This window comes from Phodopus roborovskii, unplaced genomic scaffold (genome assembly GCF_943737965.1).
Source record: "Phodopus roborovskii unplaced genomic scaffold, PHOROB, whole genome shotgun sequence".
NCBI classification, from domain to species: domain Eukaryota; kingdom Metazoa; phylum Chordata; class Mammalia; order Rodentia; family Cricetidae; genus Phodopus; species Phodopus roborovskii.
In genome coordinates, this window is record NW_026126514.1 from 8,733,571 (window position 1) to 8,794,518 (window position 60,948).

Here is a 60,948-nt window from a genome sequence, read left to right on the forward strand (position 1 = left end):
ATTCATCTGTTGATGGGTATCTAGGTTGTTTCCAATTTCTGCTTTTTATTAATAAGATAGCAATAAACATTTTTGATCAAGTGTCTCTGTAGTAGGATGGAGATTTTTAAGTATATGTCCAAGAGTAATATAGCTTGATTTTGAGGTAGATACACCCCATCTTCCTGAGGAAAGGCCATACTGGTTTCCAAAATGACTGCAAGTTTGTACTCCCACCAGCAATGGATGTGTATTCCCCTTATTTCACATCCTCACCAGCGTGAGCTGTCACTTGTGTTATTGAACTTGGCCATACTGACAGGTATAATGTTAAATCTCAAAGTAGTTTTGATTTGCATTTCCCTGATGACTAAGGATGTGGGACATTTATTTAAGTGCTTCCTTAGCCAATTGTGTTTACTCTTTTAAGAATATGCCATGTATGATCTCAACAAGGAGGAGCTAATGAGTCCCCAGACTGATAGCTGGGAATCCAGCATTGAATCAACTCAGACCCCTGAACATGGGTCTCCGTTAGAAGGCCTGGGCAGTCTGAGGGACCTCTGACAGTGGAACCAGGATGTATCCCTGTGCACAAAAGGACTTTGGAAGCACATTCCCCAGGAGGGATACTCCCTTAACCTAGAGGCAGGAGGGAGGGCCTAGTCCCTACTCCAAATGACTTGACAGATTTAGATGACCCCTCCAGGAAGGCTTAACCCTACATGTGGAGTGGGGGTATGGGATGAGAGGGTCATTGAGGGGCATGGGAGGATGGAAGAGAGGGAGGAATGGAGGGAGGGAGAGGGAACTGGGATTGATATGTAAAATAAGATAAATAAATAAATAATAAGAAAAAGAATATGCCATTTAGATCTGTACCCCATTTTTAATTTGGTTGTTTATTTTCTTGATGTCAAGGTTGGAGGATATTTTTTGTTTCCATTTTATTTTTAGTTCTTTATGTTTTAGGTATTAACCTATTATCATATGTAGTTGTGGAAATCTTTTGGCATCTGTAGCTTGCTGCTTTATCTGAATTATGGTGTCCTTTGCTTTACAGAAGTTTTTCAGTTTCATGAGGTCCCCTTTATTAATTGTTCATCTTAATGCCTGTACTATTTATGTTTTATTCAGAAATTCCTTTCATGTACCAATGCATTCAAAACTATTCCAAGTTCCTCTTCTATCACATTCAGTGTTCCAGGCTTTGTGTTGAAAGTCTTTAATCCATTTGGAGTTGTGCTTTGTGTAGGATGGCAAGTATGAATCTATTTGTTTTCTTCTATATGTACACATCCAGTTTGACCAGCACCATTTGTTGAAGATGCTAACTTTGTTCAAGTGTGTATTTCTGGCTTTTTAATCAAAAATCAGATGTCCATAAGTGTGTGGATTTTTGTCTGGATCTTCATTCAATTGCATTGATCAACTTTGTCCTTTTTTAATGCCAATACTATGTTGTTTTATTTCTAGAGCTTGGTAATATAATGTGAAGCCAGGGATGGTGACACCTTCAGTGTCCTTTTATTATTCAGGGGTTTTTACCTATCCTGGATTTTTTTGTGTGTTTCCATATGAAGCAGAAAATTGTCCTTTAGAGTTCTGCAAAGAATTGTATTGAAATTTTGTTGGGGTTAGCATTGAATCAATAGATTGCTTTTGGCCAGGTAGCCATTTTTATACTAATCCTACTGATCAATGAGCATGGGAGATCTTTCCATCTTCTGATACCTTGTTCAATTTTTCCTCACTGTCTTAAAATTCATTATACAAGTCTTTAATTTGCTTGGGTAAAGGTACTCTAAGATATTTTTGAGGCTATTGTGAATGGTATTCCTTCCCTAATTTTTTTTCTGAATCTATAACATTTGTATAGAGAAAGGCTACTGAGTTTTGTGAGCTTATTTTTTATTCTGCTATTTGATGAAATTGTTTATCAGCTGTGAGAGTTCTCTGGTGGAATTTTAGGATCACTTATATATACTATAATATCATCCTTTCCAATTTGTATCCCCTTAATTTCCTTCAGTTGTCTTATTGCTCTAGCTAAGACTTCAAGAACTGATGGGAGATGTCATTCTGTAAATATGTTTCTCTAATTTCTTAATGAATAAAACACTGTTGGCCAATAGGAACGCAAGATAGGTGGGACTAGGAGACAAGAAGGATTTGAGGAAGTAGTAGGGAGGAGTCAATATGGAGAGACTGGAGACAACAGAGGTCCAGGCCCACTCTCTGGTAAGATGAGACCACATGGAAATACTTAGATTAATAGAAATGGGTTAATAATTAAGACAGAGCTAGCTGACAAGAAACAAGTAACTGGCCAACAGCGTCATATCAAATACAGTGTCTTTGTGTATTAATTGGGGCTGGCGTGGCAGTGGGACCAGACCAGCGGGGAAAACTACTCGTAACAAAGAACTATATTGAATAGATATGAAAAAAGTGGACAGACTTGTTTGTTGGTTATTTTAGTGGAAATGCCTTGAACTTAACTTCCTTTAAATTGATTTTGGCTGTGAGCTTGCTGTAAATCACCCTCTTATTTTAAAATATATCACTCGATCACTAATTTCTCTAGCACTTTTATCATGAAGGCGTGCTGGATTTTGTCAAAGGCCTTTTCTGCATCTAATAATATGACCCTATGTTTTGTTTTTCTTTCAGCCTCCTTATATGGAGAATTGCATTTATTGATTTATGTATATTGAGCCATTCCTGCTCTCTGGGATGAAGCCTACTTAATAATGGGGGATGATCTCTTTATGTGTTCTTGGATTCAGTTTGCAAGTATTTTATTGAATATTTTGTATCTATGGTTCTTTTTCCTTTTATTTAATATTTTTTCTTATTTTACTTATTGATTATATCTATGTTTATAAGGAAATTTCTGTAATTCTCTTTCTTGAACCTTCATATGGTTTAGGTATCAGGGTAACTGTAGCCTCATAAAAAATGTTGTTCCTTCTGTTTCTATTTTGTGGAATAATCTGAGGACTAGTGATGTTAACTCTTCTTTGAATGGCTGGTAGATTCTGTGCTGAAACCATCTGGCCCCAGGCTTTCTTTGGTTGGGAGACTTTTAATGACAGCTTCTATTTCACTAGGGGGTTATAGATTTGTTTACATTGCTTATCCAATCTTGATTTAACTTTTATAAAGCATCTCATTATTACTTTTAATGTGCTCAGTGGTAAGTGTACACATATGTACTGTTCGTGTAGAGTTGGGTTCCCAACACCCATAGTATGTAACTCAGAACCACTTGTAATTCTAGCTCTGGGGCATTTGATGCCTTCTTTTGGCCTGTGAAGCACTATAGTCATTCATAGACAAAAACACACTTAACATACAAATATTTTAACAAATAATAGCTAGTGAGAATACATGTTTTCTCTCTTTGTTATTTTTGTTTTACTTTTTGAAACTAACTTTCACTGGCCTTCAACTCATTACAAAATCCAAGTGGCTTCAAGCTTATGGCCCAGGTTTGTCAATCTCCCAAGTGCTAAGATCCCAGGTAGCCAGATAGGTACACAATGCTCAGTTATTGAATTTTTCTTCTTTTTTTTTTTTTGTAATGCTGGGTTTTGAACCAAGGACTTTGTGCATGCCCAACAGATGCTCTACCACTGTGTTATGTACCCAGTCCATAGAAGCTCTTAAATGAGATCTCACCTTTGTAAAAGACTATACAATAAACTCAGAATCATCTATGAGTGCTAGCTTAGGGCTGAATTTTATTTTTACTTCCTTTTATTAATCTATATTTTTATTGTAAGTTGCTTTTATAGTTAAAATGTGCTATTTTAAATGGTCTATTTAGCTATTGCTGTAGTACCTGCACTCAGGAGGCTGAGACAAAAAAATACTGCAAGTTCATCTACATACAAAGTTCCTAATGGTTGAGGGCTCCATGGAGAAGTTAGTTGTTGATCTCACTCTCCGGGAAGGGCATTTATGATAGCCTTTCCACGGAAGCTGAGTTTGGTAGTTGGGAGCAGTCTTGTAGTTCTCTAGACCTTTCTTTGTGTTCAATTTTATCTTCAAACCAATATTGGCTTCCTCTTTTATGTTCTCTCTCTGTGTCTCTGTCTCTCTCTCTCTCTCTCTTTCCTATCTTCTATTCCTAACCAGGCTCAATCTTCCTGGTCTCACATGTTTTCTTTTCCTCCCCCTCGTTTTCTCCTACTTCTCTCTCCATTTGCTGCCCCCCCCACTTCCCCTGAGCTCTGGGGGACTTGTCCCTGCCCAGTTCTGTGAGGGACTTTATATGAGTCTCTTAGAATACACCTTGTATCCTAGTTCCTCTGGTGGTGTGAATTATAGGCTGGTGATCCTTTGCTCTATGTCTAAAATCCATATATGAGTGAGTACATACTGTGTTCCTCTTTTTGTGACTGGGTTACCTCATTCAGGATGGTTTCTTCAAGTGCCATCCACTTGCCTGCGAATTTCAAGATACCATTATTTTTTTCTGCAGAGTAGTATTCCATTGTGTAGATGTGCCACATCTTCATTAACCATTCTTCAATTGAGGGGCATCTAGGTTGCTTCCAGGTTCTTGCTATTACAAATAGTGCTGCTATGAACATAGTTGAACAGATGTCTTTTGAAAACAGGATCAAACACCCACACATAAACACTGAGTCAAACTAGAACCCAGATGCAGATGGAGAGGACAAGACTATGCGGCAGAAGCACATAGAGACAGCTTACCTGAACAAGGAGGAGCTAACGGCCACTAGACTGATAGCTGGGAAGCCAGCATGGGACTGACTCAGGCCCCCCTGAATATGGGTCTCAGCCAGAAGGACTGAGTAGTCTAAGAGACCTCAGACAGTGGAGCCAGGATGTATCCCTGGTGCACAAAAGGACTTTGCGAACAAATCCCCCTTGGAGGGATAACTGCCTTAATCTAGAGACAGGAGAGAAGCCCTAGTCCCTACTTCACAGGACCTGTCAGATCTACATGACCCCAACTGGATGGCATTCCCCTACATATGGAATTGGGGTGGGGGGGATGGGAGGGGAGGGTGTTTAGAGTGCATGTGAGAGGGCAGAGAGGATAAAAGGGAGGGAAGAAGGGAGGGCTGGGGGGAGGGAGGGAGGGAGGGAGGGAGAGGGAACTGGGATCTACATGTAAAATAATAAATTAAATTAAAAAAATTTAATTTATTTGACTCCAAAATTTAAGTTGAAGGACAAGTTACTGGGGAAAAGGATTTCTATTTTTGTTTCCACAGAAAATGAAAAGATATGGATTCCTTCCAGACTAATGTGGTTTGATCACACCAGACCGCCTGAAACAGAGTACAAGCTGATCCTACATTCAAAACAGCTAGACAAAACAGCCCTACAGACTACAGCCAGGATATCTGAATCTTCTTCAAATCCCCCAAGACAGCGCCCCTTATCAGCAGGAAGTAGTTTGGAAAGAACGATGCCCAAATTCCCAAATATTGTGTATAAATGTTTGTTTTCATTTAATTGGACTTTGTTATATAAAATTAAATAAAATAATAATAAAAAAAACAAAAAAAAAGTTCCTAATGGATAAGGCTGTTTCAAAGGAAATTAATAATAATTATTATTAATAATGATAATAAGTTAAGTTCTGTAAAATATTAATGAAATGTATGGAAAACAGTTTAATATTAGAAATTTGGTAATTTTATTCTAATAAAATGGTCAATAAATCTGCCTACCTAAAGTAAGACATAAACATCAATAAACTTCTATAAAATTAAACTTTGTATAGACTTTGGGTCTAGTTAATTTTGGTGTGTGCTACTGATTTTATTTGTAATGTTTTTATAAAAAATTATAAAATTTAAAAACTAGAAATAGCACACAATGAAAGTATGGAAAGTACAAAGAAGAGCCAATTCTAAGAGAAATGCCCGCAAAAAGTCATGTGGTCCCTCATTTTACCCTGACTAGACAGAATAATCAATTCTTTCTAACCACTTGATTAAATGATTAAAGAGCTAAAAATGTCCAGATACTGAAAGCTTCGCCTACATAAGATTAATGTGTCTCCTTACCAGAAGGAGGCCATTTCCAAAATAATAAGTGAAACTAACAGAGGCCATACAGCACAGCGTTTTTGCAACTTAAGCAAAGTAGAGAGGGACTTGAGGAAAAATCTTTGTGTTATGTGATCTGGAAACGGAAACTACAGTCTTTCTACAAAGTGGGGGAGGGGAAAGGAGTGGAGGAGAGGTGAGTAGAGGGGAGGGGGAGGGGGAAGGGAAGGGGGGAGGAGGGGGAAGGGAAGAGAAGGGAAGGGAAGAGAAGGGAAGGGGAGGGGAGGGGAGGGAAGGGAAGGGAAGGGAAGGGGAGGGGAGGGAAGGGAAGGGGAGGGAAGGGAAGGAGAGGGAAGGGAAGGGGAGGGAAGGGAAGGGAAAAGGTATGATGACACAAAGCACAGTGTGCCTCTGGAACCAAATGGTGACCTGATTGTGAGCCAGGCAAGGCAGAGCTGATGAGAACAGGGCCACTGACAAGGACAGAAACAATAGCAGAGTGGTCGTGTTCCTGTTAGTAGCTGCAAAGGGATGTGCTTTATACCCACCAGGCTAAATATCACAATAAAAGTCACTATAGGAAAAGCATGCTGTGTTCCTTTCCATATAAATGTTCACCTGGACCCCTGTCTCATTAACTGATTTCAGCTAGGAATTCCACTATATTAAGAGTTAATTGCGGAGTCAATAGTGAGAAGGTTACTTCTTCCTGTTGGCAGGTAGTCATGGGTAAAGGCTAAAGGCTACTAAGTTCCACCAGTCTCTTCTACATGTGTCTCATCAAAGTTACTTCATGGATATGCTTCTTAGGTGCTCCTAGTACATGCAAGTAGGAGAGGAGATTCATGTATACCACAGCACTCATATGGAGTCCAGAGAACAACTTTTGAGCACATGTATACACACACATGCACAAGCGCGAACACACAAAACACACACACACACACAAAGCACAGATACACATACAATAAGTAAATGTAAATTGTCCAAGTTCAAGTATGAGGCTAGAGAGATGGCTCAGTGGTCAAGAGCACTTGCTGCTTTTCCAAAGGACACCCCTTGTAGTTCACAATCAACTGTAACTCCAATCTAGGGAAATTGGTGACCTCTTCTGCCCTCCTCGGGCACCAGACACACAAATAATATATACATGCACATGCCAGCAAAATACCCATGCACATATAATAAAAGTAATATTAAAACTATTTTTACTGGGCTGTGGTGACGCTCGCCTTTAATCCCAGCACCCGGGAGGCAGAGGCAGTTGGATCTCTGTGAGTTCAAGACCATCCTGGTCTACAAGAGCTAGTTCCAAAGCAATACAAAGAAACCCTGTCTCGGAAAAGAAAAAGGAAGGAAGGAAGGAAGGAAGGAAGGAAGGAAGGAAGGAAGGAAGGAAGGAAGGAAGGGAGGAAGAAACTACTTTTATAAGAGTGAGTAGAAGAAACCCAAGTTTTTCTCAGCTGAGAGAGCATCCAGCTACAAAGGTCACATCCCTGACTCTCAGGAGAGGAAACAGGATTAGCTGAAGTCCACTGTAGAGTTGGTGTGCCACTGATAAGCAGTCCCTTCTGTACATGCGCTCTGCCTTTCTTGGTGTATGGCTTTCTCAAGGTCACAAAATGCCCAATTCAAGTTCTATCTGGTATTAACTGTAGTTATTTAACTATAGTGCTTCTAGGTTCCGAAACCTATCTTTTTTGTTTCTTTGTTTTGTTCTGTTTTCTGATTTTGTTTTATTGTTTTCTTTTTTGTTTTATTTTGTTTTGTTTTTTGAGACAGGGTTTCATGTTATAGCTTAGACTGACCCCTGACTTAGTATCCTTCTATCTCAAACTCCCCTGTTGAAGTTGCAGGTGTACATCATCATGCCTCAGTCTATCCTTTGTTTGTTTGTTGTTGTTTTGTTTTGTTTTTTGAGACAGGGTTTCTCTGTGTAGCTTTGTACACCAGGCTGACCTCAAACTCACAGAGATCCACCTGCCTCTGCCTCCCGAGTGCTGGGATTAAAGGTGTGTGTCTTATCTTTTAAAACCTCCTCTTCCATTCTTCCAAGGCAAAATTAGGCCCAAATTTAATGCCTATTTCCACAAAGAATATCCTCAAAGAATATTCTAGCCTAGCAATGACGACTTGCCCAAAACCACAGCTAGGAAGAGCAGAGCTGGATTGACACTCATATTATCTAAGGTTCAGAGTCTTATGTTCTGGGTCCCTCCCTCAGATGGACTGTGGCAACAGGCCATGATTTTAGGGAAATGTCTGTTGCTCCCCAAAACACTAAGACTATTTCCAACAGGGATGGAAGAGGAGAGGTAATAACACAGATTCAAATCATTCTCTTAGGTTACAAAACTATTCATCTGATGTATTATTCATAAAAGATGTGTTATATATTTCATAAAGAACTAGAGAAGAGGAGTTCAAAGTTTCCTACCTCAACAAAATGAAAAATAGTCAAGGAAATGGAAATATGAATGTCTCTATTTGATCATTACATATTTTATGGATGTTTGAAGTTACCACACTTGTGTCCCATATATGTGTGTGTGTGTGTGTGTGTGTGTGTGTGTGTGTGTGTAATTGTTATATGTCCATTAAAAATGGTATTTCACAAAATAAAAACATTTTGTACAGTGTTATTCTCCAGGTCTAGAAATCCTAAACCATGGAGACAGAAAAACTTTAAAGAATAATGCTAATTGCTAAATACATTTGCCTTAACTGTTAGATCTTCCCATAGGCTAAGTGTGAATGAACAAATGTTTCTCATCATCTTAGTTTAAACACAGCACTCATGTCACAATTTCAGGAAAGGCCTCTGATCACCACAGAAGAGTGTGAATTGCATGACTGCTAAACTTTTTCATCAATGAGCAGATATATTCATAACATTACAGAGGAAAGAATAACCAAAAATACAAATAGAGTCACTAGAGACTTTCAAGAGCTGATTGGATCTAAGGGTTCTAATCTCATGCCTGAATAGGCTACTAGGGCTCTACTTGGAGTGAGTGGGTCACTGCATATGAGAGTTGGAAAGACATATTTTATCCCAAGACAGACATTCTCTCCCACCCCACTCCTTCACTCCCTTTCTTCATCCTCTCTGCCTCCGTCCTTCTTTGCCACCATGAACTGGCTAGTCTCCTTTGCCATAGGTTTGTGCCCTGACACAGACCTAAGAGCAATTTGGACAACCATGAGCCTCTCTAACAAGCCAAAATGAGCCCTTCTTCCCTTCCCAAGTTGGTTATTCACTGGTATTTTGTCACTGAAACCGAAAACTGACTAACCCCATGCCACTGTAAGTAAAGTTGAAGAGAATGCAGTAGTATAGTCAAATCTATCCCTATATAGATAAAAATATCTTTTAATAAGTTCAAGCAGCCAGGGCACTATACAGATGATGTTGAGAAAGCAGGATCATTGACAGTACTGAATTAGCAAAAGCTAGCACTCCTGGGGTCTCAATGGGAGGTGAGGGTAATGAGTCAGGTGCTTGTGGAAAAGGAATAGATCTGCCAACAGTTAGAAAGCTGAAAGGGAGATGGCTCAGTGATTAAGAGTACTGGCTGCTCTTCCCAAGGACCCAGGTTCAATTCCCATCAACCATATGGCAGCTCAAAACTGTCTATGACTCCAGTTCCAGGGGATCTGATATCTCCACACCAATGCACATAAAATAAAGTAAATTATTTAAAAAAAAAAAAGAGGATAAGGTCTTTCTATCAATCTTTGAAGGATTTTTTGTCCTGTAGTTTAAAGCAAATGGACTATTGTTTTGGTTGGGCCAAACAATAGGCTTGAGATGTTTGGGACCTGGAAGTTGCATTTTTTGTTTGCTTTTTCTGACGTGATTTTCACATAAAATTAATCATTCTAAAGGAAAGGGTTTGGTGGTGTTTAGCATGTCTACAATGTGAACAACTACCATTATTAGATCCACTTGGCATTCTTTCCTCAGGGTACCTCTCCCAGGCCCTGACAATCACACATCTGCCTTCTGTTTCAATAAAGGGCTTAGAAAACATATGTTTACATGTAAAATAATAAATTAAAAAAAATGCTTTGACTCCAAAATTTAACTTGAAGAACAAGTTACTGGGGAAAAGGATTTCTATTTTTGTTTCCACAGAAAATGAAAAGATGTGGATTCCTTCCAGACTAATGTGGTTTGATCACGCCAGACCGCCTGAAACAGAGTACAAGCTGATCCTACATTCAAAACAGCTGGACAAAACAGCCCTACAGACTACAGCTAGGATATCTGAACTTCTTCAAATCCCCCAAGACAGCGCCCCTTACCAGCAGGAAGTAGTTTGGAAAGAACGATGCCCAAATTCCCAAATATTGTGTATAAATGTTTGTTTTCAATTAATTGGATTTTGTTATATAAAATTAAATAAAAAAATCAAAAAAAAAGAAAACATATGTTTACATAAGTTATACCAAGAATAGGTTAAACCTTAATTTTTCATTGCTTAATTAAGGAGAACAGCAGACTTATGAAGTTGGGGAAATAACACTAGTTTAGACTCGGCATGTCTACGGGAATGCCACTGCCTTTCTTTAATATATCTTAGTATTTTGCCCACAAAATTCACTGGGAAACACGATATGCTCTGGATGTCAGTGACTGGAGTGGAAGGAGAGAAGGCCATCTGGGTCATGAGGACACGAGTTATCTACCCTTCCTTTCCGTGCCTACTGCCTCTGTAGCAGGTTCTAATAAGAATGTTATGTGGGCTTTTAGCAATATTCCTGGAACTACTTTGCTTTATAAATGTCACTCCATCCCCCAAAATAACTGTGAGCTAAATTGTTACCCACTGTACTCTGTTGCAGAAAACTACTAAAATAAAAGTACTCAATTCACCCCAGAGTGTGTGGGAAATCGTGGACAACATGATACCATCATTTGGTGGAGTTCCCATGTACATATCATACTGCGATAGCAGACTGTGAAAATAATCAAAATGAAGATTCCTAAAAGGCAATCAGTCACTCAGCAGGGACTATGGTGTTCTAGCTAAGAGAACAAGCTGATCAGGATGCTTGGATATCAGAAAATAAACAGTGTGTGTGTGTGTGTGTGTGTGTGTGTGTGTGTGTGTGTGTGGTGTTGGGAAGACTGTCAGAGTAGCAGTCTGCCTATTGAAGAAGTTACCGATGTGTAAGGGCATTGTGATGTATTATATCACAATATGCCTCACAGAACAGGTGATGTGCTCCAACCCTGGAGTCTGCTTTGTCAACGTGGAGCACAGGCGAGAGATGCCATTTGGACTGACTTGTATCATGGACTGGGAACAACCTTCAGAATGATGGGTGGGTCTTCATTCTGTGTCTAAGACACAAGTTTGGACCTAGGTATTCTCAAAAATATAAAAAGAAAGCAATGAACATTAAAAGGCTTCAAACACTAAGAAGAAGCCTAGAGGTGGATCACTACAGCAAAACATGAATCATGTGAGTACTAAACCAAGGTTAAAAACACTTGCGGCTCTTCCTGAGGACCTAAGTTCAGTCTCCAACACCCAATTGCCTGCAAATCCAGCTCCAAGGGATTGGACACCCTATTCTTGCTTCCAAAGATACCCACACATTTATATCATACATGCACACAGACATATAAAAAAAATAGAACTTTTTTTCAAATACACTGATTAACGCAATGACAGTACCTAATATTCACAGCTTTAGGAAACTGGAAAGTGTTCAGACAAGATATCTTGAAAAATAAGAGACAAAGGTTACCTTCTAGGTGAAGGGGGGCACAGCGTTAAGCCCAGAAAATTTCTTGAACTTCTGCATCTGGTGCCCTCCTCCTAGCACACCAGCATAGATGAGAATAGGCACACTGCTGGGGAACTGAACTGCAGGGGTTCTGTGCTCCAGGGCAAGGATAAGTGTAACACTGTGGTAGATTAAAACGGGGCATACAGCCAAATCTGCACGCTGAGTGGAGGTGCCTGGCCCTTCTCTCACTCAATTCTAGGCATACAGACTTATAATTCTCAAGAAAAGATTCAGTCAATGCCTCCTCCAGGCATAAGCAGCCTCTGAATAAAGAATGATAGTACTATTTTAGACTAATTCTTTATAAAGGCTTCTGCTATTTTGCATACGTATGAAAGCTCAGCTCCTGGAAGGCTCGATTAGTGCCCATAGTTCTAGCCCATTGTAAGGAGCTTTGACTGTAACTAAGCATTCAGTAAATGCTTGTTGAATTAAATTTCAGCAAGAAGATTCCTAGGGATGTAATGTTTACTGCTATTAGCAGACATAGAGTTCTATTCCCTTTTTTTTTTTTTTTTTGCATAGGTTCTTACTCAGTAGCCCAAGACCAGCCTGGCTTCACACCCATGATGCTCCTGGCTCAGCTTCCCAAGTGTGCACAAAAGGGTATGTGTATGCACGGAAGTGTATGCGTGCATGCATGTGTGCATGCATTCCTGGGAATATGTATGTGTGTAAGTCAGAGGTTAGCCACAGATATCAACCCTCAGGACCCCTACAGCTTGTTATGGAGAACAGAATCTCTCATTGGCCAAATGCAAACAGTGGGCTAGGCAAGCTGACGGTCAACCCTCACAAGCCACCAGTCTCTACCTCCTCAGTGTTGGGATTGCAAGAATCCATTACCACACCCAGCTTTTACATGAGTGCTGGGGTCTGAACTTTAGCCCTCTTTTTTACCCACCAAGCAGTTCACAGGCCAGGCTCTCTTCCTGGGCTCTAAAATATGAATTGATTTTTGTTTTGTTTTGTTTTGTTTTTCTGGAACATCAGGCCAGAGGAGGATGCTGGGTATTCTGCTGTCATTCTCCACCTTCATCCTCTGCAACAAGGTCTGTCTCTGAATCTGGAGTTAGGCAGGCAGCCACCAAACCCCAACAATCCTCTTGTGTCTACCTTCATAGCACTGGGGACACGGCCACTTTCACAGTCACCCCCAGCTTCTTTTGTGGATGCTGGGATCTGAACTCAGTCCCTCAGACTTGCACAGCAAGCTTATTATCCATTGATCCAGGTGCCCAACTCCTAAAGTCTGAGTCTTAATGAGTAAAACTGTTTGCTTAACTTCCTGAGTCCAACCCAACCAAAACTGAGTATTTACTGTGATTGCTGGGAACATATAAGCCAATCAATCAAAACTTCTTAAGTCCAACTAAAACCCAAAACCCAACCAAAATTGAGTATTTACTGTGATTGCTGGCAACATAAAAGCTAATCCTTCCTTCTGAGCTCCCTGTCATGTGGTGTTTTGAAGCCCACTGTGTATACTGTGATGATGACAGAGTTGATATTCATATTAAAGACAATACCTTGATCATATAGCCATCTCTCCATACCAGCCCATTGTTTCCTGTGTGACCAATTTAGTACTATTATGACCACTTCCTAAAATATTACAGACATAATTTAAAATTTTTAAATTTGTTAAAAGAATTTATGTTTCTAATATATTTTCTTTTTTCAGAGTTCAACTATATATATATATATATATATATATATATATATATATATATTGCAGCTTAGCCCTTAAAATAACATAGAGGTCTTGAGATATAGCTCAGTTGGTAGAATACTTGCCTAGAATGCACAAAACCATAGGTTTGTTGTCATGAAAACTAGGGGAGGTTGTGTATACCTGTAATCCCTGCATTGGGATAGAGAAACAGGAGTGTCAGAAGTCAGGGTCATCCCAAACTATAAAGTAAGTTTTGGGCCAGCCTGACCTACATGGAGTTCTGTCTCAAAAATTCAGTAGTAATAATATAGAAAAAGTTTCTTATAAAGTAAACGTTGAAAATGTTCTGCTTTATTTCTATATTTTTTAACATTCCCTAGACAAAAAAAAAAAAAAAAAAAAAAAAAAGTAGCCGAGACCAGATTGATTTTGTGCTGTCAGTTCTGGGAAGCTATCTGTGTTTTTCATCACTACCCATTAATATTAGGGGTTGATAAGCATCGCTAAGTGATTTTAAGGGCTTACAGAGCAAGGGGTACCTTGGGCATTCTTGGCAATACTGTGCTTGCACCAAAGATTGGCAAGTTCAGGAACGGGGTGGTCAAATTGTAAGGGAAAAGAGGCCAACTAAAGAAACACACCCTGAGCAGAGCCAAAGAAACACACTCTGGCCCTGCAACCAGAGCCAAAGAAGCATGCCCTGACCCCGAAACCAGTGCCAAAGAAACACACTTTGTCCCTAGAATCAGAGCCAGTGAACGAAATACAACCTGGTCCTGAAATTAAAGCCAAAGAGCTAAAAAGGACCAATGAAAGAAACACACTTTGGCCCTGAAACCAGAACCAAATGTGTCCCTAAATCTGTGCAAAAGAACAACCAATCCCTCAGTAAGAAGTCTAGCCTCTCAGGGATTGAAATCTGACCAATCCCCACGGTGGAAATCTCCCTGGAAAACTCTGTCCCTAAGAGTTCCTATATAAACCCTGTGCCTGGAAAATGAAAAGATGTGGATTCCTTCCAGACTAATGTGGTTTGATCATGCCAGACTGCCTGAAACAGAGTACAAGCTAATCCTACATTCAAAACAGCTGGACAAAACAGCTCTACAGATTACAGCCAGGATATCTGAATCTTCTTCGAATCCCCCCAAGACAGCGCCCCTTACCAGCAGAAAGTAGCTTGGAAAGAACGATGCCCAAATTCCCAAATATTGTGTATAAATGTTTGTTTTCATTTAATTGGACTTTGTTATATAAAATTAAATAAAATAAAAAAATTAAAAAAAAATAAAAATAAACCCTGTGTCTGTTCAGATCTGGCTATTTGAGCTCCTCCTGGCTTCTTCCCTCCCAATAAATCCCTTGAATGAGGTTTGTGTGAGACTTTCTTTCCCGGAGCAGAGACTCAGAGACGACCCTGGGTGGAGTGGAGCAGGACTCCACTTTTCTCTGGGGAAGACTTCCCCTGGCAAAGCCAAGTGGTTACACTCTGGAGCCGAACTGTAACAGATTCTCTGAGGAAACCCTCTCCTGCCAGAGCAGAGCAGATACATTGGGGAAGCCTTTCCCTGAAGCAGGGCTGTAAGCTACTGTCCTTACTGTGACCTGTGGTATTCCTTGGCTCCCAATTGCCAGAATACCTTTCCATCTGAGCTTTAACACTCAGTATTCTGTTACTCCTGAGTGCCAGAATCCCTATATCCCATCTGAGCCTTCCAAATGCTTACACAAATCACCCACCTTCCCTCTGAGTAAGCAGTCCGGGTACAGAGAGAGTAGTAACAAAGAAAGGCAGAAGCCAGGAGTCCTTTAGCTTTGTTCCTCATAGATAACATCATTCTCCAAATATCTACTGGTTGAAACACAATCATCTTAAAACAAAGTATGAATAAGAGGGATAACTGCAGATGACCCTCAGAGTGGTCTTCGCCTCCTGAAGACAGGTAAAAGGACCAGAAGGCAGTGACAGCACAGACTCACAGTGTCTGTGTCCATCTCCCTCTTCCTCCACACCCAGCTCCCTATGTGCTGAGACCCTATAGAGACTTCCTCCCTCTGTGAAAATAATATGCTTCAACTCTGTCATCTTCCTCCTGCTCCCACTGAGGAGTCAGACTCTCTAGAAGCCCCTACTCCTACCCCAGGGTAAGGCTGTTCATAGCTCCACAGGTCCTCAGGCCAAAGAGACTCAATGTCATCAATCCCCCATCTTCAGATAACTAGCTGGTCCTGTGAGGCCCAGGTCACTTCTGACTCAGTCATCTACCTTCTTGCAAGACACATCATCAGAGAAGATTTTGATACAAGAATCGCTGTACTCCCCTCTGACTGCCATCAGAATGGTGCAGAAAAGAAATATGATTCTGAGACGAAATTAACTGCTAGCTTATTGCTGTGCCTGTGACTTTCAATCATCGCCTTGGATACCACTGTGAAGCACCTGTGACCCGGAGGGCTTTCAGCTTGCACAGGAACCAACAAACTAATGGCTGAGCTCCATATGGACAGAGGGAGATCTCACAGAATGAAAACAGAAGAAGTAAGGAAATCTCCGTATTACAGACAAGACAAGCAAGGTTCCTCCGTTGGGACATCAGCTTGAGCCAGCTGACTCTAGCTAAGGAGGCTAGTGATAACCAGAGGTGAACAGCATGTCCAGGTAACAAAGGAACAGGAGATGTTTCTTCCCTTCTTAGGGTGAGCTAACATTTGAGAATTGTACATTAGTCACAGCTATGGTTTCAAAAGATGTTCTTGTACATGAACTGCTGGCCTTGTGCTTGGGGGCTTCAACTTAACCCAGGGGCTGCTGAGTTATGCATCATCCTGCAGGACACTCCAGGCTCGTGACTCAGCCTGAGCCTTATAATAAGGCCAAGAGGCTACAGGTGTTTGACATGCAAAGGAAGTGAAAGAGTGCAACAGAATGCAGACTCACTGTGAATGAGTAATGGGCCAAGTTCATGCTGCATTATAATCTCAGATAAAATATTTACAGATGACAGATATGTCTCCATGGATGGTTTAACAAAGTCTTACTCAAAGGCTTAAATAGTACAAGGAACAGACACAATATGAAGACAAAATTCCAAGCCTTTTATTTCAGTTTAGTCATTCCTCAAACAGTAACTGGATCCAGCAAAGAGTCAATGGTTTTAGCAAATGCTAAATGCCTTCAAATTTAACCCACACATCAGAGGTATTATCTCCAGTAAGCTAGTGGGAAACTAATAATGCATAGCTCAGCTATATGACCTTCAGAATATGTGATTTTTAGGTCAACCAAGAGTAAATGCTGTGATTTTGCTCTGAGCTTTTATCTGGCATCTGAGCTGATTATATTTTATAGGATGGAAATTTTCCTTGGTAATAATTCCCCCTTGAATTGTTTGTCATTTGCACAGCCATCTTCACCCCAAATAGCTTTAGCTTGGCTCACTTATAAGGGCTTTTCATCTATAAACATTCTGGCCTTGTGGCCTAATATGTTGTTTTACAACAAAGCTGTTGATAGAGTATGAGGATGAGGCAGATAAAAGCACACACCCTGCTTTAACAGGTAACAAGCTAAGGGCCCAGAGCTGGTTGGCATTGCAGAATGTTCCTTTACACTGTGGAAATCATCACTATGATTGACTAACTAAAGAGCTGAATGGCTAATATCTAGGTAGGAAGAGATTAAGCAGGACTTCTGGGGACAGAAAGGTCTCAGTAAAGAAAAAAGGCAGACTTACCAGCCAGACACAGGAAGCAGACAGGACGGGCAAAGTGGAGATGAGGTAACAAGTATGTGAGAGAAGTAGATTAAGAGGTATGGGATAGTTTAAGTTATAAGAACTAGTTAAGAACAAGCCTAAGCTAAGGTCAAGCATTCATAACTAATAAGAAATCTTTGTATGGTTATTTGGGAGCTGGCAGCCAGGACAAAGAAAGACTGGTTAGAGGTTGGCCTTTTGTCTCCTTAATGTGGTTCCTGTATGACTTCAGCTGCAGAGTAGTAACATATCTGCATTTGGCTATATATCACTAATAAATGGGTTCAACTGAACCAAACAAAGTGTCATTTGAAGTACACCTATAGTCCCAGTATGGGTGTGGTGGGGTCAGAAGGATCCAGAGTTCAAACCAGCTTCAGTTACACAGTAAGCTTAAGACCAGTCTGAGCTACAGGAGATCCTGTCTCAGAAAGCCAAAACTTACAACCCAGCAACCAATATGTTATCATATCAAGACTCGGGAAAGTGACAGAGTAAGTTATGAGAGTGACAAAGGCCGGCAGACAGCAGTAAAAGGCTGGAAAGGGGTTTCAAAATCTGTAGCATCCTTCTGGTGCATTTTCTCAATTGATGTTCCCTATTCCCAGGTGAACCTAGCTTATGTCAGGGTGACAAAAACTGTTCATCCCAGTTGGCTATATAACTGTCCTGTCTTTGTTCACAAAACACATTTCTTTTTTCCCACCCAGGCCAGTATGACTTGGTGGAGACTGACCATATTCCAGCTCTAAGGGTGGCTTCTGATTGATCTCAATTGATAATGATAATCCAGCTCCTTCCTCAGGGATTGGCTAAGAACCAGATAGATCGGTGTGTGACAATGCTTTGAAGTTGCTGTTGATGTGGGTGGACACAACTTAACCCTGTCCCACCAAGTGACTCTTCCCTCCCTCGGCACTGAATGTGAACAAGGAAGCATGAGACCCACAAGCAACTGGAATACATCACTCCACCATAGGAAAACCATCGAAAGGTCAGCTAATACATGTAGGAAAACAGGGGAGGGGTAGAGGGAGGGTGGGAATAAGGCAGCTGACTCAGCTTGATCACAGTGGGGGCCGGGGGCACTCTACCTTCAGACTTCCCATTCCAAGCTAACAAATGTGCTCATGAACTAAGCTGGGCTGAATCAACGTTTCTCCCACTTATAGCTAAACACATTCTGATTGACAGTATTTTATACAGCACAGATGTTTTATGAGTAAAGACAGCTATATACTTAAAGTAAATATCTGAAGGTGACCTACCAAATTGAGTTCACATTAACCTCTAGTAAATGATGATGGGCACTGTGGGAGCCAACCCTGCCAGAACAGAGTGCCGTGTTCCACAGTATGTACTTCTGATCTTTTATTCTCACGATATGTATGTACAGGTTCTTTAAAGGTTTTTGTAAGGAATTTTTTTCAGATTTTTATATTTTATTTTAGTTTTTTTTTATTTTATCTGTGTTTATGTATGCCCATGCCTGGTGCCTACAGAGTGTAGAAGAGGGCACCTGACTCCTTGAACCTGGAGTGACAGAAGGTTTTAAGCTGCTGTGTGGGTGCTGGGAACTGAACCCCATTCTCTGCAAGAGCAGCCAGTGCTCTTAACTGCTGGACCATCTCTCCAACCCCAGTATGGGAAAGTTTTTAATAAGTATCCTCAAATAAAAGTATGGTGAGACTGACTAGTGAACCTTTCGAGAATATCTTCACATTCTATTAGGAATCATTATTATTGTTGTTGTTGTTGTTGTTGTTGTTGTTGTTATCATTATTAAAGTGTTTTGAGACACTAATTATGAGAAAAAGCCATAATTGACAAGTCACTTACAGTAGCTTCCTAATCCAAGCATATTCCACTAAGAAATATTCCCCCTTAACATCTCTTTCTCATCTATTTCCTTTTCCTCTTCACCCATACCCTACTCCAAGATTGATCCCCACCCAAGACTCCCAGAAGCCACATTTATATTGCAAACCTTGTTCTCCTGGCCACAGCTTCTGAGCCTAGTGATAAGCACTTAACCAGACATGCTTCCTGCCCCCAACTAAAAACTTACTCTCTCTACTAATAGCAAGAAAGAAAAAGAGCTTTGTGAATAGCAGCAGGAATTTGAAGTTAGATATAAGAATTCCTATCTAGTATGGAGACCTAAAGACTGTAGTGTGCTCACCCTGGGGTATAACTTCTACATCACACCCACTCCTCCCAAGGATGCTCAGTGATCATCTCAAAGAAGAAGGCAGAAAGAGCATAAGAGATAGAGGTAGTGAAGGAGTACCACAAAATAGTGTTTCCTGGACATGACAGGGTTTTGATACACATAAACTCACAGAATTAATTCACAAAGTCCTGTGCCTGACTGAAGAACTATTGGCAGCTGATAGCAACCTGGGAAGGGAAAGTTTTCTTCAGGGATGCTGCCCCTAATAGACTGTCTGTGCTACAAGGATAGCCTTGTACCCATGTACACAGAGGTAGCACTAAGTGGACTCCGTAGAACTGGGAAGGAAAAAGGTGTGGAGCTGGAGAGGATGAACTAGTGGAGCATTTGATCAGAACACAGAAGGTTCATTACTAAATTCTCAAACAATAAACTTGTTAAAAATTCAAGTCTAGTTGCTATTGAATTTTATTATTGACTAACCTTCATAAATATACATTTTACCCCCTGGTTTCTACCTATTATGTGTTTCTCCTTCTTTTCTAGCAGCATGTGACACCCTAACACTACATGACTCTTTCTATGGATTACTTACTTAGAATTAGAGGTGTGTTGCTGACTGTGGCAATCAAGAGTGTTTACTAAGATGATTGAGGAGCATAAAACTAGGTGTCTGCTCATCCTCATAAGTGGTATTTGGATTGTTAAAGGTCCAGAGAGGGGCTCAATGAAGGCTTAACCTTCTATTAACTAGGATAACAAAAGCTGACTGTAGGCTCCATATGACTCTTATGTCCCAATGACATACTGCTAGAACTAAACAGAGAAAAGACACTGATACATCTTTTTTTAAATATTAAATAACACAAAGAAAAATTAGATTTTCCTTCTCATACAATATATACCTTGCTTCAATTTCAAGAAAATCCTGAAGTGGCATTCTAGTTTGACACCTGTTGCTATGATGAAATATTCTGGCCAAAGAAACTTAGAGGAATAAATGATTTATTACCTCTTACAGGCCACAGTGCATTATCAAAGGAAATCAGGGCAGAAATTCAAGCAGGATCTTTAAACACAAACCATGGAGGAAGAATTTTTGCTGGTTCATTCTAGGTTCATACTTAGCTAACTTTCTTGTACAGCCCAGGCCTACCTGCCTAGGAATGATGGCCCCCTCAATGGGCTGTATCCTTCTCCAACAATTAACAATCAAGACTTTCCCCACAGACATGCTCACAGGCCAATTTGATCTAGTCAATTTCTTAATTAAAACTCTCAGGTGACTCTAAGCTATGCCAAGTTTACAGCTAAAGCTGTAACAGATGGATACAAAAATGCATAAGGTATTATAATGGTTAGCCTTCCATATGAGTTGGAATGAGCTATGATACCTGGTTATTTAGCCAAGCATCATCCTAGATGTTTCTGTGATGGTATTTAAGATGTGATCAATGTTTAAAATAATAATTTTTCAAGGTTGTATATGTGTGTGTTTACATGTGGCATATGTATATGGAAGGGTCCATGTGCCCGTGTACACATGCAAAAGCCAGAAAAGGACTCTAGGACTCCTCTTGTACCACTTTCAACCTTATTTCCTTGAGACAAATTATCTTGATCCTACTTAGCTCACCCTTCACAGCACTAGAATAACAAGCATATGTAGCGATGCCAAGAATTTTACATGGAATCTCAACTCAGAACCTCCTACTTATTCTTAACCACTGAGCCCTCATTCCATCCCCATAAAACAGTAGACTTTGAGCAAAGCAGAAATGTCATGAGTCTCATCCAATCAGTGCAAGGCTTTAACAGAAAATAACTAAGCTTTCCTAGAGAAGGGAAAATCCTGCTGGTAGACCTACCCCACAGCATTAGCCTCATCCTGGTCCCTAGCTAGCCAGCCTTCCCTGTACAAGCTATATGTGGAAGTTTCCATTACTGTGTGAGCCTTAATATGCATAGAGTCAGACAGACAAAAGAACATTCTATTGGTTTTATTTCTCAGAAGAATTCTGGTTATGTAAGTATCAAAAATATAATGAAATCATAAAAAGGATCCTTAGGGTTTGTACCAGTGATAGAATGATTGCCTCCATGCATTAGACCCTGATATCTCTCTCCAGCACCACCAAAAACAAGGATAAACTCAGTAAATCAGTATAGGTGAAAAGAAAAAGTCAACTATACAATTACCTTCCAAGATGAAGTACACAGATTTCTCACACTTTACTAGATATGGGCAAAAAATTTAAATGGAAACTGCTCAAAGCAATAATCCTACCAATGTACATCAACTCAGAATTCACATGAACTGTTTAAATTATTTTGTTAAACACACACATACACACGACAATAATTCTTCCCATAAATCTGAGCAATATAACAGATTGCCTTCTCAAAAATAATCTCTTTTCAAAGACCAGTTGAATTATCCATTTACATTCTTGAATGGCTGGTTTTTTATTTTCAGCCTTCATTGAAAAGGTTGATAGAATCAAGGTTCCCACTGAAACCCCAACATTAAACATCTCTCCCTACCATATTGCTCAAGCCACAGAAGCACAGTCATTACTACCGCTATGTCAGACCTTCCTCAGCAGTTTGGTAGACTTTCAGGTGTTTCTGAAATATGAAACAGCTAAATGAATAACTGACAAGGCAATCCAAAAGACCCTTAAAACAGAACCATGCGAGTCTGGATTCCACACTAAGAAGAATTTGCTAGGGCTATGTCACAAAGTCTAGATGCATGCTAATTCCAGAATCATAGATAAAATCAATTGGAGATTGGGGTTTTTCCCCTTAATTTCTGTCATTGTTTAACAAGGAATGGCCCCCATAGACTCAAGTGTTTGAGTACTTGGTCCATAAGGAATGGCACTATTAGGGGGTGTGGCCTGATTGGAGTGGATGTGGCTATGGTGGGGAAAGTGTGTCACTAGGGGGTGGACTTGGAGGTCTCAGAAGGTCAAGCCAGTTCACTTTTTGCTGCCTGTGTCTTCGGACGTAGAACTCTCAGCTCCTTCTCCAGCACCATGTCTGACTGCCTGTTGCCATGCTTCCTACCATGGTGATCATGGACTAAATCTCTGAAACTGCCCCTATTAAATGTTTTTCTGTATAAAAATTTGCATCATGATGTATCTTCATAGCAATAAAAACCCTAAAACAGTTTCCTTTTTCTTTACAATGAATATTACATCCCTTCATAATTCCTCCTACCCAGACAATAATGAAAACTGTATTGCTCGTAGAAGTTAAGCTAAGGTTACCTCAGAATTAGTTTAAGGCATGACAAGTCATATATAATCAGGAAAATAATCAAAATAGGAAATATGTCATCTAGACAGTGAAAATATTCAAAAGATCAGAAACAAACTTGTAGTATGAGTCATTATTTGGTCATGTAAAAATTTTCCTGGCTTGTGTTTTTTTTCTAGTAGTTTAACATGGTATAGAATAAAACTGCCCAGTGTACATATATGGATTTTAGACCTAGATCAAATGATCACCAACCTATAATTCACATCACCAGATGAACTAGGATACAAGGTGTATTCTAAGAGATTCATATAAAGTCCCTCACAGAACTGGGAAGGGACAAGTCCCCCAGACCTCAGGTGAAGTGGGGGAGGACAGCGAATGGAGAGAGAAGTAGGAGAAAATGAGGGGGAGGAAAGGAAAACATGTGCGACCAGGAATATTGAACCTGGTTAGGAATAGAAGATAGGAAAGAGAGAGAGAGAGACAGAGAGAGAGAGAACATAAAAGAGGGAGCCAATATTGGTTTGAAGATAAAATTGAACACAAAGAAAGGTCGAGAGAACTATAAGACTGCTCCCAACTAACAAGTTGAGCTTCCGTGGAAAGGCTATCATAAATGCCCTTCCCGGAGAGTGAGATCAACAACTAACTTCTCCATGGAGCCCTCAACTAATGCCTGTTGAAAACAGGAGCAAACACCCATACATAAACACTGAGTCGAACTAGAACCCAGATGCAGATGGAGAGGACAAGACCATGCGGCAGAAACACATAGAGACAGCTTACCTGAACAAGGATGAGCTAAGGGCCACTAGACTGATAGCTGGGAAGCCAGCATGGGACTGACTCAGGCCCCCCTGATTATGGGTCTCAGCCAGAAGGACTGAGCAGTCAAAGAGACCTCAGACAGTGGAGCCAGGATGTATCCCTGGTTCACAAAAGAACTTTGTGAACATATCCCCCATGGAGGGATAACTGCCTTAATCTAGAGACAGGAGAGAAGCCCTAGCCCCTACTTCACATGACCTGTCAGATCTACATGACCCCAACTGGATGGCACTCCCCTACATATGGAATTGGGGTGGGGGGATGGGAGGGGAGGGTGTTTAGAGTGCATGTGAGGCAGAGAGGGTAAAAAGGGAGGGAAGGAGGGAGGGAGGGCTGGGGGGTGGAGGGAGCGAGGGAGGGAGGGAGAGGGAACTGGGATCTACATGTAAAATAATATATTAAACTAAAAAAAAAAAGAATGCTTTGACTCCAAAATTTAAGTTGAAGGACAAGTTACTGGGGAAAAGGATTTCTATTTTTGTTTCCACAGAAAATGAAAAGATGTGGATTCCTTCCAGACTAATGTGGTTTGATCACACCAGACCGCCTGAAACAGAGTACAAGCTGATCCTACATTCAAAACAGCTGGACAAAACAGCCCTATAGACTACAGCCAGGATATCTGAATCTTCTTCGAATCCCCCAAGACAGCGCCCCTTACCAGCAGGAAGTAGCTTGGAAAGAACGACGCCCAAATTCCCAAATATTGTGTATAAATGTTTGTTTTCATTTAATTGGACTGTTATATAAAATTAAATAAAATTTAAAAAAACAAATCAAACAGAATTCAATGAAATATAAAAAATTACAAAATAAAAAAAGAAAGTTCAAGTAAAAAAAAAAAAAAACTGCCCAGTGTAAACACTCTAGATATGTCCACTGAGCAAGGACAGTCTTTTGTAGTAACAGTAAACATGGCACTATACAGACATAATTTTTAAAATTTATTACATTTATTTATTAGGGAGAAAGCATGTGAATACAGTTAGAGGAAATCAGTTCTCTCCTTACCATACTGTCCCAAAGATCCAGCTTAGGTAATCAGGCTTGTCACCAAGCACCTTTACCCACTGAGCAATCTTACTAACCCATAATATTTAATTTTGTTGTATCTGTATCACCGAAGAATTCTATGCAATCATTGAGAACTTTTTTTTCTTATTTTACATATCAATCCCAGTTCTAAAAAGACTTCTTTATAGTATTCCGAAATCATTGTTAATTCCAGCATATACATTTATATCCCAACAAACTATCTGTCTTATCAACTCTAAATGATGTGAGTAAAAATGCTTTGTAGAACAAGCCTGATGACTTGAATTTGATCTCCAAAGCTCACAAGAAGTTGGAAGGGCAGAACTAACTCTACAAAAGGTGTTCTCTAACATCCATATGCGTGCACCATGGCACAATTCCCAAATGCACTCAATAATAATAAATATGTAAAGATATATATATATATATATATAAGAATTTCCCCCACTCAACTCCATCCCCATCATTTCTTATTAATTGCATTTGTGTATTTGAATTACTTATTCAAAACGGCATTTGATTATTCAAAATAGTGTTGCTCTGTGTTAATTGAATCCTGCAGCAAGCCAGCATGCAGCTTCTCAGCTTGCATAGTAATTTATCAATATATTCATTATGCATTTGTTATTGGAAGGACAGATTTTGTTAAAACTATGTCTGTTTTTCTTTAATCAGAACAAAGGAGAAGAAACAATTAGATGTATAAAGGGACTTTTTCTCCTAAGAACTTTAAGTACTTTGTCATATCATGTCAACTATGTTTATCATTATGAGGCATCTTTATTCTAGGGAAGCAAAAATGCACCTCCAATAACCTCAGTAGTGAATATATATATATATATATATATATATATATATATATATTCTTATTTAGATATCGATCCCAGTTCCCTCTCCCTCCCTCCCCTCCCTCCCACCCTCCCATATCTCCCACCAACTACCCTGTCCTCCCATTCCCCCACACACACTCCACATGTCAGGCAATGCCTTCCACTCGTACAGCCATTTTGGTTATCAGTATGGCAGTTTCTCGGGAAAATGGGAATCAGTCTACCGCAGAACCCAGCAATCCCACTCTTAGGGATATACCCAAATGGTCCACATCCATGCAACAAAGACATGTGTTCAATTATGTTTGTGGCAACATTATTTGTAATAGCAAGAACCTGGAAGCATCCTAGATGCCCCTCAACTGAAGAATAGATAAAAAAGTAGTGACGTTTTTATATTCAACCAAGACCAAACGAACTGAAGACTTCAACAACTAATTATTGATTGAGTCACAGATGGATCAATGGAAGGAGATCTTTCAGAACCTCACCAACCAAACTCCTATCTCATCTAGAAAATTTCTGTGTTAAACTAAACATGTTTAATATTTTAACAAATAATTAGAAAAGGCACACTGTATCTTCATAGAATCGGTATGCTCTCAGCAGTTGGAAACTATTACCAGGCAGAATTAGGCTCTGGATATAGAAATGGTTTGTCTGTGACTTTTGTAGTGGTGATTGTTAATGAACTTAAGTATCAGGTCCAGAATACAGAACTCAATCTTCCCAAGAATTTACCTCTTCCTATCAGACTGTTGCCCTCACTTTTTCAAAAGTCCTACTCTTGCTGAAGGCCTTTGAGTTTATGGCCTGAACCATGTAGACTAAGTATTCTACTTCCAATTTAAAACATCTCTGCCTATCAGCTTTAATATCATTTCCTACTTTTTGTTTTATTTTTCCTTCTCATCCTTTCAATTTTTCCATCCAATGTCATTAAGTGAGATTGCAAATGTTCATCGTCAATGATACTCATTCAACAAATTCTACTGCATCCTTGCAGGGTTGATCTTGGTGCAACTGAGAGCAACAAAATGGCAACCAGAATGTCCTGACTTCCAAAGATTAACTTTCCAGAAGAGGAATACATAAATAAGTGTTAGATGACCTATGAGACAGGATGGTTTTTGGAAGGTCTCTGATGGGAGAGAAGTATTGTTCAGCATGTGAATGAGAAGGCATGAGTCACAGGCACTAGTAGGAGAAGAACCACAATGGAGACTGGCCTGATATGCCTGGAGAAAAGCAGATGTAACAAACTAGGTTGAAAGGAGTGAGCAAACACCACTTCATACCTGGTCTTCCATGACATATTGGAGATGCTGAACTTTTTCCAAGTGTGATAAAAACTACTAGAGATTTTGTGCTAGGGAATAACACAATATCAATCTATACTTTTAAAAACTGAATCATGGTACCATATTTATAATAGAAAGTAAAAGGGCCAAAATAGATGAAGACAATACAGATGATAAGGTTGGTGTTATAAAGTCCTTAGTACTAACAGTTCAGGCATAAACCACACTTTGTAGCAGGAGCTAAGAAGTGATCATTTGGGAGGCATTTGCTGAAGTTAGGCTTTATAGAATTTGTTGATATGCAGTTAGAAAGTATATTAGTGGATTCTCAAGAGAAACCAGTAGGAGCTGTGGATAATAATGAGTTGCTAAATTATTGTCCTATATACACTCTGTGGTCCACAAGCTGGGGATCCAGTGCATTAGTCAGGGTTTTCTAGAAGAACAGAATAAATAAATTATTGTAAGAGAGGACTTATTAGATCAGATGACATGTCAAGGGCTAGATAGCCCCACCATGATCATCATCTTCAAACTGGAGGGGCAGAAAAACCAGTAGTTGCCCAGTCTTAGAGACTCAAGCAACAGGACCTAACAATACAACCCCAGTGTGAGGCAGGAAGCCTGGCAACACTCTAGTCATCCATGAAAGACCATGTCTTGTTCAAAGGCTGAAGAAGCTATAGTCTAATGTTCACAGGTAGTGGCAGCAGACAAAATGCACCACTAGAGAAAATAAGGCTTGCACAGGTTCCCACTTGTCTTTTTTATTCAACCAGGCTTTCATTCTTTCCATTCAAGATAATTCTTCCTGACTCCATTCACTATCCAACATGCCAATAATCTGTAGAAACATCTTAACAGGGGCTAGAGAGATGGTTCAGTGGTTAAGAGCTGCTATTCCAAATTATCTGAGTTCAATTTCCAGAAATGACTTGGTGGCTCACAACCATCTGTAATGAGATCTGGTGCCCTCTTCTGACCTGCAGGCATACATGCAGATAGGACACTATACACAATAAATAAATAATAATTTTAAATCTTCCTGACAGATACACCCAGAAGTGTGCTTTACTAATTTTCTAAGTCTCTCCAACCCAGTAAAATTGACAACCAAGTTTAACAATCATGCCCAGGAGAGCTGTGGTGTAGTGCCAGTCTTGACTCTAAAGACCTAAGAACTACAAGAGCTAATGCTATAAATCCCAGAATGAGGAAAGGGCAGAAGAAATCTAATGCTCCAGCACAAACAAAGATACATAAAGAGGAAGAAGAGATGGAGAAAGAGAGGAAAAGAGATGAGAGAAGAGATAGAGAGATCATTCTCCTTCTCGGGATGCTGCAGTGTGCCCACCCATATTGGAAAGTACAATCTGCTTATCTTTGTCTACAAAGCTGAATGCACTGAATGCAATCACATCTGGAAATATCCCAGATGCATAAAACTGAACATCACAAAGATTAAAAGATGAGTAAGGGTGAATTCAGGGTATTCTGGTTGAGCAACTATGCAATTGTGTGAATTCCTAAAGTAAAGAATGCTAAGAGAAGATTGTAGAATAAAATCAAGAGATAAGAGATAAGTTTTTATCAAGCAGATAATTAAATGCTTATTTTACACTTACATGGAAATAGCTTATAGGAAACTATGTATATAGTTCCAAAATTTAAGGGAGGAGAGTTATTTATATCTATTTGAAAATATAAGTAAATACATGCATATAATGTCATGAGAGGGGAAAGAAACATCAAGGAACCGAGTGCAGATAGAAAAGAGATCTAGGAAGTAAGAAATGGGGACAAATGACACCAGCTAACATTAAGAGTGGCACTGGAGTAAAATAAAGCTTTCAAGAACATGATTTTTGTTGCTGTTGCTGGTGTTGTTACTATTGATGTCGTTGTCGTTGTTGTTGTTGTTGTCGTCATCATTATCATTGTTGTCATTGTTGTCATTGTTGCTGCTATTGTTGTCATTGTTGTTGTTCCATCAGGTCCCCAGACTGTTGAACAATGTGACCCACATTCACAGTAGGTCTTCAGACTGACAATGTCATACCCTGGAAGACTAAAGCACAGTTGAGAGAAGTGAAGACCAACCTCAATTGGGAACTTCTCTGTCCACCTCAGAAAACATAGTAAAGCAGACTACAGCCAGGATTTCTGAATCTTCTTCGAATCCCCCATGACAGCACCCCTTACCAGCAGGAAGTAGTTTGGAAAGAACAACGCCCAAATTCCCAAATATTGTCTATAAATGTTTGTTTTCATTTAAATGGACTTTGTTATATAAATAAATTTTAAAAAATAAAAAAAACAAAAAAGAAAAGAAAACATAGTAAGGAACAGTATATAGGTTAGATTTGTAGGGCCTTTACAGTTAGTTTGAATAAGTAATAATGCAAGCTAAAAGCTGACGGACATGTCTCAAAACATGAGGAAAAAAGTCAGGATCTTCCCTGATTTTTTTAGCCCATTCTGAACTAACCAATTAAAGTCTTTTAGACAGGGGTTCTGAACAGATCCTGCAGTAAATGACATTTTATTGAGGAAAATGAAAGCAGAACTAAATGGCAAATGAGATTCTTTTTTGTAGATCTAACCTTTATGATTCTATTTATGAGTTCCTCTTCTTTATCATTTCCAATGAGTTTCTTTAAGTATTTTTTGCCGCTTTTTACTTCTGCTTCTCTCCATTATGGAAGAATAATTGTCAAGTGAGGTGGGTAATAGCTGGTGGTGTTTCCATTAATCTCAGAATGGCCAATCCTGTGTCCACATTCCTACAGCTATCAACCTGGAACAACACTCATCTTTTCTCTGGATACTTTGTGAATGAGTACAATTTTTTTAATGAACATAATACCTTAAACACACACACACTCAAAAATAATAGATAGAAAAGTAGATAAGCCGATGATGGATGTATAGATTGACAGATATATAGATGATAGATACAAATAATATATAATAGCTATGCTAGAAGATAGATAGATAGATAGATAGATAGATGATAGATAGATAGATAGATTCATATACTACGTTGACCCAGAAAAATAAAAACTGCAGTAAACACCACATAAGCTAAATCTGATGAGACAAGCATTTCTGTAGCAATGGTCATTTTCCTCAAGGGGTTTAATGATATATGAAGATTAATAAACCCATGGGATGAAAACTGCACCTTCTATTTCCAAGTTCACTTGACACAATCCAAAATCAATTTTCTCCTCTTTCTAAAGTTAGTTCCAATCTGTCAAGACCCATCCCATCTTTGGCCTCATCTCCAACTACATCCATTTTTCCATCATGTTACTTAATGACTACATTGCAGATTACAGAGATGAAGATTCAATGAAAGATAAAATGTTGTTGAAAAAGTCCAGTATTATCCATATTGACACTGCCTTGCTGAAAGCTCATAAACTTGTTTCAGAAATAACTCTTTAGTTATCTACCCCTAAGTCATATCCAAAGGAAATTTCAAGAATCACAGAGATCTAAAATGAAGCAAAACAGCAAAGTTGAGTTATAAAAACCTTTCCGCTTAAACTTGCTTAGAGCTGTGTCTTTAGACTGTGTTAGGAATCCCTTGTGGCTTATTCCACTTGCTGATAAAGACTTGAAAGATGAACATAGTTGAACAGATGTCTTTGTTGCATGGATGTGGATCATTTGGGTATATACCTAAGAGAGGGATTGCCAGGTCCTGTGGTAAACTAATTCCCACTTTCCTGAGAAACTGCCATACTGATCTCCAAAATAGCTGTACGAGTTTGCACTCGTGGAGTTGCAGTGGAGGAGTGTTCCCATTTCTCCACATCCTCTCCAACATGAGTCATCATTGGTTTTTCTAATTTTAGCCAATCAGGCAGGAGTAAGATGGTATATCAAAGTTGTTTTGATTTGCATTTCCCTGATAGCTAAGGATGTTGAGCACTTTAAGTGTCTTTCAGCCTTTTTGATTTCCTCTATTGAGAGTTCTCCATTCAGTTCTGTACCCCATTTTTAATAGGGTTATTTGGTGTTTTGTTGTCTAATTTCTTGAGTTCTTTGTATATTTTGGAGATTAGCCCTTTGTCAGATATAGGATTGCTGAAAATATTTTCCCAGTCTGTGGGCTGCCATTTGGTCTTGTCAACTGTGTCCTTTGCCTTAAAGAAGCTTCTAAGTTTGAAGAGGTCCCATTTGTTGATTGTTTCTCTCAGTGTCTGTACCCCTGGAGTTATGTTCAGGAAGTGGTCTCCTATACCAATTTGTGCAAGGGTACCTCCTATTTTCTCTTCTAAGAGGTTCAATGTGGCTGGATTGATGTTGAGGTCTTTGATCCATTTGGACTTGACTTTTGTGCATGGTGACAGACATGGGTCTATCTGCAGTCTTCTACACACCCTCATCCAATTGTGCCAGCACCATTTGTTGAAGACGCCCTCCTCGTCCCATTGTATAATTTTAGCTGTTTTGTCAAAAATCAGGTGTTCATAGGTGTGTGGGTTAATATCAGGATTTTCAATTCAATTCCATTGGTCTACCAGTACCAGGCTGTTTTCAGAATTATAGCTCTGTAGTAGAGCTTAAAGTCAGGAATGCTGATGCCTCCTGACGTTCTTTTATTGTACAGGGTTGTGTAATAGCAAGAACCTGGAAGCAACCTAGATGCCCCTCAATTGAAGAATGGTTAATGAAGATGTGGCACATCTACACAATGGAATACTACTCTGCAGAAAAAAATAATGGTATCTTGAAATTCGCAGGCAAGTGCATGACACTTGAAGAAACCATCCTGAATGAGGTAACCCAGTCACAAAAAGAGGAACATAGTATGTACTCACTCATATATGGATTTTAGACATAGAGCAAAGGATCACCAGCCTATAATTCACACCACCAGAGGAACTAGGATACAAGGTGTATTCTAAGAGATTCATATAAAGTCCCTCACAGAACCGGGAAGGGACAAGTCCCCCAGAGCACAGGGGAAGTGGGGGAGGGGGGCAGCGAATGGAGAGAGAAGTAGGAGAAAATGACGGGGAGGAAAGGAAAACTTGTGACCAGGAAGATTGAGCCTGGTTAGAAATAGAAGACAGGAGAGAGAGAGAAGACAGACAGACAGACAGACAGACAGACAGACAGACAGAGACAGAGAGAGAGAACATAAAAGAGGGAGCCAATATTGGTTTGAAGATAAAATTGAACACAAAGAACGGTCTAGAGAACTACAAGACTGCTGCCAAATAACAATTTGAGCTTCCATGGAAAGGCTACCATAAATGCCCTTCCCGGAGAGTGAGATCAACAACTAACTTCTCCATGGAGCCCTCAACTAATGCCTGTTGGAAACAGGAGCAAACACCCACATAAACACTGAGTCAAAGTAGAACCCAGATGCAGATGGAGAGGACAAGACTAGGCGGCAGAAACACATAGAGACAGCTTATCTGAACAAGGAGGAGCTAACGGGCCCCCAGACTGATAGCTGGGAAGCCAGCATGGGACTGACTCAGGCCCCCCTGAATATGGGTCTCAGCCAGAAGGACTGAGCAGTCTAAGGGACCTCAGACAGTGGAGCCAGGATGTATCCCTGGTGCACAAAAGGACCTTGTGAACACATCCCCCATGGAGGGATAACTGCCTTAGTCTAGAGACAGGAGAGAAGCCCTAGCCCCTACTTCACATGACCTGTCAGATCTACATGACCCCAACTGGATGGCATTCCCCCACATATGGAATTGGGGTGGGGGGATGGGAGGGGAGGGTGGTTAGAGTGCATGTGAGAGGGCAGAGAGGGTAAAAGGGAGGGAAGGAGGGAAAAAGGGAGGGAGGGAGGGGGAAGGAGGGAGAGGGAACTGGGATCGACATGTAAAATAATAAATTAAATAAAAAATACTTTGACTCCAAAATTTAAGTTCAAGGACAAGTTACTGGGGAAAAGGATTTCTATTTTTGTTTCCACAGAAAATGAAAAGCTGTGGATTCCTTCCAGACTAATGTGGTGCCCTGGCAAATGATCTCTTTAAAGGCAGTGCCAGAATGTAGTAGATCTAACTTCCTTGGTTATTTTTTTAATCCTCCCAGAAGGAGCTATCAAAGTACACTGTGTGAAATTCTAAAAGAATTAATGAAGAAACTGTAACAATTTATTTTTTTTAATTTCCAGGTTAAAACCTGGAATTCACCAAACCCATGAATTCTTTCTTGGATCTGTGCTTACTAGCTTTAGGGGTGGGAGAGGAGAACATATAGCATAGATTTGAAAGTTAGCAAGTTGGTTGATAAGGACAATGTCAAAACACACATCACATACTATAAAATCCAGCACTGTGTTTCTGCTACAATGGCCATAAAGCTCAGAGTGTATGTGGTGAGTAACCAAGATGGGGTCTTTTCTTAGCTTACTATATCCTTAGAATAGGATAGGTGCTTGAGGGGGAGGTCAGATTTGTAACTAGAATGTCAGTAATGTTAAAAATGTTAATATTCTGCAGGTACCCTCTGTGTCCTGTCACTTCTGACACCTAAGTGGATTTAACATCTCCTCTCTCTCTGACATCTGCCACAGACTCATTTCTGCTTTCACCTCTGTCCCCAAGTCCACCAATTGGGCTGTCTTACTTTTACTTCCTGGAACATGCCAAGAACCTTCCACTGCATCACCATTGTCTGTTGCTCTTATGGATTTAGAATGTCACATAATAGCTGACCAATAAACATGTGTTCATTCAGTTCATTGTTTTTCCTCTCCTGATTCTTGTAGCTATTGAGGGAGACAGGAGAGAAAGGGAGGAAGAAGATGGACAAGAGGGAGAGAGGAAGAAAGGAGTGGAGGGGAGGTGGGGAAACAAGCCATAGCCACTGATTAAATCATAATAATATATGTCAGATGCACCAAAGCATTCTCACTAGTATCTAATGTGTTTCTGAGTGCTACCTAATAATTAAATACATATTTCCTTAACAAGTCTTTTACATGGATAGTTTAAAGACTACTTAAACAATATAAGTTCTTATTGACATCCACATAAAGCAATTTAATTCCTGTAGAATAAGCACACATGCTCAAGAAAATACAATGTTTACACATACTCGGGGAAATACAATGTTTACACATGCTCAGGGAAATACAATTTTTTGATGCTGAGGGTAATATTACTTCAGTTAAGCTAGCAACATGAATTGACCTTTTTAAAGATTTATTTCTATTTTATGTATCTGTTTATTTTTTCTGTATATACATACATGCACCACATAGGTAACTGGTATCCATAAAGGCCAGAGGAGGGTACAAAATACCCTGGAACTGGAGATACAGAAGGCTATAAACCAATATGTGGGTGCTGGGAATTGAACCTAAGTCCTCTAAAAAAGCAGCAAGTACTCTTACCACTGAGCCATCTTCCCAGCCCCTGAATTGTACTTTTTCTGTTGTACCAAAGCATTATCTGTTGGGTTTAACAAACACGTGCACCGAGCACAGTGTCATATTTAGTACACTGTGTGATGATAAAGTATTCTAAACCGAACATTATTTTTCACCCTTTCCTATAAATTCTTCTTTCCTCTCCTTTCTTTCATTTTAAGAGCTTTTTTAGAAGCACTTTCCAAGCACAGAAAGGTACATATAACCTGAAGAAAATCAGGACTGAAATTGTACTTTGCCAGTCTATCAGGAACTGCAACAGTGTAAAACATAAACACAGACAATGGAGGGGGGAGGAGGTTTTTACTCAAGGAAGATGCAAAGACCTGCCTTGGATAAGGGATTTAAATGCGTACCATACACCCTATGAGCTGGACATAAGGTCTGCAATGTAAAAATTTGGCTTCATTCAGCACAATGACACTTTTGATCCCATATAAAACTCCATCAACAATCTTTCTCCAATCATGGAAAATAATTATCTTAAGTAGAAAAAGAAATGCAATTTTAAAAACTTATTTATATTTATAGTTGTGTAAGTTGTGGGGCACAAGCACTCATGTGGAGGTCAGAAGACAACTTGTGAGAAGTGGTTCTCTCCGTCCTGGGGAATCAAACTCAGGTCCACTGGGCTTGGTGGTAAGCACCTTTACCCAGTAAATGCAATTTTAATAAATAAAAGTGAAGTTAAGCTGCCTACAATTAAATTTACAATTTTTTTTCTCAGTTTTTAAGAGACAAGATTTCTGCAAGCACAGCACATTGACGCCACAGGAGCTATTTCTCTAGGACTACAGCTAACCTTGACAATTCTCCCAACAGCCTTGGTGCCACACACCTGTAATCCCAGCACTTGGAAAGCTGAGGCAAGAGTAAAATGAGTTCATGGCCAGCCAGACTACATTGCAAGACTTTGTCTTTAAAACAAAATTCTTTTTCCTGTCAATTTTTATCATGAATTCTTCTCTTTGGCATGTGTTAGTAACAATCCACTTCTACAGCAAACTAACCAACTTCGTTCTTTCCTCTTCTTACTGAGCACTATAGATAACACGGTGCAGGAGGGAGGGCCTAGTCCCTACTCCAAATGACTTAACAGATTTTGATAATCTCTCCTGGACGGCATCACCCTCCCTGTGGAGTGGTGGAGGGTTGGGATTAGAAGGGGTCAGGGGACATGGGAGGAAGGGAGGGAGAGGGAACTGGGATCCATATGTAAAATAAGAAAAAATAAAAATATATTTTTTAAAAGATACCACTATGCACCCAACTTTTTAAAATTCAATGAGTTTACAAATTAATCTTCTATACTATTTTAATCAGTGCCTTCTACATAGGGAGAACGTTAAAAAAACTTTTTTTGAAAGCTTCAGAATGGCACCATAATTCTGCCTTCAGAAGTTAATTACTGATAGTATTTCTGCATGTTCTTTTCTAGTTAAGATATTTCAAGAGATCATTCATGCAGTTAATCAACAATTATTTGTAATTTATCTCACAAGTATTATTCATTCCTCTAGGTATTAGCAACACCATGATGAACACAACAAAGATGACTGCCAGTAGCTATAAGTAATAAGCAAATGTATAATATAGGAGTACAAGAACTGTGAGGTAAAGGTATTTAAGCTAACTAGTGTCATTTGTAGCAATGGGGAAACAATAGAAAAAGAGAATGTTAATGAAAATCAAGAGTCTGGTTGAGACATGTTCAGTTTACACAGTACATTAGTTGTTTGATGGTATGTAATGTTCCTAATGATTCATGTTCTGTTTCTCCATTCAGAAATATGCAGGGGGCTGGAGAGATGGCTCATCCATAAAGAACACTTATTGTTCTTGTAGAAGACCCAGGTTGGATTCCCAGCACACACATGGTGACTCATAACCATTTACAACTCCAGTTCCAGGGGACCCAATGCCCTCTTCTGACCTCTGTAGGTAACACATATACATGGTGCACAGACATATATGCAGGAAAACCACTCACACACATAAAAAATAAAAAGATGTATTTTGGGCCTACCCTTGTGGGACCACCCTGAATCCCCTCCTGCCTGATCTCTGACCACCACTGCAGGTCCTCTGCTGGAGTTCTATTCCTTCTGGACCATCCTGAGTCCCTGCCTGCAGGATCTTTGACCCCAATTGCCTGACCTCTACTAGAGGTGAGTCTGGGACCAGTTTGGGTTCAATCCCCTCCATACTCTTCCCTGGGAACTCCCTGGATTGGCCCCAAATCTTGCTCCCCCCTGTGTCTTGTCCCCAGCAAGAGTGCTCCTGGTGCTCTGATACACAACCACCCACCCCCCCACGAAGAGCCTGCCCTCCTTCCACCCTGAGCCACACCCTGCCCACTGTCTCACCTCTCTGGTTGAGCACTGGAACAGAGGGCTTATCCAACAATCCCACCACCTTAGGGAAACTTCCTGGAGCAGCTCTGAGCACACTAGACCCACCTAGCCAGGCAGGACCACCCTGTCAGATCTCTGACCCCCACCACTGGCCCTCTGCCAGAGTTCCTGAGCCCTGGCCAGAGATCCTCCTAACCCCTTGGGACCATCCTGAGTCCCTGCCTGCTGGATCTTTGACCCTCCCCCCATCGCCAGCCCTCTGCTGGAGCCTGATATTTGACCCCCATCACCAGGCCCCTGCCTGAGGAAAGACCTCCTAGAGAGCTTGGACCACCCAAAGCTACAGATATCAAACTTCTGACCCACCTAAGCCTACCAAGGGAGTACCAGAGAGAGAGAGAGGCCCCACCTGCACCCACTGGAAGAAGCGATGGGAAGACGGCAATACAAGAAAACACCTAACGATAGAAAGACAAGCATGACACCACTAGAATCTAGGGACTCTACACCAAACTCACCTGAACACACCCCAAAGCAGATGAAGGAAAAGAGAATGACATAAAAAAAAAAATCTTCATAAAAATGATAGAGGCTCTCAAAGATGATGTGAGAAAATCCCTTAAAGAAATGGAAGGAAAAAAATTGGAAGACATGAGCAATCCAAAAAAAAAAAAAAAAAAAAAAAAAATCAATGCAGCAAGAGTTGGATTTTCGGGAAAATCAACAAGATAGACAAACCTTTATCCAAACTAACCAAAAACCAGAGAGAGATCATGCAAATTAACAAAATCAGAAATGAAAAGGGGCCATAATAATGGACACAGAGGAAATCCAGACAAATTTCAGGTCATACTTTGAAAACCTGTACTCCACAAAATTTAAAAATTCAAAGGAAATGGACAATTTTCTGGATAACTATTACTCACCAAAATTAAATCAAGAACAGATAAACAACTTAAATAGACCTATAACCCCTAATGAAATAGAAGCAGTCCTCAAAAGCCTTCCAACCAAAAAAAGCCCAGAGCCAGATGGCTTCAGTGCAGAATTCTACCAGGAATTCAAGGAAGAACTAATACCAATACTCCTCAAATTGTTCCACACAACAGAAACAGAAGGTTCATTACCAAACTCTTTCTATGAGGCCATAATCACCTTGGTACCCAAGCCACACAAAGATAGAACTAAGAAAGAAAACTACAGACCAATATCCCCCATGAACATTGATGAAAAAATACTCAATAAAATACTGGCAAACCAAATACAAGAATACATCAGAGAAATCATCCACCATGACCAAGCAGGCTTCATCCCTGGGTTGCAGGGATGGTTTAACATACAAAACTCTATCAAAGTGATCCACCATATAAACAAATTAAAAAAGAAAAACCACATGATCATCTCCCTAGATGCTGAAAAGGCCTTCAACAAACTTCAACACCCTTTTATGATAAAGGTCTTGGATAGATCAGGAATAATAGGAACATGCCTAAACATAATAAAAGCAATATACAGTAAACCAACAGCCAACATCAAACTAAATGGAGAGAAGCTTAAGGTGATTCCTCTAAAATCAGGAACAAGACAAGGCAGCCCTCTCTCTCCATATCTCTTAAATATTGTACTTGAAGTTCCAGCTAAAGCAGTTAAGACAACAAAAGGAGATCAAGGGGATACAAATTGGAAAGGAAGAAGTCACCCAAAGCGACCCAAAAATCTCTACCAGGGAACTCCCACAGCTGATAAACACCTTCAGCAAATTACCAGGATACAAGATAAACTCAAAAAAAAAAAAATCAGTAGCCCTACTATATACAGATGATAAAGGGGCTGAGAAAGAAATCAGAGAAACATCACCCACAAACAACATAGAGTATCTTGGGGTGACGCTTATCAAACAAGTGAACGACCTATATAATAAGAACTTTGTGTTTTTAAAGAAAGAAGTTAAAGAAGATACCAGAAAATGGAAAGATCTCCCACACTCTTGGATAGGTAGGATAAACATAGCAAATATGGCAATCTTGCCAAAAGCAATCTACAGATTCAATGCAATCCCCATTAAAATCCCAGCACAATTCTTCACTGACCTTGAAAGGATAATAATCAACTTTATACAGAAAAACAAAAGACCCAGGGTAGCCAAAACAACCCAGTACAATAAAGGAACTTCAGGAGGCATCACCATCCCCAAATTCAAGCTCTACTATAGAGCTATCTATAGTCCTGAAAATAGCTTGGTACTGGCACAAAATAGACAGGTAGACCAATGGAATCGAATTGAAAATCCTGATATTAACCCACACACCTATGAACACCTGATTTTTTGACAAAACAGCTAAAAGTATACAATGGAATGAGGAAAGCATCTTCAACAAATGGTGCTGGCACAACTGGATGATAGTGGGTAGAAGACTGCAGATAGACCGAAGTCTATAACCAAGCACAAAACTCAAGTCCAAATGGATCAAAGACCTCAACATCAATCAAGCCACACTGAACCTCTTGGAAGAGAAAGTGGGAGGTACCCTTGAACAAATTGGTACAGGAGACCGCTTCCTGAACATAACTCCAGAAGCACAGACACTGAGAGCAACAATTAATAAATGGGACCTCCTCAAACTTAGAAGCTTCTGTAAGGCAAAGGACACAGTTGACAAGACCAAATGGCAGCCCACAGACTGGGAAAAGATCTTCACCAATCCTACATCTGACAGAGGGCTGATCTCCAAAATATACAAAGAACTCAAGAAACTACTCAACAAAACACCAAATAACCCTATTTAAAAATGGGGGACAGAACTGAATGGAGAACTCTCAATAGAGGAAATCAAAAAGGCTGAAAGACACTTAAGAAAATGCTCAACATCCTTAGCTATCAGAGAAATGCAAATCAAAACAGCTTTGAGATACCATCTTACTCCTGTCAGAATGGCTGAAATTAGAAACACCAATGATGACTCATGTTGGAGAGGATGTGGAGAAAGGGGAACACTCCTCCACTGCTAGTGGGAGTGCAAACTCCTACAGCCATTTTGGAGATCAGTAAGGCGGTTCCTCAGAAAAGTGGGAATTAGTTTACCACAGGACCCAGCAATCCCCCTCTTAGGCATACACCCAAATGATCCACATCCATGCAACAAAGACATCTGCTCTACTGTGTTCATAGTAGCATTATTTGTAATATCAAGAACCTGGAAGCAACCTAGATGCCCCTCAACTGAAGAATGCATAAAGAAGATGTGGCACATTTGCACAATAGAATATTACTCTGTGGGGGGAAAAATGGAATCTTGAAATTCACAGGCAAGTGGATGGAACTTGAAGAATAATATCCTGAATAAGATAACCCAGTCACAAAAAGAGGAACATGGTATGTACTCATATGAATTTTAGACATAGAGCAAATGATCAACAGCCTGTAACTTACACTGCCAGAGAAACTAGGATACAAGGAGGATTCTAAAAGATTCATATAATGTCCCTCACAGAAGGGGAAAGGGACAAGATCTCCTGAGCATATAGGGGGGGCAGTGATTGGAGAGGGAACTAGGAGAAAGAGAAGGAAGGGAGAGGAAAGCATGTGGGACTAGGAAGATTGAGGAATAGATGAGAGAAAAGAGAGAGAGAGAGAACATAAAAGAGGGAGCCATTATAGGTTTGAAGAGAAAACTGAATCTAGAGAATTGTCCAGAGACCTCCAAGTCTGACCCCAACTAACAATTTGAACAACAGTGGAAAGGCTACCATAAATGCCCTTCCCTGATAATGAAATCAATGACTAACTTATCCACCATCATAGAGCGCTTATCTAGTAGCTGATGGAAACAGAAGCAGACACCTACAACTAAACACTGAGCCAAACTGGAATCCAGATGCAGAGAGGGAGGACAAGACCAGGCCAGAGAAACACAGAGACAGCTGGCCTGAACAAGGAGGAGGTAATGGGCCACCAGACTGATAGCTGGGACTCAGACCCCCTGAACATGGGTCTCAGTTAGAAGGCCTGGGCAATCTAAGTTACCTCAGACAGTGGAAACAAGATGTATCCCTGGTGCACAAAAGGACTTTGAGAGCACATTCCACATGGAGGGATACTTCCTTACCTAGAGACCGGAGAGAAGGCCTAGGTCCTATTCCAAATGACTTGACAGATTTAGATGACCCCTCCTGAAAGGCATCACCCTACATGTTAAGTGAGGGGGAGGGGAGGGGATGAGGGGGAGGGGGGTGGGCATGAGAGCGTGGGAAAGAGGGAAAGAGGGAGGGAGGGAAGAATGGAGGGAAGGAGGGAGGGAGGGGGAACTGGGATCGATATGTAAAATAAAAATAAAAAATAAAAAAGGGAAAAAATGGAAAAAAAATATATGTATTTTGGACAAGTATAATGGCCGATGCCTGTAATTCCAACATGTGGCACAGGAAGATTGCTATGAGTTCAAATCCAGCCTCGTCTACAAAGTGAGACCCTGTTTCAACAAACCAAACACAACAAAGATGTATGTATGTAGTATGTATGTATGTATATGTGTATGTGTGTGTGTTAAATGTAAATATGTATATGTATATATGGTCTATATGGTGTTCTAAAAAATAGAAACATAGCTAAAAATTCACAAAATTGTAACTGATTACCTATTGCTGAATATTCATTTATTCTTTGTATAATTACAAGGAACTGTCAGAATAAATTCTCTTCATACATATTTATTAAAACCCCTGATTATTTTATTATAGTAATTCCTAAATGTGGAAATACTTGATCAAAGCATATGTACATTTTAATGCTTTTGATTAACACTGCCAATGTTTTTCTCCAGAGATTATACCAATTTTCATAGCCACAATTTGCTATTTTATATGTTTTTCTTTTGTAGAAAATAAAGCATTTTCCCTACTTTTAATATAATAAAAAAAAAGGTAGCTAACTTCAATTGAGAAATTACTACATAAAAAGCCCTATGCTCTTGCAAACATTACTTGAAAATTTCACATCATATTTGAAAGCTAAGAAATCCAAGCTTACAAAGAGTTAAATAATTTGCCAAGTGACTCTCAGATATTATGTCAGAACTAAGATTTGAATGCAAGTTATCCAGGTTTCACTATATCTCACTACATCATACCCCTATAGGTGATTTACTTAATTGAAAACTAATTACTAATGTTTTGTAGTTGTGTTGTTCTTTATATGTTATATTATGTTCGTTTTTGGGGGGTTGTTTGTTTGTTTGTTTGTTTTTGCTGTAATAACATATCATGATCAAAAGCAGCTTACATAAGAAAGACTTAATTTTGGCCTATGGTTTCAGAGGGAAAATTCATTACAGCAGGGGGTGGGGGGATCAAAACAGACAGCTGGAAAGCTGGTCAATCATGTTTCCATCCACACTTAAGTAACAGAGAGGGTTATCGGGAAGTGACACAAGGCTGTAAGTCCTCAAAGCCTGCCCTAGGGATGTGCCTCCTCCAACAAGGCTGTGCCTCATTAAAGTGTCTTAATCTCCCAAAACAAAGTTGTAAGCTGGGGGCCAAGTGTTCAAATATCTGAGCCTCTGGGGTATGCTTCTCACTGAAACCTGGACAAAAATATGTTTGTCAGTCACTTGTGCCTGGGGTTAACCATTCACTCATGCATCCATTCTATACCATTGAGTGAAAACAGATGTGGGCATTCATTTACTGGATACTAAAATTCAAAGCAGGTAGCAAATTCAGGTTACAGAATGAAATTTAGGCAAAACCAAGGGAGGATTTGTTTGGTTTTTAGTTGCTTTGGTGGTGCTAGTGCTGGTGCTGGTGCTGGTTTTGGTTGGTTGGTTGGTTGGTTGGTTGGTTGGTTGGTTGGTTTGGTGTTTGGCTTTCTAAATGCCTTCCTGGTACTGGCAGTTTTGGAAATTAAGTCAGTACCACAGCTTGGAAAGGCCTAATTCTGACCTTTGATGGGTTGAGGAGTCTTTTTCTAAACCTGTAACTCAACTAAAAACCTCACTCCTGTGACCTAACAATCAAGTATGAATTTGGGGGCTCTCACTGGGTAGTGCACTCTGATGAAGCAGAACACAATGCTACGGTTTCCTAGACTGAAGGATACCTCTATCTTCTCTCCCTAGCAGACTCTCTGCCTGTGTCAGCCATGGCACACGTTGTGAGAGTAGGGAAGGCTCAGAGTCCACCAACTACCTCCCTTGTCCTCTTTAGACAAGGCCCTTCTCCAGCAGGATCTTGAGTTTCTACACCATAAAGGGGCAGCATCCTGCAGAGAGAAAATGGATAGGGTTAAGAGAAAAGTGACCCTCATTCCATCATCAGGGACCTAATCCAATACATGACTAAGAAAGATGAGTACAGAAGACATTAGCTGGATAGACAACTGGGAAGAAACATCCACAGCTGAGTTAAATGTTCCATTCCTGAGAATATCTATCAGGTACGCTGATGTGTCACTCTTGTCAGACACATAGTGTAAGAAGTTACAGTTTCACCACAACACTCTTCCCTGTGTACTCTTTGTGCTGTTGTCAGCAAAAGTAGACTCAAGTGTATAGAAGCCCATTAAAAGCATGGACTCAATCCTTCTCAATGAACGCTCTGTCATCTTCCTACAACTCAAGCTAAGGACCTTTCCCAAACCATCATTTTACATAGATCCCTGAACAATTAAGTAAAGATTTTTGGCTCCCAGAATAAACACAAACAGATGCATAACGTCTTACCAAATGCTTCCTGAGCATGCTCCATTACTCTTTCCTATTTATTATTGCACTTCTTCACTACAGTACTCTTGGGATTGTTGAAGAAAGAGCTTCAAAATGAATGGCCTGAGTAAGGACATAGAACCAGTGAGTAAGGCTTGGGACTCTGGCTCCTATTCAACTCCTAATCTAGTCTTATTTTTTTTTTCATCAAACTCTCATATATTCTCACTCCTTTGAATTATATTTTTGGAGAAATAAATGTATATAATTCACTTCAGTAAGTTTCTCTCCAAACTTGTTCTTTCGTGTGGAGGAACCAGTTGGTGGTAATGGCTATAAAACCCTCCCACAGCCTTGAGAGCTTTGTTTACTGCTCGTTGATCGCCATGACAATGCTACCATAAATAACCCCAGATAGATTGCTGTGTATAATCACAGAAGACATCCATATGCATGAGTCACCTGTCAGCTCTCCAATCCAATCATTTCCAATACCTGTCAACATGTCATCAAGGATTCTCTCAGCTGTGACACCAACTAAAACTTACTCTTCGGAAGTTGAAAATAACGCAGTGTTACACACGTTTGTGGTTAATTACGAGATAATTACTGTCTGCTACTTAGGATGAATGTGCAGAGATTGGCCAGATCACGCAGAGTTGTTCTTTTTCTCACCTCCATGATGTAAGGACAGTCTTCAGATCCACTTTTCTCTTATGCTTGGGCAATCTTCTCTCATGCACTTCATATGACTCATGGAAGCAAAGCATGGAATTCTCTCCCTGAGGGCATCTTCTAGGTCAAAGAGCAACTCTTCCTGAAGTGTGCATATCCACAAAATTTTTCCAGGACAGGAGCTTATCATGTGATCAGGAAAAGCTGTGATGGTGTGAGTGACCAAGAATATGTTTAGAGTGAGGCATCCAAAGATAATATGAATCTGGGAAGCAATCTAAACTCAGAGAGCCAGCCTTTGGAATGGTGAGTCCATGAAGTCCTATTAACTCCAACTCCTGGAGAGCTGTCACCATCTTCTGGCCTCAGTAGGCACACACACACACATAAACCTTATTTTTTTTTTATTTTGAAACTCTAAAAAGAAAACAAAAACCTTCCACTGAGCATTGTGGTACATATCAGTAAGCCTATCACTTAGGAGGCCAAAATAGAAGGATCATGAGGTCAGATCAGCCTGGGCTACTTAGGAGGAAATTTGTCTCAAAAAAAACCCACATCAAGCCTAATAAAATTTATCCCTGGAACCAGTATGGTGAAAGGAGAAAACCAACCTTTGTAAGTTGTCTTGTGACTCACTTTCATGCTGTGACATTATTGTACACAGAGAGAGAGAGAGAGACAGAGAGAGAGAGAGAGAGAAGGAGAGAGAGAGAGACAGACAGATACAGAGAAAGAGGTCTTCCTTAATCCCAGCCAGAAAAATGTTCCCATTGTGATGCTTATTCCTTTACTATATGTCTCTGTCCACTAACACACTGTGAATAGCACTGGCCTGTAAGACCTGAAGAGTCTTATTCATCATATTTGCTGTTTCTGTCACTATTCACAGTAGCCATTCAAAGCATGAGAATAAACTAATTTTCTCCCTTTTCTGCTAATGACAGTTCATCATTCCCCATTATTAACTTTCTCATTCCTAAACTCTTGTCCTTTGACTTTTGCCTTTTCCATATCATCTATTAATATGTTCAAGGATTCCTCCTCCGTATAAATTTCTCTCTTCTCCCTTATTTTTCTCATTCCTGTATTCTTTGCAAACTCTGAAAGCTTGAAGTATGAGGCCTGTGTGTGTGTGTGTGTGTGTGTGTGTTTGTGTGTGTGTGTGTGTGTAATTTATGCACCAGAAGTTGATGTTGAGTATCTTCCTCTCTTCCTTTCTATCTCATGCTCTGATACAGGGTCTCTTGCTGTACCTAAAACTCATTATTTTGGCTGTGCTGGATGACCAACAAGACCCCAGGACCCATCTGTCTCTATCCCCACCCAGCCCTGGGATTACAGACATCACCACCGCACCCAAATTTTACATGGGTGCTTGGGATCCTGATTCAAGTCATAATGCAAGCACGGAAGGCACTTTGCCCACTGGGCCACCTACCCATCCTCTGAAGTTATATCTTCATTGTAAGAACTCTGAAGTCTTCGGAACATATCTCCCTGCTGGGTGTCAATTCTAAACAAAGCCCAAGAACAGCCACCTATCTAAATATAACCTACACTACATCAAATCAGCCTGTCAGTTCTGTAGATATGATCTCTTCCTTTCTGATACTTCCTCTGTTGAACCAAGATACCATGTGCCAGGATAGAGATACCAATGAGAGTGGGAATGAGGACAAGGTAAAGATGGATGGTGTAATGATAATAGTGATGATGATGACGATGATGATGATGATGACACCAACAGTGATATAATGAATAACATAATTATTCTGCCTGGTTGTGAGCCATAGTCCAATTCTACTATACTTAACAGTCTCTTTTTGATCCCACCATACTTAGCCAACTTCCTGAAACACAAATGATACTGCCCATTCTGTCCCTTTCTAGCTACTCCTGTCTGCATTGTCATCCTCCGTCTCCCAAACCTGGTTAATTCACACTCATTCTTTAAAATCGGACATTCTTTAAAACCTGAGGTTAAGAGCAGGTCTTGCTCTTGCTGAAAACCCAAGTTCAGTTCCCAGCATCCAAATTAGGAGACTCACAGCTATCTTCAGCTCCAGGAAAATATGGTGTCCTCTTCTTGCATCCAGGGGCACGTGTACTCACATACATATATAATTAATTTAAAATGAAATATTTTTAATTAGATTAAACCAAGACCTCTGGTAAGAAGACTTCTGGTAGACTCCATTCCAGTGGCAACAGGAAAAGTATACTTGTCTTGGGATACAATTTGGAACAAGAAACTAAGGATTTCTTCTTCTTCCTGCCATTCTTTATATATATATATATATATATATATATATATATATATATATATTAAGAATGGACCAATGATCTTTCCTTCCCCAGGAAAGATAACATACACATAAGCACAACACACACACACACACACACACACACACACACACACACACACACAAAATGAACTGAGGAGTCATTTACCCTTATAAAGAGAAATTAGATATAGTTTTTCTTTCTCCAATCACTAGTCTAAGGTATTTAGAATTCATGATAATGCACCTTCAATGTTTAAAATGTAAAATTTCATATTCAGTCATATTAGATACCATTATTTTATGTAGAATAGGTAGCAAGAATCCTGTATAACACTTTTTCAGGAGAATGTTGAAATGAATGACTCTCATATTAGCTCTTCTACAGCACTGAGATGTTCTCAAGACTGTCAGAGCACAGCTAATCTTGAAGTAAATTTGAAAGCAATAAAACAGCTAATAGAGTTGCAAGGTGCTAGGGTTCCAGTTATATCCTGCAGACCAAACCAATTATGCACAAACTAGAGTCGATTGGGAGGTCTGCCATGGCCACTGGTGACTCATGGGCTCTTGAACAGTTTCATCAATGTTGCTAAATACTCAGCAATGGAACAGATCACCAATACCTAGGACCTGAAACATAATCAATACAACAACACAGAAGCTGGGTTTATTACATTTCAAAGTAGCAAGGTTTAAACAGATTATAGGAGAATACGAAACAGTTCTTTATGAATGGACACAGAAGAAAACCATAACAAATGGGGTGAAACACTGCCTCACCAGCAAGAACAGATTTTGATTAACTCCCTCTCCCAACTCAAGGATTTCCGCAGACCTAAGAGCTGAAATTTACTTTCTAGGCAAAGCAGCCCACACTGGGGAGAAATGTGGCAGATGCAGGTTCTATTTGACTAAGATTCCAAGCTGACCAGTCACATAAACAGCTTGATTACAAATACCACCCCCAAATAGCTATACAATTGTCAAGGGGGAATAGTATGGTTTTATAATCACCTCCCAACTTATTCTGTAAACAGTTATTTACTAACTGACCAACAATGGGGTTTTTAAATCTTAATTCTACCAACTGCTTTTAAAATTGTGTTTGATTGCATATAGCCTACATTATATTTTACAAACTAATTTTCTAAGGCAGAATAAAACTAAGAGGCTGTGTTGCAAAGAACAACAGACTGCAATTGTGATGAGGCAGGTAGACCAAAAATATAACCCTCCTGGGAGCAGAGCATGTAAATGTTCCCACAGACTTCATGTGCAGACAAAATATATGCTGTAGAACACCTTCTCACATAGAGCAAAGACATACATGCATCCAGGAGAGCCAGGTATAAAAATGACAAAATTTATATTCTTAAACAACTTACAGTAAGCCTTGTGGCTTTAGAACTGAAATAGATAAGCCTTGAGTCACAAATGCTAATGCAAAATAACCTTACTTTGCATCATAAACTAGAGATTATTAAGACTCTTCATGCATATCATTTTGAGTGATCCTTATCACATCACCCAAAAATACTATTATATCTAATTTTAGCTGAAGAAAATGTAAGTGGCTTGTTCAAGGTCATTCAACCAGTAAGAAATGAGCCAGAGATTGTCTCCTAAATATCTCAAATCTAGGAGTTTTCCCAAAGTATGTATTTCTAACATATATCTGTGAGTACCTATCTATATCCTGTGAACCTATTTATTCCATAAATATTTATTGAACTTAGCACAATGATACATACTGCATACTCAAAAACAAATCAGATAACCATATTGACCCAGGGAGGCAGTAACATCATCAGCATTATCAATAGAGCTGTTTTTTTTTCTAATGTTCCTTGTGCCAGCCACCATTATAATCTCTTAAAGAACTAACTCAACTTAATCTCATAAAAACTCTTTGATAATGGGCAGCATTGATAATGCCCTTTTGATTTGTGGGATTGAAGGTTATAGCATGAATTCTAATTGTTCTTAATAACAAAAACCCAGAGACAGATATCAGGGTTAAAGCTAAAGATCAGAGAAGCAAAGCAGCCAGCCACTAGAGAGTTCTCACCTCTACCAATGCTCAGACCGAAAGGGCTATCTTGTCTTCAGATTGTATCTCCAGATGTACTGCTCCTCAGACTGCACTGAGCTCCTGTCTCCTCCCACCTTATATTCCTCTCTAATGCTGGTCTTAACAGCATAGGATCACAAGTGCTGAGATTACCTCTGTGTGAGCTCTATTTTTCTTTTAGACTGAATCAATTTTGTGTAGTTCAGGGTGACCTTGAATTAGCAAAAAGGCTGTCTGCCTCTGTCTCCCAAGGGCTTAGATTAAATACCAGCACTGCCTAACTTCTATGCATAACTAGGAGGTGTGGCCTTGTTGGAAGAAGCATGTCACTAAGGATGGGATTTGCAATTTCAAAAACCCAAGCCAGTTTCAGTCTCTTTCTCTCTATCTGCCTATGATTAGCATGTAGTTCTCAGCTACTGTCCATCATCACCTGCAAACTGCCGAGCTCCCTGCCACCATAATGACAATAGACTAAACCTCTGAGACTGTAAGCAAGCCCCAATTAAATGCTTTCCCTTATGAGAGTTACCTTGTTCTTGGTGTCTCTTCGTAGCAATAGAACAGTGACCAAGATACTCTCTAAATACACATAAGGGAAAAAGACAGCAGGGCTGGCTAAGAAACCCCTCAAATAGATATTGTGTGTTGTTTCTCAGTGTCCCTTTGTTTGTGTTGTTCCTCTTATCCAACCTAACATATCAGTCAAAGATTGGTTGGTTAATTGAATATGACTGGAAAGAATAGAGAAGTCAAGAATGATTCCAAAATGTCTGAGAGAACCAGGAAAGATGGAAAGGCTGCTCACCGAAACAGAAGAGGGTGGGTGTTATTCTTTGAAGAGGAACTTAAAGTAAGCTGTACATTTTGGTGCATGCATGTCCAGGCAAAGTTGTGCACCTCATATGGGCCAGAAGGTAAGGCCTCTGTTTAATTTGCATTAAAATAAATGCCATGGAAATGCCTAAGAAAGTGTTTGATTGCAGGCATGGTAAGGGATTTACTAGACAGCTAAGTAATTTGTCAAATAAGCAGTTGAATAAACAAATCTGGCCATCCTTGAATAGTTACAGAAAGACATTTGGGAAGTTGCCAGATTCATTACACTCCTTAAAGTCATGAGACTAGATGAGCTCATCAGTGGAGAAAGAACAAGAGGAGTGCCAAGGCCTGAGGTTGCTGTGCCCACTGTTGAGAGGTCAGATTGAGGAAGAATAGCCAGCAGAGCCAACCAAGAAAGAATAGCTAGCAAGAGAGAATTCAGAATACATTGCGGAGGATAAAATTAGAGGAATAATGTCAAGTTCAGATGATTTAATAATGCGGCAAACACTGGCCACTCTAACAAAGGTAATTCTAGTGAAATAATGACAAAGAACACTGAACAAAACACCAAGAGAAAATGGGATGCCAACTGGAGACAGGAAGATGAGAACTCAGATATTTCTGGTGTAAAGAAACACCAGGTAAGGGAGCACTTGTTAGTCGTCCTAGGAACTGGCATTTGCTGTGTTTTAAGTTAGGGAGCATACTAGCATGCCTGGCTGCCAGTGAAAATGAGCCAGCAGAGAGGACTATTGTAATGCAGAAACAAGGAGAGAGAATTAATGGAGCAATGATCTTGAGTCCATATTAAAAGACAGAATCCGTACAAGTGAAGCGGCTGACCTCAGCTAAGAGTACAAACCATTCCTCCATAGTAATAGAAAAGGCAGGGTCCACAGGCAGGCGGAAGTAGTTATGGGACTTGGAACATGTCTGTCATTATTTTATCAGAAAATGGAAAGTTAACTCGGTCCCTGAAAATCAAGACTGAAAAAATACTCTAAAGAAGGGTCGGTTAAAAAAAAAAAAATTTCTCACAAATACACAAAAAAAGGATGAGTTGCTAAGGATGTGAACAATGGATTCAGTCATACGCTACTGCCATGTATGAAAAAGAAACACTTGAAAAACAATGCCTTTATCTTGTGCAGGCAAAGATTCATACACCCCATAACCCAGCAAAGCCATCTTTAGGTATTGACGTTAGAAAACTCTGTGTGGGTATGGCCTTCACAAGACTCATCATCCTATGCTTACTCTGACAGCAGGTGATTAAAAACATTACTAGTGAAATAATATATTTAAGGTATGAATTAGTAAGAAAATAACAGAGTGGTGATTACCATAAGAAAGAAAGGGGTCAAAGAGGGATGACTGATAAATGGGGGAATCTGAAACACATCATGCCCATCTCTTGAGCTGGATTTGTTAAATTATACAAATGTGTTTTTTCCACCTTCCTTTAAACATTTTAATGTTCAATTATGAGATGTGTTTTCAGTCTCAGCCTGCTTGCTTAATGTTTGTCCACTCGGTGTCCTGTCCCCATCAAGAGCACCCTTGGAGCTCTGATACACCCCCTCCCATCCCCACCGCGAGCCTGCCCCCCCCCACCCTGTGCCCTACCCTGTCCACTGTCCTGCCGCCCTGGTTGAGCACTGAGACAGAGGGTGGAGCCAACAGTCAACGCTACTTGCTACATCGGGGATTTCTCAGAGCAACTCTGAAAAAGGAGACCTGCCTATCCACGCAGGACCACCCGTGATTTCCACCTGCTTGGTCTCTGACCCCCACCTCCAGTCCTCTCCTGGAGTCCCAGGCCCCTCCCAGAGATCTGCCTATCTCTGCGGGTCTACTCTGAGTTCCTGCCAGCAAGATCCTTGACCCCCAAAGCAGGGCCTCTGCTAAAGAAAGAGGCCTCAGGCAGAGAGTGCCAGTTCCTAGTGCGATCCCACTACCAGTGTAGAAATATCCCGAGTATCAGCCCAGTCTTTGTCCTCTTCCGCCAGCCATTGGCTAGAGCCCACACTACTTGGGGGACTTCTCAGAGCGAATCTGAACACAGGAGACCTGCCTATCCACACGGGACCACCCGTAATTCCCACCTGCTTTGTCTCTGACCCCCACCTCCAGTCCTCTGCTGGAGTCCCAGGCCCCTCCCAGAGGCCTGCCCATCTCTGTGGAACCACTCTGAGTTTCTGCAGCCATCTTCTACTGTATCCTCATCCCTGACTCCATCCCTGGGTCCCTGTCTGTGGAGAGACCTCCTATAAAGTTTGGACCACCCAGAGCTACAGATATTGAACCGCTGACCCACATAAGCCCACCAGGGAAGTACCATAGAGAGAGGGGGAGACCCCACCAACACCTACTGGAAGAAGCTATGGGAAGATGGCAATACAAGAAAACACCTAACAACAGAAAGGAAAGCATGACACCACCAGAATCTAGGGAATCTACACCAACTAGAACAGAACACAACAACAAAGCAGAGGAAGCAGAAGGGAACGACTTAAAAATTACCATCATAAAAAAGATAGAGGCCCTCAAAGAAGATGTGAGAAAATCCCTTAAAGAAATGGAAGAAAAAACAAACAAAAAAGTGGAAGAAATGAACAAATTCCTTAAGGGAAGTACAGAAAGCCAAGAAAAAACAATTAAGCAGGTGAAGGAAACGGTTCAAGACTTCAAAACTGAAATAGAGAAAATAAAGGCAACACAAACCGAAGGAATGCTGGAAATAGAAAAACTGGGCAAAAAATCGGGAACTACAGACACAAGCATAACCAACAGAATTCAAGAGATGGGAGAGAGAATCTCAGGTGCAGAAGATAAACTAGAAGAAATAGATTCATCGACCAAAGAAAATCATAAATCCAACAAATCCTTAACACAAAACATCCAGGAAATGTGGGACACCGTGAAAAGGCCAAACCTAAGAATAATAGGCATAGAGGAAGGTGAGGAAGCCCAGCTCAAAGGTGCTGAAAACATATTCAACAAAATCATCGAGGAAAACTTTCCCAATCTGAAGAAGGACATGCCCATGAAAGTACAAGAAGCATACCGAACACCAAATAGGCTGGACCAAAGAAAAAAGACCCCTCGACATATAATAATCAAAACACCTAGCACACAGAATAAAGAAAGAATATTAAGAGCAGCGAAGGAAAAAGGACAGATAACATATAAGGGCAGACCTATCAAAATTACACCTGACTTCTCCATGGAAACCCTCAAGGCCAGAAGGTACTGGATAGATGTTCTACAAGTAATGTTTGCCCACTCACTTTGATTTATAACTCTTAGTTGAATAAACTCCATCAGTTCAAGATCCTTCCACTCACTTCTACCGCTCCTTCTCCTCTACCTGACATAATTTCCCTTGGGATTCCATGAAATCCCTGAGAGCTAAAGGTTAAATGGCCCACAGGCCATCCTCTGTAATCACTAGTAGCTCATCTCCCCTGGTCTTGGACAACGTGCTCTGGTGTCTGATACACAGTGTGCTCACTTTGATCCTCTGCTCTGTACTGGTCTTGGAAGTAGACTGCCCTGAATCTTCTTGTATGAGACCTAGGCTATCTGTAACCTACCAGTTCTCTCAGCACTCTTACGTGGCTCTTATGTGGCTCTTGCTGACTCTAGAACTCTCAATTACTTGCTGTGTGCTTCCTGCCAAACATGAAGCCCAAATAATGATGCTTCTGCCTTGTTTATCCTTTGCTTTCCATCTTCCTGCGCCATATCTGTGCTCTAGGCCAGTCCAATATCCATCATGCTTCTCTGGTTCATGCCCCATCCCCACCCCAGGCCTGCCCCTCAGATAGTCACATCATAATCTCCTCTATGTTCAGGATCATTTTGTAAGCTTTATCTTTCAAGTATATCAGATTCTGACTTTTAAGGTTTAACCAACCATTGAGCATCTGGAAAAGTCTGACATACTATGCACCATTATCTTTAATCCTCTCGTTTTGCTTCATGTAGCCTAAAATTCCATTAACAGGCATGCGTTTGCTATTGCCTCAATACCTGACATGATTTGTTTGTTTGCTTGCTTAGGTTTCTGGTAGTGGTAGTGGTGATGCTTTGTTTTCTATCTGTGTGTTTGTTTGTTTGCTTTGTTGTGGTGGTTTGTTTTGGGTTGGGGGGGAGTTTTTTGTTTGTTAAGTCTCAATATGTAGCCCAGGCTAACCTCAAATTCAAGATCTTCCTGCTTCAGCCTCCTGACTGCTGAGGTACACAAGAATAAGCCAACACCTCCAGCATACTTGACCTGTTTAATGCAACGACATGTCCTTTGTGTCTTATGGTAATTTTTGTCTCTGTGTTTTATTTCAGCCCTCTTATATTTATCATGTGTGCTGTATCTTTTCCACCACTTATTAGGAACATATGGCCACTAAGGTTCTGTTAATTTTTCTCTTCTTTTTTTTTCTCTTTGTCTTTTAAATTAATTTCAATTGATCTGCCTTAAAGTTCCCTAAATCTTGGTCTATTTTTAAACCTATTCAGTAGATTATTTCAGATGTATTTGTCAGTTCCAAAGTTTCCATTTTGTTATCATTGTAGTTTCAGTTTCTTCACTGGGGAATATAGAAGATATAGAAGTGTGTGTGTGTGTGTGTGTGTGTGTGTGTGTGTGTGTGTAAAATGTCACAGTGAAATCCATTGTTCGTATGCTAACAAAAGTAATTTTTAGAAAAGCATTTTCCTTGCATCCATTCCTGGCATCCCAACCCCATTCTTTTGGCCCTAAGTTGAGTAGCTTGGGGTCTTGTTTCATATGGATAGTTCAGGATTCAGACAGAAATCCAAGAAAATGATACACAGAATTTGGGGCTCCCTTCTGTGGCTCTATTTGCCAAGACTCTTCCTTGCTTTCAGTCATTGTAGTTGCTTCAAATTCTGTTCTCAGGAAGACTATGAGATTTCCACCCATGTTTAGCATCTTAGAGTAGTAGCTATGACTTCCTTTCAGGTTAAAATGTATGAGACATAGGAGACATTTTCTTTAGCCCTGTAGCCACTAGGAAAGTATCTGTGCTCCTGTAAACAAACTCCAGTCTGCACTCAAGTAAGCAATCCTAATGAAACTCATTAGATCACATGCACACACAGGATTGGGGACTGGGGGTAGTTAGTAAAAGCAAAGAGAATATTATTAACAGGAGTGAGGGAAGGCGAGAGTAATGAAAGTGAACATGATGAAAATGCATTGTACATATACACAAAAATATCATGAAACCCATTACTGTATATAAACTAAATATGCTAAAGTTTTAAATTAAAAGTCCCTAAGAAATTAGTCAGTGCTGTTCCTTCCCTCTAAATGGCCATGCTTGTTTGAGCTGATGCTCTAAAGCCTCTGGATCATGGTTTGTATTTCTGCAGGATTTTGTCAATTTGAGAAAGTTCTCTGATAGGTGTTATATGCCATTACTAAAAGCAGAAGCAGGTACCTGCCATTAAAACCAAGAGTTTCCCTCTAGACTTCTGGTTGTTTCTCTTATTTTGTTGCTGTTTTACTTTTTTTTTTTTTTCTTTTGCCTTTTCTCCTCCTCATTCTCATCCCCCTTCATTTTTTTTTTTTAAAGACTGGATCTCATGTAGCCCAAGCTGGCTTCTGACTTGTTACATTGCTGAAAATGACCTTGAGCTTCTGCTCCTCCTTGCCTCTACCTTCTGAGTGTTGGCATTGTAAGAGTACGTGCTGCCACCATGCACAGTCTGTGTGATGCTAAGGACTGAACCCAAAACTTCACTAATGCTAGCCAAGCACTCTAACAACTGAACTACATCCCAGCCCTCTTTCCTTCCTTTTCCCTGTTTTGATTTTTGTTGTTGTTGTTATTAAGTATTTTTTATTCTTTATTTATTTTTCTTATTTTGCATATCAATCCTAGTTCCCTCACCCTCCCTCCCTCTCTCCCACCCTCCCATCTAATCCCCCCCCACTCCACAGGGAGGGTGATGCCTTCCAGGAGGGGTCATCTAAATCTGTCAAGTCATTTGCAGTAGGGACTAGGCCCTCCTTCCTGCCTCTACATTAAAGGAGTATCCCTCCATGGGGAATGTGCTCCCAAAGTCCTTTTGTGCACCAGGGATATATCCTGGTTCCACTGTCAGAGGTCCCTTAGACTGCTCAGGCCTTGTAACTGAGACCCATGTTCAGGGGGTCTGAGTCAGTCCCATGCTGGCTTCCCAGCTCTCAGTCTGGGGGCCCATTAGCTCCTCCTTGTTCAGGTCTCTATGTGTTTCTGTAGCCTGGTCTTGTCCTCTGCCTCTGCATCTGGATTCCAGTTCAGCTCAGTTTTTAGCTGAGGGTGTCTGCTTCTGTTTCCATCAGCTACTAGATGATCTGTTTTCTTAATTAGGAACACAATGGAACCAGGAAGATGGCTCAGTGAGTAAAGGTGTTTGTCACCAAGTCTAAGGTCCTGAGTTGATCCCTGGACCCACCAAGTTGAAAACCAACTCCTGAGAGCTGGCTGCAGACCTACACACTGTGGCACGTGGGCACCTACACAAACAAAAAGGTAATTAATTAATTAATTAATTAAAACCAAAAAATTAGTTACAGCAAAAATAACTATCCTTCCTGTGATTCCTTGTGTCCTTCCTTCCCTGGGGCAAGAAGATTCAAGCTTGCTGTGTAACATTAAAGCTGAAATGCTAGAGGAAATGAGACAGGCAAATATAGACAATTTTAAGTATCTCTCTGTAAATACTATGGCTATATTGTGATGTAGATATATCTCAGAGCATTTAAAACTGTAAAACAATCACTTGAACTAATTAGGCTGCTGACCAGAGACCCTGCAAAGGTCTGAACTCCAGCACCCACACCTAGGAGAGTGGCAAACCCCGATGAAGCCTCTCAGCATGGATGGTGGGGTAGGGGGAAACAAGAGGTCTAGTGGAAGAAGGGAGTACTCAGAGACATAGTCCAAGAAGATGGAGACAGCCTCCATCTTCACCCATAGCTTCAGGGTGTTTTAAACTAAAAGATACTTAATAGACTCCCCTGAATCCAAAGATTTTATTTTAGAGGCAAGAGAACTGAGTCCCACGGTTCACGGGCTTCCTAACTTTGCCAGTCAAAGGCCTTCTCCCCAAAGCACAGACTTGGCACTATCATAGTCTGCTCTGCAGCAGCATGGGACCTGTCCATTTTTGTTTTCTTTTCTTGGGTAATCAGTGTTGTGTTGATGTGTTGATGACTTTAATTTTAAGCTGTTTAAGCCATGCTAAAGCATGATGGAGAGTTCTAACACAGAACATCTTGTTCATTGTCTTTCTAAAAGTTTCAAACACAGTAGAGAGAAATGAGGCTTCTTTGTAATCTTGTAAGATAAGGGATGTTCCAACTGTCTTTTCTAATTATAATAAAGCCATATGTCCTCCTGTAGATTGTTTGGCATAGTGTCCAAGTATTGATGGCTCATGGGATTTGACAAAGATTAATTTAGATGAGCTCATAAGTGTGTTGGCGTAGCTATCTAGTGGGTGTTCCTGTCTGTGTGCAACTGCTATTGAGCATAAAGCAATGATACAAAATTAAGGCTTCCCTGCCCAGTGCCGCCTTCAGATTCAGTCATTAGTCAGAGTCTGCATATTCCTGGAGGATCTTTGTATCATCTCAAATGACAAGCTGAGAGCAATGAATTTCAGAAATGCTACTTTCAATTTTGCTCCTATGTCCATGGGTTTATCCTCTCAACTTCAAGTTATATAACAAGCGCTAGCATCTTCTGGACAAATCAATACACATCAAGAGAAGGATAACTGTGTTTCTGTGCAGAAGATAATACAACAGGGCTCAAATGAAAAGAAAGCCAAGCATTCATGTTACAAGATGAAGAATTCTTACAAATGTCATCAGAGTACAACAGTTTACATTCATGAAAATGTATTCATGGAGACTATTATTTGGAATAATGGGCTCCCCTTCTTCTAACTAAAGAGATTAACTTAAAATGAAGGAGAAAATGTCTTTTTAAATGATTCATTGAGGGCTAGGTTAGTTCCTAGGTAGAGCACTTGAAAACATGCACAAGGCTCTAGGTTTGATCCCCAGCACTACAAAATAAATAAAATAGCATAACTCTTTGTTCTGGTAAACAGTTGGACTCACTCAGATTACCCAAAGAGAAACTTAACAAGTAACCCCAAATGCCCAGTGTAATTGAAGATCAACCTAGCTTTGATGAAAAATAGATATAAGCATTTTGGATTTATTTTTTAATTTCTTCCCCTTATAAAATAAATGTTAGTGGTTTAAATGCTTACTTTTCTATGCATCTGGTAATTGTATCTGCATGACTGACTATGCACCTTGTTGATGCAGAGACCAGGAGATGGCTATAGATCCCCAGGAACTGTAGTTACAAATGATTGACAGTTCATGTGGGTGCTTGGAATTAACATGATTCCTCTGGGAAAGCAGTGCATATATATATATATATATATGTATGTATGTATGTATGTATGTATGTATGTATATATATATATATATACATATATATATATATATATATATATATATGCACTTGTTTTACTTATCAATCCCAGTTCCCAAACCCTGCTGTCAAAGCAAGGGGGAATTTAAAAGACAAGAGAACAGTGAAGAAGATTAGATCAGATACTTTGAAACAGTCATCTTTTACCAAAGTAACTAATACTAAGAGTAACTTTAGTCTGAGGTTGAACTTGCTGAGTCTATATTTTGTGATTTTTGTGTGTGAGGTCGTGGGGACCTCTGCACTCGCATGTGCATTTCTGGGAGGCCTTTCCAATAAGTGACCATAAATAGGAACCCTTCCTTCATAACCTCTTAACTTCATTAACATTTTCAATTGTGGTGATGTGAATGAGAAAGCCCCCCATGGGCTCAGACATTTGTACACTTGGTCCCCAGGTGGCAGTGCTCTTTGAGGAGGTGATACATGTTGGAAACGGGCTGTAGGAGTCCATAATGTCTCCTCACTTTCAGTTCTCTCTTTCTCTGCTTCCTGTTTATGTTTGAGGATGTGACCTCTCAGCCTCCTGTCCCTGTCTGCCACTTGCTGCCACCGCTATCCACCATGAGGGCTTCTTACTCTTCTGTCACTATAAGCCAAAGGAAACTCTTCTGTAAATTGCCTTGAGAAGTCATGATATTTTTATCACAGAAACAGAAGAGTAACTGTACACTGGCAATTCTCTGTTTTTTTTTTCTATGTGTTATTTTTAAAATAACTACCAATACTACAGAATAAATGATATTTGATTAAGAAAATTCACAGCCCTGTAGTCCCTACAGCCATGACAGCAACATGGGTCTATCCCAGCAGATGTTGTGGTGTGAGCCTGACAGACATTCAACAACCCCTGGCTCTGCACCCTGATGCTTTGTGGGTGTTAGGCCTTCTTCTCAGGCTGTATGATGGTGACAAATTTCCGGGCCCGAACATGCTCTAAAAGTTTGTGAGACCAAATGTTCACTGTCATGTGGCAATGTCACCTGAATCCCTCTAGCAAACATAGCTTAACTGAATATACAGTGCACAGGGAGATGACCCCTGGCTGGAATCTTCTGTTCCAGATTCTTGACCAAGACCAACAGTATGGCGCAATGGGCAGAGCAATTGTTCCTGCCAATGTTGCTCTTTGCTGTACATCCTGGAGGACTCTATTGTGGGGCCACAGAATCACATGACTACCTTCACCTGGAACATCAACCACACCCAGCTGAGGGTATAAAGGAACCATGAGTTCACTGTGTAAACTCTGAAAACAGCTGCTAGATGGAAACCCACAGGAAGCCTTGGTCTCCTTTAGCTTATTTAGCATCCCCAGAGCTGCCAAGAATTTGGTCTTGCCCATTTCAAAAGCAATGTGACAAAGACAGTGAAGGGTTTTGAGTATATCTTGGCAAAGCTACAAGGAGAGGCTTGCCTAATACACTTGTTGAGACAGCAAAAGAGGCCAAAGAGAAGAAAAAAAAAAAAAAAAAAAAAAAAGAATAGGACACTGGCAACCGCAGAGGAGGCCAAAGATCTGGCCAACAAGGCTGCCACCAAGTAGCAACAACAGCAGTAACAGTCTGTGTAGCCTACCATCCAGTGCAACTCAACTCCCTCTCCCTCCCCCCCCCCACATTGTAGTTTACTACTAAATTCCACTTACAGGGCTGGAGTTGGCTCAGTGGTTAAGAGCACTGGTTGCTCTTTCAGAGGACCTGAGTTCAGTTCCCAGCACCCACATGATAGCTTACAACCATCTGTAACTCCAGTTCCAGGGAGCCAAAGCCCTCTCTGGCACCATCTTCTACACACCAGACATACACACAGTGTACATACTTACACTCATATGCATAATAAAGTAAATAAATCTACAAAAAGAAATTTAAGTCCACTTCCAGCCCTTTCTGCTGCCTGGATTGTGGGTTGGAGTTTTGTTCCTCATCTTTAGTATACCAGGCTCATTGTAAGCTCTAATGCTGACCTCACCCCATTGGGCAGCTGATGGCAGGTGCAGGGGGGTGTAGTGACTTTCCCAAGTACACAAGCAGTATATAAGTGAGGTAATAATAAACCATAGACTGTATAGTTCATGGGGGCAGGCTCCTTGCTTTATCATCTGATGTGTCCAAAGGACATGGAACAATGTTTAGTTCATAACCAGTGTTCCATAACACTTGATTTGATTGACTCCAGGAGGGGAAGGAGGGAAGGAAGGAAGGAAGGAAGGAAGGAAGGAAGGAAGGAAGGAAGGAAATTTAGAAAACCATGAAGAATACCCCCACCAGGTGGTAAGATGCCACCCAGGCACCACCATGCACTAAGGAGGGGAGAGAGATTCTCCTGAGTTGCTCCCAACATCTCCCTGACTCTGCTTGATAGTTTTGCTGCCGTATCCCTGAACATCACTGGACACGATTGCCCTTATCTCTAAAAAGCCAATAAGCAACATCAGCTCCCTCTAGCCTAGGGACAACCTCACCCTGTATGGATATAGTAGGTATAGACATTAGTGGGACACACACCAACATTTTTTTGCTGTTGTGAATGTCCTGAGGTTAATTTGGCAGCTTTCTATTTAACAGTGAACAGATATCTGGAGTCCTGTAAGATGTCAGACAACACAGAAAGACAAGGGATCATTAAAAAAGAGAGGATTGGTGCAGGGAGGGGTCAGGAGGAGAGAAGGGGGGACCTGCAGTCTGGATGTAAAATAAATGAAAAGTTTTAATTAACAATTTTAAAAAGATTTTTAAAAAGAGGAAATGAGTGAGTGATCCAGGCACAGTATCTATTCTTATGCTGATCATGAGAATCTTTGCCTTCATCCTCTCAACAGTGTGCAGCTGACTGAGCCTTACCTCTGCCAATTGTAATGCATCCCATGATGTAAGTACTCAGGATTTTAGTATTTTATTTACAGTTCAGCCCGTTACTAATCTTTAAAAATTAACCCCTCATAACTGTAGGTTTTTGCATTTTTACCTGATGTCATTGTTTCTTGTCACAAAACCTTTTCTGATTGAAAAAAAAAATTAGCCCCTTGTTTATTTTCAAGGAAAAGAGTGACAGCTTCCTCTTATGTAGTGACTAGATAAGTGATTGTCAGTATTTTTTTTAAAAAAAAAAAACAGATTTGACTCGGACCCCTCTGAATATGGGTCTCAGCCAGAAGGTCTGAGCAGTCTAAGAGACCTCAGACAGTGGAGCCAGGATGTATCCCTGGTGCACAAAAGGACTTTGCAAACATATCCCCCGTGGAGGGATAACTGCCTTATTCTAGAGATAGGAGAGAAGCCCTAGTCCCTACTTCACAGGACCTGTCAGATCTACATGACCCCAACTGGATGGCATTCCCCTACATATGGTATTATGGTGGGGGGTTGGGAGGGGAGGGTGTTTAGAGTGCATGGGAGAGGGTAGAGAGGGC

The 60,948-nt window shown here is 40.3% G+C and overlaps 1 pseudogene; it reads left to right on the top strand.

Moving 5' to 3' along the window:
- The first annotated feature begins 11,186 nt into the window (after positions 1-11,186).
- LOC127230734 (PRELI domain-containing protein 1, mitochondrial-like) lies at positions 11,187-59,097 on the top strand (annotated as a pseudogene).
- Positions 59,098-60,948: the final 1,851 nt, after the last annotated feature.